At 39.2% G+C, this 72,089-nt stretch overlaps 1 protein-coding gene and 1 pseudogene across 2 annotated transcripts; one reads left to right on the plus strand and one right to left on the minus strand.

The window, feature by feature from the left end:
- Positions 1-46,412: 46,412 nt before the first annotated feature.
- Positions 46,413-49,753, plus strand: LOC145052487 (serine protease SPPA, chloroplastic-like). Of its 2 annotated transcripts, none has more exons than XM_079000315.1 (13): positions 46,413-46,593; positions 46,730-46,899; positions 47,025-47,208; positions 47,304-47,441; positions 47,559-47,729; positions 47,811-47,982; positions 48,052-48,218; positions 48,298-48,367; positions 48,468-48,622; positions 48,706-48,808; positions 48,910-48,997; positions 49,099-49,242; positions 49,385-49,527. In XM_079000315.1, exons 1-13 carry the CDS (start codon positions 46,551-46,553, stop codon positions 49,391-49,393), a joined length of 1,614 nt encoding a protein of 537 aa, XP_078856441.1. In that variant the 5' UTR covers positions 46,413-46,550; the 3' UTR covers positions 49,394-49,527. The 2 variants fall into 2 exon arrangements, with proteins under 2 accessions (XP_078856441.1, XP_078856440.1); XM_079000314.1 differs by having other exon boundaries at positions 46,415-46,593; positions 49,380-49,753.
- A 1,173-nt stretch (positions 49,754-50,926) lies between these two features.
- LOC145052488 (flavonol 3-O-glucosyltransferase UGT89B1 pseudogene) lies at positions 50,927-53,178 on the minus strand (annotated as a pseudogene).
- Between the last annotated feature and the right edge of the window lie 18,911 nt (positions 53,179-72,089).

Below are 72,089 nucleotides of genomic sequence, written 5' to 3' on the forward strand. Positions count from 1 at the left end.
GGGGTGGATTATGTACAGACTCCCTGTGAGTGTGTGCATGTGCGTTTAAAACATCGACGGGTACCTCGGATGAGTCGGTAGGAGGGGTTTTCAGACGGTCAGAGTCAGCCGGAATGTCATGAGCTCTTTCCTATCGAGAGGAAGAGCTGACTTTGGATATCTTTTTTTACTTTGACTTGGTGGGATAAGTCTTCCTTTTTGCAGACTTTTTAATTTTTCCTCCGGACATAGAAGGATTGGCCTCTTCTGGAGTGGGCTCAACAAAGACTGGGGCAAGTTGTGTTAGGTCGAACACAACCGAAGTCTCAAGATGGTGTTTCAAGTGAATGGATCTGAAAGGAATTAAGGCCAATATATGGTCCGAAAGTCGTCTAAAGGGACCGAATGAAGATTGGATCGGTATACAATAATGTTTGACAGTTTAAAAGGAAACGTATACTCTTTCGGAATTGTGCGGACAGTAATCGGTTCATATCTCTCTTTTTAAAACTCTTGTAGTGTCAGCGCCCAAAACCTAGGGCTTGAAATTTCATTGTTTTTCCTTTTGATTGCAAACTTGCAGAAATCCTGCCACAATACTTCAGGAACGTCAACTGCATTGTTGCGTCCAGAATAAATGTTGTAGACCAAGTTCAACCAGTCTTTGCTGAGAGTGTCGCTTCCAGATAACCCTCAAATAATAAAATGCATTAGCACAGTCCAGAGGCCTGAAACAGCATACTTCTTAAAATGCCTTGTAATCTTCAGAGTAACCGATGTGATTGAGGAACTGTTGGAATTCTTTGTTGATGGTTCTTGTACTTTAAATCCTTTTAGATTTTCTTTGACACCGATGGCCCTAAGAAAGGTGGATTTATGGATGGGCACAATTTTATCGCCTGTGATATTTGTTTCAAGAATTCCATTATAAATTTTGATTCTTGTGAAGGCAGTGTGTAGAAGAGAGAGACAGAGAGAGAGAGAGAGAGAGAGGTAGAGGAGGCTTGGGACTTTCGTGAGTGGAATGGATATGGGATGATGAGCAATGAACTCAATCATCACTCTCATAGGTTCATCAAAATCCATGGATTTATCAAGAAAATTTGGGTTGTATCTCTTAGGAAGGGCTTAGAAGAATGTGATGATGAGGATTCCTTTGAAGATTTCTTCTTAGAGACAGTTTTCTTAGGAGTTGGAGCAGTTTCAGCGGGAGGTTAAGAAGAAGATTGTGATGTCATTGATGAAGGATTATGGTGGCTTGAAGAATACATTGAACACAGTGAATTTGAGTGTTTTTGATTGTGTGGGGGCGTAAAGATAAAGAAGGGATTTTTAGTGGTTTTATAGGTGAGGGAAATGGATCGGGTCAAAAAAAAGTAATAATGATGATCCGGATATGGAAACGGGTTGCATTTAATGTTTTACCCTTTATGGTATGAATTGACCATTAATGATGAAGGGTGAGTATGGAATGAAGTGGGGGATAGAAACCGTCAAATGGCGATGGGATGTTTGCTTTATGAAACATGCAAACGTGCTGAGGATTTCTAGGGTGACAAGATAAGCATCTTTGAAAAGTAACCGTTTGAAAAACAATTTCACCCTAAAATCCTTTGGATTTCCAGAGCATTTCGGAATAAAATCAATTTGAATTTCAGAAGCAAAATTTATTTTGAAAACATCCGGAGCAAATTTTTAAAATCAATCGGGAGCAAAATCCGAAAAACAATCCGGAGTGAATTTTAAAAAACAATACAGAACAAAGAGAGTAGCTACTACCGATCCGGATTTGAATTCTGGGATGATCTTATGAATTGGATTCCGAGATAAGATTATGATCAAAGCGACTACATTGGTCCTTGGACTTCAGAAAGTTCAGAAACTGTACAACTTAACACTAAGGTAGAAGGTTAGATAAAAAGATCATGATTGTTCCGAGAGGAATTGATTCCGAAGAGTAAAAGGATTTTGTTCAGGAATCAACTGATACTTTTGATGTTTCCATTAAAGAGTACATTCCTCTTGAAAGAATTGAGGATCGGATGGAACAAAAATAAGTTCAATATTGTCGTTTAAAACATGATCTTTTATGAAATGGTGTTGTATATCGATGTGCTTCGTTATGGAGTGCTGAATTGGATTGTGCGAAATGGAAATTACACTTTGAGAATCACAATAGATTGGAACCCATTGAAAGCGGTAACCATAATCCAGAAGTTGAGACTTCATCCATAGAACTTGAGAAGTATAACTTGCAACAACAATATATTCAGCTTCGGCTTTAGAGAGTGCAATGTAGTTCTGTTTCTTGGATGACCAACTAGCCAATCAACCACCTAAAAATTGACAATCTCCTAATGTACTTTTCATGTCAAGTTGCAGACCATCATAGTTTGAATCTAAATATGCTTGAAGTAGGAAGCTCTTATTTGTTGGGTACCAGATTCTAAGGCTCTTGGTACCTTTAAGGTATCTGAAAATTTGCTTAACCGCCAAGAGATGAGACAATTTTGGATTGACTTGAAATCTGGCACGAAGTCATGTTGCAAACATGATGTCCGGAAGACTTGCAGTGAGATAGAGCAGGGATCCAATCATTCCTCTGTACTTATTTTCATCAACTGCTACACCTGAAGGGTCAGCAAAAGTCTTGTGACCAAAGCTCATAGGTACCTTGGCAAAGGAATAGGTGTCCATTGAGTATTTTTTGAGGAGTTCCGAAATGTACTTCTCTTGATGAATAAAAATTTCTCTGTTAGTCTGTTTGAATTGAAGACCAAGAAGAAAGCTTAAGTCCCGATTCATGCTCATTTGCAATCGATTGATCATTAATTTAGCAAAGTCAGCAACCATTGATGAATCCGTATATCCAAAAATGATGTCGTCCACATAAATTTGAAATAGCATGAGGTACTTTCCATTCGACATTCGGAACAGGGTAGGATCCAGAATACCTCTTTGGAAACTGGAGTGCTTGAGGAAGTCGATGAGAGTTTCGTACCATGCACGAGGAGCTTGCTTTAGGCCATAGACTGCCTTCCGGAGTTTGTAGCAGTATTTTGGAAATGAGAGATTAATGAATACGGGAGGCTATTTAAGGTATACATCAGTGTCATGTTCACCATTTAGAAAAGCACTTTTGACGTCCATTTGGTAAACTTTGAAGCCTTTGTGTGCAACATAAGCAAGAAAGATTCTGATGGCTTTAATACGTGCAACGGGAGCAAAAGTCTCATCGTAGTCAAGGCCTTCGATCTGTGTGAATCCTTTGGCAACCAATATTGCTTTGTTTCGAATGATAAATCCAACTTCGTGAAGCTTGTTGCGAAATACCCATCTTGTACCAACAATATGATGATCCGGAGGAGGAGGCATAAGAGCCTATACTTCATTTCTATCAAATTCTACTAATTCTTCTTGCATGGCTGTAATCCAATCACCATGCTCTAATTCTTCCTTGATGGATTTGGGTTCAACCATGGAGATAAATGCCGAAAAATGACATTCATTTTGAACACTTGTGGCAGAGCAAGTTTGTATACCAGCGTTTGGGTTTCCGATTACTTGGTTCGGAGGATGATGCTTGGTCCAAGCGTGTAACCTTAGAAGTTATTGTGTAGCAGATGATCCAATGTCAAAACTAGGATTGAGTTGCTCCCCCTGAATGGTTTGAATTTGAGGGAGATGCTCCCCCTAAACTTCTGAACCGGAGAGGTTGATATCATCACCAGAAGGGAACTCAAAGAAATTTTCATTATCATCAACGTTGATAGGATTGGAGTCATCGAAATCCGCATCTGCATCTAGGAATCCATCCACATTTGATTCAAGGGAAGGTTGATCATTCTCCCCCTCAACCTGAGAAGGTTGGAACGGCTCGGAATCAAATGGAAGAAGACTTGGGATTGGACCGGAGACATTTTGAGAAACAGGAGCATCCGGAGTTGAGATTTACCTTGTTCGAGATTCCGAATCAAGGGCTGTTTCGGAAGGTCCAAAAAGAGTTTCAAAATCAACTTCATGAATTATCTGAATATTCGGACATTCTGGAGGTGGAGCATCGGACTCCATAATGTGAGTTGTAACATGCGTGGGTGCAGAATTCCGAATGAAATTCTCATCAAGGGTGACATCAAAACTTTCTTCAATAACTCGAGTTCGATGGTTGAGAACTCGATACGCCTTTGATTTTGAAGAGTACCCAAGAAAGATTGCTTCATCAGCTTTAGGTTGGAACTTTGTAAGTTGATCACAATTATTTTTTATGGAACATCGACATCCGAAAAAAATGGAGAAACAAGATGTTTGGCGTCCAACCATTCATGGCTTCATACGGTGTCATGTTGAGGCATCGATTGTTGATACTCCTATTTTGAGTGAAGCACGCAGTTGAAACGGCTTCAACCCAAAGATAGAGTAGTAGATTTGTGAAGTTAGGCATGGATCAAGCAGCTTCAACAAGAGTTCTATTGTGTCTTTCAACTACACCATTCTGTTGTAGAGTGTAAGGAGTTCAGAAGTCGTGGTCAATTCCTTTCTAACTAGAGGAATTTCTCAATGGTTCCATTGGTGAATTCCGAACCATTATCACTTCGGATACGCCTAACTTGAAGTTTGATGAGGACTTCAATTCCTTTAATGAAGTTGATGAGTTCTGAGGCTATGTCAGACTTCAGTCTGAGGAAGAAAACCCAAGCGAACCTTGTAAAGTCGTCAACAATCACAAGAATGTATTTCTTATGATGAAGACTCTCTATAGTGGATGGTCCACAAAGATCAATGTGTAGAAGATCTAATGGTTCCGATATTGATTTTTTGATGATAACAGGATGACCCTTCTTCGATTGCTTTCCACACTCACATGCAGCACATAAATGATCATTTTCAAATTTTAGAATAGGTAAACCTTTCACCATTTCACTGGATACGAGATCATTCATGTACCGAAATTTCAGAAGAGCAAGCCTTAAGTGCCATAACCAACTGACGTCAGGAATAGCTTTGGAGAGAAGGTAGAGTTGTGGTTTGTCAATAATCATGTTGATGTCGAGTGGGTACATGTTCTTGTTGCGATTTGACTTGATTAAACATTGTTTTTGGTCTTCAGTCATTACATAGCTATGCTTCTTGAAAAATGCAACACGTCGATTCGATTCAGTTAGTTGAGCTACACTTATCTAGGTACGTTTCAATTCAGCTACGTAAGCCACATTTGAGATAAAGAAATTTCCATTAGTGATAATTCCGTAACCACGAATTTGAGAATTGGAATTATTGCCATATGTCACATAACCAGTGTTTGGAGAAAGCTTGAGATCTCACAGAAAATCTTTCTACCCCGTCATGTGCATGGAGCAAGCACTATTAATATACCATATTGTTTCTTTGCTCCGAAGCACAAAGTGCCTGCAAAATTAGTGAGTGGTGGAGCTTTTAGGCTCCGAGTTAGGTTTAGGGGCATGGGTGCGGGCTTTAGATTTTGACTGTGACTTCGGAACAACTTTGTGGTTCTTGGGAATGTTTTTTGAGTTCTTAGGAAACAAGCAGAATGTTAATGTCTTCTCATCTATCTAATAGTCATATTCAATGACTTGAGGGTTCAGAATGGCTTTCTTCGGACATGATGTTTCCGGAGCAGAGGAAGCCACTGTCTCTTCTGGAGTCAAGGATTTTTCACTTTCCAAACAAGCTTTTGTTTTGAAGATTTTTGTGAACTTTGTTTTTTTGAAAAATTTGCTTTGGTTGATGATACATTTTATTTGGAAAATGATTGTGGTTTAAAGATTGAACCATCTGTTGTTGAAAAAAACTAAGGAAATGGTCTGAGGAGTGTCATTTTGGATAGATTGAGCACTGGGTACAGGAGTACATTTGATGACTTTCTTGGGATCTAACTAACTAAGGGGATTTGACTTTTGGTAGAGAATGTTAACAGAAGCAGATATGTTCTAATTTTGTAAAGAGGATTTGTTACTACCCCTAGGAGTGTCTCTTTTGGAATTATCAAGAAATCTAGACTTCGTCTACTCTTAACTTCCTTCTTAAGGGAATTTTTGGCTTCTTGTTTAGGACTAACAACATCCTTGCAATTCAGTGAGGGTTTCTTTTTCAGATCGGATGTTGATTTAGATGTTTGACCATGTGAAGGATTGTCAAACTTAGGTTGAATGGGCACCAAGGTGGTTTTGGAGGTGATCACTGAATTCGATTCAATTGAATCAGATGAGACATTAATTGATGTTTCAACATTTTTTCTAAGGATGCCCATGCAAACTCAAAAGCAACAGGTTCGGTTGTCACAGGAATGATTTCCTCAACAATACAATTGTTAGGAGGATTGTGTTTCAGAACATGATCTATGCGGTTGGAAACACTATAATGAAATTCAGTGGTCCGATTCGGGTCCAATTTTATCAGAGGCGGAAGAGGCGTGGAATCGGGACATTTGACAACAATGGGTTGAAACTCAAGAATCAGAGATGCGAACTTGTCATTAGTCTCTAGAAGGGGTGACATAGGAGATATAGGTGCATCTGAATGTTGATGGTTCGGAACATCTCCCATAAAGGTCAGATTTTGCAACTCCTTCAAGGGACTAGCTATTGGTTTCGGAAACTCGCTTGCAAGACCAGGAGCTTTAGACCAAGGATGACGAAAGTTATGAGTCATTCATTGATTCGCTTCAACTATGTCAATGGAATTATGCAAAGCATCTATTTTTGAATTGAGACGTTTGTTATCAGAAATTAAAATATTTCTTTTAGAATAAGTGATTTCACATTTGTCTTTTAGAACGATACATTCATCTTTTGACATTACAAGCTCATGCTCTAAAGACTCAATTTTCAACTTTCTAACCTCAAAAAGTAACCTAAGACGATTTAGTTCACAATCCTTCTTCTCACTGGCTTCTATGGCAGACTCATAGGCTTTATAGATAGTGCTCATATCTATTTGGATCTGGGTTAGATAAGGTTCACAAAGAGACAAATCAAAATTATTATCAGTAATCTTAGATTTTACCTATTGAACGATGCTTCGAACAGGCGGATCATTGGTGGCCATGTAGTAGTAGTGTGGTTCAGCAACATCATCTTCATCTCCTGACCCAGAGGACCAATAGCCTTCATCACATTCAACAGTTTGTCTTGCCATCAAGCACATGTTTCTTCCAGTCACCATGTCATCATCATCTCCGTATGATCAATATCCTTCGACATCTCTTGATATAGTTGTTACGAATGCTTTTTCACTTTCTGCCATCTCTTGAGCTCTTCGGGCGTAGTATGCAGAGTCCTTGATCTTTGGTTTTTGCGGAGCTTCATCCAAGAAATCTTTTGCAAAGTGGCTTGCATGTTCACACTTGTGACACACTATTTTGGGATTATCAGATTTTGGATTCTGCTGTGGTTCCGGAATAGAGTTTGGCTTTGAGATGTTTGGTTTGTATGCTGGAGGATTTTCTGGAGTTGGTTGTGGTTCCGGTGTTGAATATGGTTGAGGATTGTTTTGGTGAGGAGCATGGAATCGATTTTGGTATGTTTGTAAGAGGGATTGAAAGGACGTTTGTATTTCATGGAGATTAGAGCAAACTCCTGTTGGAAACGGAGTTCAAAATCTATGGCTTCAGAATCATCGACGGGATTGTTTTGTGTGGGTAAGACAGGTAAGGAGGACAGAACAGATGGAATAATGGGTTTGAATAGGTCTGATTTGGATGTGTTCGGAATGGTGGGTTCAAAAGAACTGACAAGAGCAAGAGGACTTCCGGAGAGTTCCCTTAGGGTCTAAGCAACATTAGATTCATGTCCTTGAAGTTCATCAAAAAGTTGATAAAGCTTTAACTTTTTCAAGGAGCCATTACTTTGGAGACAAGATTTTACATTTCCCCATCCTTTACCGAGGCTATTAATGAACTTAATATTATACTCCAAGGGAGTTCGGACAACCCCATGAGTAGTCATGTTGTTGACTACAACTCGGTACCGATTAGAAGTTGAGGCCACTGATTCACCAAAAGTGGTAGTGAAGGTGTCAAAATCACTGACAACCGAGGTGACACGCTTGTCTTTCATATTTTCCGAACCTTCGATCAGGTCTTGGAGAGTATCCCAAATCTCCTTTGCTGGTTTACACAACTTAATGTGTTCAAAGAGTGAGGGAGGAACACCAAACACCATTTCTGAGAAAGCAACTTGATCAACATGTAGCTTCTCAATATCATCAGTAGTTAGAGGAGCTAGACGAGTCTCATCTTGACCCATAAGCTGAGCAGCAACATCCCTTACAACTGTTCTTATAGGAACATGAGAACCTTCTTTGACGGATCTCCAAATAGCTTCAACTTTCTCTTTAGCAAGTAAAAATCATTCCAGTTATCATATTCTTCCACAACTAGCAGTGGGGCACGTGTAGGGCCACCCACGCTATTTGCAATTTGCATTGAAATCATTTGTTGAGGATTAGAAGCAGCCATTGAAGCTAAGATATCTTGAGCAAAAGTGGTATATAGAAGAACTTCTATCCTGAACACAGAAATGATTGAAATACCAAGGTAGTTTCAAATCAATTATAATATGATCTTATGGATTCACAGGACCACCACTCAAGCGCTGAAACCAATTGAGAAAGCAAATAGATCTGATGCGTAGGGACAAGGTTTGAAAACTCAAACCTTGAGTTAATGCTTAAGATCAATGTCTGCTTACTAATAAATATTCCAATTAAGTCTGGATAGACCAGTCAAGTCTGAGTTAATGCATTCAACAAATATTCAAGCCATAAATGAAGAATGAGAATCAAGATCAAAGTAAAGTTAATAAATGTAGAATAAGAAGAATGTTGTAAAGAACGAAAAGGTGAAGTAAATGAGATATTTCTTAAAAAGTTTGAACAATCTGACATTTGATTTAACATTGAAATCTCCTATAAATAGGAGAGTGAGAAACATAGTACTAATTGATTACAAACATAGCACTAGATAAAAGACTTACATCTGACACTCTGAATATCCATGTTTGACAAATAAAACGAAGTCCTATGACTGATTAAATCAAATAGAAGACAGATACATTTAATACATAAATACAAAATATTGATTATGGAACATCAAGAATTTCGGACACAAGGTCCATTCCGGAATGTCTTCACTCCCATTATTAATATCACCAACTTAACATTAGATCCGGACACAAACAGATTCCGAAGCAGACTTCACTTCGGAACTACAGCTGACTTCAGAATTGGCGAAAGGATTTAGGATTGCTAGAGGTTCACTTTTAGGTTCCAACAATCTCCCCCTAAGTGAACTTAGAAATCAAGTCAGCTTAGATAGCTTCTTCCTTGATGAACGTGTAGGCTCAGGACAACCATTCTCAGACTTCAATGTACCAGGTCAGCTGACTTACAAACTTTGCATTCACTTGTTCTGGAACTTCAGCGTTGGACGTACGGCTATTGAACTACCGAAGAGATTTGGTAGGAACCAGTTGTTTGTTAAGGACTCTGAAAAAGTCTTTCTTATTTGTCTTCTTTGTTGTGTAGACATACCCTAGAAACAGTTCATCAATTGGTCCATTAGAAAGCAATTAAACTTCTGGAAGAACATAATCAATCTTTGTAACAAAGTCTTCAGTTCCAAACGAATGAGATAGGTCATAGTCGCATCGACAAACTACTCAGTTAGCTGAATCCCTTGTCTAACAGCTCTTGTATCTGTGTAGACAACTCCTGCATCTCTGTTGGATCTAACTGATATGGTGCTTTAGCTATCGAAACCGCACCAGGAACCAAATCAATCCGAAACTCCACCTGCCTCTCTGGAGGAACCCCGGTCAAATCCTCGAGAAACACATATGGGTATTCCCGTACAACCGGCACATCATAAACTGATGCCTGACCCTGATCCTGTGTATCTATAACATAGGCGTCACAGCCAGAACATCCCTTATGGAGATAGCATCTGTCCCTAGGGGCTGAGCATAGGACCGGCCCGCATTGAGCGCTCTCTCCATGGACCACCAACTCTCCCTTACTTGGGGTCCGAACACATACTAGCTGGCGCTCATAATCAATCATCGCCCCTTGGGGCTCAACCAGTCAATCCCCATAATAACCTTGTTCCCGCGCAAAGGAAAGGGAACCAATTCAATCGGACACCACTCGCTAAACATCCCCAGAACACAATCCTGATTAACCCTCGATGCCCGGATGGATTGATCTTCCGCCATCTCAACCTCTAATGGATGATCCAGGTCACTTGTAGATCCAGTAAGCCTCTTGGAGAGCACAAGAGACACGAAAGATAGGATAGCCCCCGAATCAAATAATACCAAAGCAGGGATACCGTTCACAAGGAACGATCCAAAAATAAAACACATAAAATATAAGCAACAGAATCTACATAAATAAAGATTTAAGGAGAAGATACATACCCGTCACCACATCTGGTGCAACACACGCCTCCTCGACGGTCAACTGAAAGTTCCGACTCCTCACCATAGGAGCATCCGCCTTGCCATGGTGACATTCGTGATCCATAAGGTCCCAGGATCCGGTACTACCACTGTTCCTCCTGATGCTAGACTCGGGCAATTTGCCTTTTTTGGTCGCTCTAACTGCAATGAAAGCAAACCAGGTCTAATGTATGTGAAGTGGTGATAGAAGTAGTACAATCCTTGCTAAAGTGCCCACACTTGCCACACTTGTAGCAGCCTGAACGAACCGCTCTACAAACCCCGTCATGCGACCTGCCACATTTGCCACAACGGCTCCGGCTCTGCTAGCCCTTCGACCTAGAGTCAAAACCCTTGGTTTTCTTTGTTGAAACCTTGACTGTCTATCGAGGCTCCTCTTTCCTCTTCCCGATGTGCTCTAGATCAATCTATCGCTCCTGCACCGTAGCTATCATATTATCCAGTGTCGGGCAGGCAGAAAAAGTAATGAACTCCCTGATGTCAGATCTCGACATATCATGGTATTGGGTGTTCCCCATCTCCTCATCAGCTGCATACCGGGGTACCAAGAATTCCCTCTCTCTGAACTTGGTGGTGATCTCCGCCACTGTCTCAGTCATCTGCCTCATATCAAGAAACACCTTGGCTAGCTGATGCACCTCAACAGCCAGTGCAAACTCTACTTGTAACTTGGTTACAAAATCTGGCCAGGTCTTGTCCTGAATGGCCGGGTCCCCCAAGGCATAGCTGACCTCCTCCAACCAATCTCGGGCTCGCTCCCTCAAACATCCTGCAGCGAACCTGAACTTCGACCCCTCGAGGCAGAAACTTGTTATCTGAGCACACTCAACGTCAGCTATCCAACGCCTAGCTACGATGGGGTCCTCCACCCCAAAGAAATCTGGTGCCCCATGTCCCATGAAATCCTTGAAGGAGAGTATGTGGGCCCCCGACTGGCTAGCGGCCAGATCGACTCTGAAGATCCGAAGATGATCATCCATCAACTCCATGATACCTTCCTTGATCGACCCGAACATCATAGGGTCGCATCAAGGATACCTCTCGTAATATTAGATGCAATGAACTCTTGCAAACCCTCATCAATTAGTTCAGAGCCCGTGCCTGAAACAGACCCAGATCTTGAACCTCCCACTCCATGTCATGTCATCACCATACTGAAACATAACCACATAAACAATTAGCATACACACGAGAAGGTTCACACTCTCGAGTTCCCTAGATTTATCATGGTCTTCCTAGCATCGGGTATCAATCATGTGCTTTCAATAGCACGGGCCCAATACTACCTTCCACACATATTTATACCCTCCCTAAGCACTACCCTAACTCCTCCAAGTCACTCTTCCCAACTAATATGTTCTCAAACTATAAGGCATCCTACGCACCACACATCTCATTGACACTACCTAAGACTCTTTTCCTCACCCCTCTCTACTATCAGTTGCATAAGGAACTTCTAAAAGTATCACCTAATTACTGCATTAACACCGTTACATATTACCGGTACCAGAAAATTCTTCAAATGACAGGTCCCACCCTACAACGGTTGACTCAAACAAGAGTTGTGCAATAGAGTTAAACATTTCCTTCTAAATTTATCCAATCGTAGTAATCTGTAACCCAATGCATTCATCCACTAGTTAGTTAGTACCAACAGAATTTCCTAAAGCACAAAGCATGCATTATTCGAGCACCAGGTAATTCAACTCAAAACATACCCTATACAGGCCATCCTAACTAGTAACTGATCTGATACTAGCATGAAATTCCAAAAGCTCATACAGATAGGCACAAAAAGGCATCCATCCGAGCATTCTTTCATGCAATCTTGTGCAGATCCTTAGCCCCTAATCTAGCATGTAATTCTCATATCATAACATAAAACAAATAACTTGTATGGGTATTTTGGGAAGACTTACTTGAGCTCGACCAATTTCATACATCACACCCCTTGTATTCTATTTAAGTACTTAGATTTAAATGTTTCTTTTTGTAAAAAAAAACCTACCAAACCCTCAATTTGAATCTAGGAACACCCGAGAGTATGCTCAAATCCCTCAAACCAAGAATCTGATACCAACTTGTAACATCCCCAAAAATATAGATAAAATTTTGTTTTTAAATTCATTTAACTCATAAACCGATATCAAAATATTCAAAAGAGTCATATTGTAACATGTAATAAGAGTACAAATCTCAAAATCACTAAGTGCGGAAAAACATAGAGTAATGTTGTGCGATCAAGTCGGGCCCTTCTCATTTGAACTGGAAGTACCTGAAACAGAAACTGAAAACTATAAGCACAAAGCTTCGTGAGTTCCCCCAAAATACTATATACTAAACAAACATACTACCAAGAATATATGAGTGTCAGCCTACCCCTTCCGTTTATTTCAACCGGATACTGCTAAGGATATCGGGGTCCTTGTCTACCCCTTCAATCTATCTCAACCGGATACTATCAAGCACATATGGGTGCTTGCAATCCCCTTCGGTCTATTTCAACCGGATACCGAGTCTATTTCACCCCTACCATTACCACATAATATCATAACATAAATCACAGAGTCATCAAGCAAATACAGGCATAACTGGAAATTATCACAAAGACAATCATCACACTATAACATAAACTAGTGGGCCAGCCTTGGTGCACTCATCCCACGGCTACTACGAAGGAAGACTCACCTTAGACTGTGGATATCAAATCGCACTCAGCGGATGACTCGCAAACTCCTCTCCCTATTGTAAAAGCATAAAACCCTAATTAGAAATTAGGCGATATCTTAACCTAAAGGTCCAAAATCCTAATTTTTGACTAAAGGAAAAAGGGCTCCTTTACCTTCGCCTCATTGGGCCTCCTTTCCTCCAAGGCCCAAATTCTCAAAAAATCCAAAAAGGCATCCAAGCCCACTATAGGGCCTCTAAGGCCCAATATGGCACAAGAACCCCAAAAATGGCCTTAGGCCCAAAAATGACTTGCTACAATCAGGTGGGCCTGAGGCCTAACTTACTCAAGTCCAAAGCCCAAAATCCAAAACAGCCCAAAAACCTTCTAGGCCCACTAACTGCATACGTGGACGTACTTGGCGTGTACACCCAATGTATGCTGGTGTTAACTAGGGTCAAAGCGTTGACCCAGTACGCGCAATGTACATGGGAGTATGCATGGCGTACTGGTCTGTGACATCTCCAAAATCATGGCCAGAAAAGACAGGTTTAATTTATGCTTTTAAAATGATTTCAAAGTAATCCTTTGATTAAAAGAGTTGCAGAATTTGTTCCCAAAACGAAATATGATAAAAATAAGATTTACCAAAGCATTTCTTAAAGAAATGTATTTTTCATTATATTACAATACTTGGGATGTCATGTTCCGATAAACAGACCAAAAGCATAAACATTTCAATACAGACCTTACAACAGTTATTTACAACAACAGGTCTATAATCCAAAATATCCTGACAAATCATCCAACTTATGCTCTGGCGCCACTACCTGTAATACAAAGAAACTGAGTAGGTCACGCTTGGGAGCCTGGTGAGCATATAGGGTTTCCAACCCACAATAAATATTTATATTTAATTCCACCAACCAACAATAACCCAATTACCCATTGCCGTTATTCTCACTTTATGTCCTAAAACAACTAACACAACGGACCTAGTCTTAGAATATTTCATTAGGGCGACAACACATGTATTCGGGGGTTTCCCGGAAATATATGTCAAATAAGGCAACCATGAGGGGGTTGGAGTACATCGAATGAACACCCAAGTTCATTAACACCTACAGGTGGCGAATCTGCTAGCGTTCCACAGGACTATCTAGAAAACTCAGTGGTCGTCATCTAAACCCCGCTAGATGACTGAATCAAAAACAACATCAAGGCCTCTCATCTGTTTATCACACATCAACTATCTACCCATGTTCTACCCAACATATTAGTAGATAAAAATATATATTTTTATACATAGTTGAAAACCTGTATAGCATTCTCATTCAATACATATTCCAAATAACAGATGAGACACATACATATAACATGTATTTCATAGAGAATAAATCATATCTATGAGATAGAAGAAAGTGAATATACATTCACACATAAAACAACAAAATATACACATAACACGTATTTCGTATAAAATACTTCATAATTATGTGTTAGAAGAAAGTGACTACACACTCACTTGATCAGAAGATGATCGGACAGCACTACGGCTTGTAGAAGTAGTATTCTTCGGTAGATCTGGAAGATCTTCACAAAAACCAGACTCCTCGCGGGTAGAGCTTCAGCTTGGTAATCTTACTTCTCGGGATCTTCGGGGCTTCGGGACTTGCTTCGGGTCTCGGGAATGATACTGGGACTTCGGGATAATTCATGCATGAAAAACGAGGTAAAACGGGAGAGAGAAGAGGAATTGAGCAAAGAAACTCGAAAGCCTCGACTCCCTTTTATAGGGTCTGGATCCTCGATTTACGCTGGGCGTAACCTGGATAAGGTCGTTGACTCCCATCCCCCCCCCCCTTCTTTGGATAATATCGTATATTTTTAATTTAAATTAAATACATAAATTATTAAATAAACTTCAAAAATTCATATCTTCCTCATACGAGCTCCGTTTTAGACGTTCTTTATTTCCCCGCATAGGTGAGACTAGGCTCTACAACTTTCGTTTATATTCCGTCGGCTAATTTTGAATTTATTTATATTATTTATTTTTAGTAGATCGGGACAGGAAAACTCCGTTATAATTTCATAACTTCTTCATCCGACGTCCATTTTTGCCTATCTTTTTATCGTATCACTACTATTAACGAGATCTTCGATTCTCGTTTAGATTGTTTCGGCTAAAAACTGCTCGATCTCAAATTGAGTATTCGGGCTCCACACTACTAAGTCAAAACTTCGAAAAATCATAACTTCCTCATACGAAGTTAGATTTGGGCGTTCTTTTATGCACGCTCTCGGTTTAACGAACTCAACGACTTTCGTTTAGATTACTAAGGCTAAATATCGCTCTAACGTAAATTTCACTTTTTACGTCATTCAGCGTTGTCGGTTCTGTCGCGAAACTTCGACAGGTCATAACTTCTTCATTATAACTCGGATTTCGGCATTCTTTATATCTTCGGAATCCTTGTTTCGACCACTACATCTTTATGCAAAGATATCGAGCTTATCTCACACTTTAAATTTGACGCTTATTTTATTCTTAATTCATTAAATTATAATAATTAAGAAAATAAACACATAATTCACATAATACTAAAATATTTCATCATTAATACTTCAAAAAGAGTTACAAGGGTTAACCTAGACTATTACATCAATGATAATGCCTAGCCTGGAAATGCAGGTGTTACAATTCTCTCCCCCTTAGGATGATTTCGTCCTCGGAATCACACATCAACAAACAAATGCGGATAGCGACTCAACATGTCACTCTCCCTTTCCCAAGTGAGATTTGGCCCATTAGAATGTTTCCTATTGACAAGAACTAATTCGACCATCTTGCGTCGAGGCTTCTTAGTCTTTCGGTCAACAATTGCCTCTGGTTCTTCAATTAACCTCTTGTTTTCATCAATTCTCAATTCATAAATTGGAATTATATCAGGAACTTCTCGCGTGAACTTCCTCAAATAACACACATGGAAAGTGTTATAAATTCCATTCAGTTCTTCTGGTATTTTTAGCTTGTAAGCTTGGTTCCCAATCCTCTGAAGAACTTTAAACGGTCCAATAAACCTTGGACTCAACTTTCCCCTTTTACCAAATATTATAAGTCCCTTCTACGGAGAGACTTTAAGCAAAACAGAATCTCCAACTTCAAAAGTCATCGGCCTTCGCTTCTTGTCAGCATAGCTCTTTTGACGATCCTGAGCTGCTAACATTCTTTCTCTAATTATTTTCAACTTTTCAGTGGTTTGATGGACCATCTCGGGCCCCATAAACTGCTTTTCCCCAGCCTCAAGCCAACAAGACGTCGTACGGCACTTCTGTCCGTACAAAGCTTGATAAGGTGTCATCTTAATGCTCGAGTGGAAACTATTACTGTAGGAAAATTCTACCAAAGGTAAATGTTCATCCCAATTACCATGGAATTCCAGGGTACATGCTCTCAGCATATCTTCAAGTGTTTGAATCGTCCGTTCGCTCTGACCATCAGTCTGTGGAAGGTAAGTTGTACTCAAACACAACTTGGTACCCAATTCCTCTTGTAGACTTTTCCAAAATTGTTAGGTGAAACGGCTATCACGATCTGACACAATCGTTAATGGAACACCGTGAAGCCTCACAATTTCCTTCACATAAGAATTCGCGAGCTTATCCATAGACCATTTCTCATTGGCTGCTATGAAATGCACACTCTTAGTGAAGCGATCAACAACCACCCAAATCATGTCGTGACCGTTCTTTGTTCTGGGCAGTTTAGTGACTAAATCCATGGCAATGTCTTCCCATTTACCCATAGGTACAGGTAAAGGTTCTAAACTCCCATATGGTTTCTGATGTTGTGTCTTGACTCTTGCACAAGTCACACACTCGGCCACATACTTTGCAACATCAAGCTTCATCGTTGGCCACCAGTAGTAGGGTTCCAGGTCCCTATACATTTTATTACTACTAGGATGAATTGAGTACATGGTTTTGTGAGCTTCTTCCATCAAAAGATCTCTAATTCCTCTGGACTTAGGTACCCAAATCCGATCTTGGAACACCTTCAGTCTGTGACTGTTTATACCGAACACTAACGTTTTACCCAAACGTTCCTCCTTTCGGTCATTCTTCTCTAAAGCTTCTTCTTGAGCTTTCTTTATACTCTCCATAATTGTCGAGACAACTTCTATTCTCAACGCTCTTGGCCTTTTTCTCTCAACATTGACTTTCCGACTCAGAGCATCAGCAACAACGTTAGCTTTACCGGGGCGGTAAAGTATCTCACAGTCGTAGTCCTTGAGTAACTCTAGCCAGCGTCGTTGCCTCATATTTAACTCTTTTTGATTAAAGAGATATTGGAAACTCTTATGATCAGTGAAAAGTTTGCACTTCGTGCCATAGAGGTAATGCCTCCATATTTTCAGAGCGAAAACTACCACTCCCAACTCCAAATCATGAGTCGGCTAATTCTTTTCATGCTCCTTCAGCTGTCGGGACGCATATGCTATCACCTTTTCTCTTTGGGTAAAAAAACAACCCAATCCAACCCCAAATGCATTTCTATAGACAACGAAGTCCTCAACTCCATTGGGTAGAGAAAGTATCGGTGCCTCGCATAGCTTCTTCTTTAGCTTCTCGAATGCCTCTTTATGCTTATGACTCCAAGCATAAGTAGCTCTTTTGTGGGTCAATGCTGTTAATGGAGTAGCGATCGAAGAAAAGCCTTGGATAAACCTTCGATAATATCCGGCTAATCCTAAAAAGCTTCGGATCTCCGTGGGACTTTTCGGTTGTTCCCACTTCATTACAACTTCGATTTTTGTTGGATCAACCATTATCCCTTCTTGGTTGACCACGTGACCCAAGAATTGGACTTCTCGAATCCAAAAATCAAATTTAGAGAACTTCGCATACAACTTCTCCTTCTTCAAGACATCTAACACTTCTCGCAAGTGTCTGCCATGCTCCTCTTGGCTTTTTGAGTAAATCAGAATGTCATCTATAAACATAATCACAGATTTATCAAGGAATGGATTACAAACCCGATTCATTAAATCCATGAACGCTGCCGGTGCATTGGTTAGTCCAAACGACATAACCAAGAACTCATAGTGTCCATATCGTGTTCTGAATGCAGTCTTCTCGATATCCTGCTCTCTTACTTTCAGCTGATGATATCCTGCTGTTGGGATTAAAACCCTAATTGAGATTTGATGAACAAGATGCGGAAAATAAGAACAAACACAAATATGAAGATTATGTCGAATGATCACTCGATTATTCAAATATGAGGAATAAATTACACTTTCAGCATAGACTAAAGAATCTAACACTACATAAGAAACCTCACAACGTGGCGGCTACATTTTGCCTCACTCTTAACCCTAATTATGAATAATACATGACTATTTATAGGGAAAAGACAAGTCTTGTGCTTTCAACCTAGAATTCATCAAAGAGGCCCATTGCCATCATCCATGGAGTTCTTTGAAACCCTACACTGACCTTAGGTCGGTCTCTGAAAAATAACTTGAGCCTTGCAGCCGATCGAACAGGTCATCAATCCTCGGCAATGGATATCTATTCTTTATTGTTGCCTTGTTCGGCTCTCTGTAATCAATGCACATTCTCATACTTCCATCTTTCTTCTTCACGAATAACACCAGAGCTCCCTAGGGTGACAAACAAGGTCTAATGAAACCTTTGTCCAATAACTCCTAAAGTTGCATCATCAGCTCCTTCATCTCCGTCGGTGCTAATCGGTACGGTGCTTTTGCTATTGGTATGGTTCCTGGTAACAAGTCTATTCTGAACTCCACTTGTCTATCAGGTGGTAATCCAGGAAGATCTTTGGGAAATACTTCCGGATAATCACACACCACTGGAATATTCTGCATCAACTTCTTTTCCTTCTTAGCATCGATCACGAATGCTAAATATGATGTACATCCCTTGGTCAGACACTTTCTGGCTTTCATTAGAGAAATGATTCCAGAATTTACTCTGCGTTTGTCCCCATGCACCATAAATGACTCTTTCCCTGGCGAGTTTACTTTTACTATCTTCTTTTTGCACAATATCTCGACGTCATTGGCGCTAAGCCAATCCATTCCCAGAACGATGTCGAAACCATTTAGTTCGATAGGCAATAACTCCTCGTGAAACTTATTCCCATTAAGGTCGATTAAGATGTTTTTCACATGATGGTTAACAGGTACAAACTTGCCACTAGCAACTTCGACTAATAAAGCATTATCTAGTCTATCAACAGGCAAAGCCAGTTTCCTAGCAAACTCATGTGAAATAAAGGAGTAGTTGGCTCCAGAATCAAACAAAATTTGAGTAGGTAATTCATTTACGAGAAAGGTACCTGAAGCGACATTAGCTTCATCCTTCGCAGCCTCAAGTGTCATCTGGAAGGCTCTTGCTTTCGGCTTTGGGGGAATGTTGGGTTTTGCTGCCTCTTTCTTTTTCGGACAATCTTTCAAAATGTGCACCTCTTCATTACAGCCAAAACAGATCCTTTTGTTGGACGGACACTCATTGGCAAAATGCCCAATTTTTCCACACTTATAGCAAGTTACATCCTCACTACATTTCACAATGTGCTTTTTCTTACACTTATCACACCATTTCGCTTCGCCTCCTTTCCCTCCAAACTTCTTTCAAGTAGACTTTGAAAATTTACTTTTCTTATTGGAACTTGAAGTTCCATCAAACTTTCTCTTTTCACCAACTTCAACCTCGTCGGCGGTCCTCCCCTTGATCATATTCTCAACAGACTTGGCAGCCCAAATAGCTGCCTCTAGAGTAGGTGCCTGACGAACTGGCACTGCGTACTCCCATGAGAGTCCTTTTGCGTACCGGTCAACCTTTGTCAGCTCATCTGGAATGATGTGCAAGGCAAACTCCATTTTTTCGGTGAAAGCATTTGTGTATTCATCAACTGACATGCTTCCCTTTGTCAATGTCAGAAACTTGTTCTCCAACTCCAACTGATTTTGGGGCGAGCAGAACTTGCGCTTGAATTGCACCAAGAATTCTGCCCATGTCAATTGCATTGGTTCATTTGGGCGTAGGGTCTTCCCTAGAGTGTTCCACCAACGAACAGCTCCACCCCTGAATTGACGCACGACAAACGTGGTCTGCAACTTGCCTCTGCATCCACAAGTCATAAAGGCCAATTACATCTCCGATATCCAATCCATGACTCCGATCGGATCCTCCTTTACAATGAAGGTCGATGGTTTGCAAGTCAGAAAATCCTTGTACTTGCATCCCATTCCATCATTCCTTCTATCCTGGTTGTTTTGCCTAACTATCGGTGGGTTGGCTTGACCAACGGTTCCACTGAAGTTCTCTCCTTCAGACTGTCCTCCGTTAACTTCGGGCTCTTCCACATGAATTGATAGTTCTTCACGATTCTGTTGAAGCAACTGCCTAGTCTCCTCCATCTAACGATCCAACATTGTTTGAATCATCATTTGTACACCAGCCATTGTTATTGGCTCAGGTGTTGCAGCTACAACAAGTATTTGTTCAATCACAGGTGGATGATTCCTATTTTCATCAGCATTTCCAACTCCACTTCTTGTTCTCACCATTTTTGATCTACACACCAAATAAGGTGAAATTAGATCCTCATTCACGATAGATATTCAAATCATCCTTATCACTCCGAAATGTTTACATGCTAGTTCTAATATCGTAGACGTACGCTTAGAATCCTACACACATAAGGTTTCCAGATCCGATCGGCAACAGACCATAGATCCGAACAAATAATATCATATATGGCAAACATATAACATTTAGCACATAAAAGCATTTTAGGCAATTTTCCTAAAATAAACTAGTGCTCGTGTCTAAAATATAGCAGACACACATCTCACAATTTCACTTAGCATTCTAAGTTTAAGTCTAGAAATCCTACAAATTCCTAGTTCACTAAAACTAATGCTCTGATACCAACTGTGACATCCCCAAAATCACGGCCAGAAAAGACCGGTTTAATTTATGCTTATAAAATGATTTCAGAGTAATCCTTTGATTAAAAGAGTTACGAAATTTGTTCCCAAAACGAAATATGATAAAAATAAGATTTAGCAAAGCATTTCTTAAAGAAATGTATTTTTCATTATATTACAATACATGGGATGTCATGTTCCGATAAATAGACCAAAAGCATAAACATTTCAATACAGACCTTACAACAGTTATTTACAACAACAGGTCTATAATCCAAAATATCCTGACAAATCATCCAACTTATGCTCTAGCGCCACTACCTGTAATACATAGAAACTGAGTGGGTTAGGCTTGGGAGCCTGGTGAGAATATAGGGTTTTCAACCCACAATAAATATTTATATTTAATTCCACCAACAACAATAACCCAATTACCCATTCCCGCTATTCTCACTTTACGTCCCTAAAACAACTAACACAAGGGACCTAGTTTTAAAATATTTCATCGGGGCGACAACACATGCATTCGGGGGTTTCCCAGCAATATATGTCAAATAAGGCAACCATGAGGGAGATGGAGTACAGCGAAGGAACACCCAAGTTCATTAACACCTACAGGTGGCAAACCTGCTAGCGTTCCATAGGACTGTCTAGAAAACTCTGTGGTCATCATCTAAACTCTGGTAGATGACTGAATCAAAAACAACATCGAGGCCTCTCATATGTTTATCACACATCAACTATCTACCCATGTTCTACCCAACATATTAGTAGATAAAAATATATATTTTTATACATAGTTTAAAACTTGTATAGCATTCTCATTCAATACATATTCCAAACAACAGATGAGACACATACATATAACACGTATTTCATAGAGAATAAATCATATCTATGAGATAGAAGAAATTGAATATACATTCACACATATAACAACAAAATATACACATAACACGTATTTCATATAAAATACTTCATAATTATGCGTTAAAAGAAAGTGACTACACACTCACTTGATCAGAAGATGATCGGACAGCACTACGGCTTGTAGAAGTAGTATTCTTCGGTAGATCTAGAAGATCTTCACAAAAACCGGACTCCTCGCGGGCAGAGCTTCGGCTCGGGAATCTTACTTCTCGGGATCTTCGGGGCTTCGGGACTTGCTTCGGGTCTCGGGAATGATACCGGGGCTTCGGGATAATTCTTGCACGAAAAACGAGGTAACACGGGAGAGAGAGAAGAGGAATTGAGCAAAGAAACTTGGAAGCCTCGACTCCCGTTTATAGGGTATGGATCCTCGATTTATGCTAGGCGTAAATCTAGGTACGTTGGGCGTAACCTGGATAAGGTCGCTGAATCCCCCCCCCCCCCATTTGGATAATATCGGATATTTTTAATTTAAATTAAATATAGAAATTATTAAATAAACTTCAAAAATTCATATCTTCCTCATACGAGCTCCGTTTTCTACGTTCTTTATATCCCCGCATAGGTGAGACTACGCTCTACAACTTTCGTTTAGACTCTGTCGGTTAATTTTGAATTTATTTTTATTATTTATTTTTAGTAGGTCGGGACAAGAAAACTCCGTTATAATTTCATAACTTCATCATCCGACGTCCATTTTCGCCTATCTTTTTATCGTTTCACTACTATTAACGAGATCTTCGATTCTCATTTAGATTGTTTCGGCTAAAAACCGCTCGATCTCAAATCGAGTATTCAGGCTGCATACTGCTAAGTCGAAACTTCGAAAAATCATAACTTCCTCATACGAAGTCAGATTTGGGCATTCTTTTTATGCATGCTCTCGGTTTAACAAAATCAATGACTTTCGTTTAGATCACTAAGGCTAAATATCTCTCTAACGTAAATTTCACTTTTTACGTCATTCAGTGTTGCCAGTTCTGTCGCGAAACTTCGACAGGTCATAACTTCTTCGTTATAACTCGGATTTCGGCATTCTTTATATCTTCGGAATCCTTGTTTTGACCACTACATCTTTATGCAAAGATATTGGGCTTATCTCACACTTTAAATTTGACGCTTATTTTATTCTTAATTCATTAAATTATAATAATTAAGAAAATAAACGCATAACTCACATAATACTAAAATATTTTATCATTAATACTTCAAAAAGAGTTACAAGGGTTAACCTAGACTATTACATCAATGATAATGCCAAGCCTGGAAACGCGGACGTTACATGGTCTACCAATCCATACTCACTTCCATGCCTTAATCCTTTAATACCGGACATTCAAAACTTAGATCCAGACCCCTAAAAATGTCCTAATCCATAAAGTTGAAAACCTTATGCTTTTGCATGCAAGGATGGGGCTCAAAACATGAATCAAGTCCATAAGCACACTTGGATGGTTCCTAACTCTTGCATGGTTGAGGCTTAACCATCAAGATCCGACTTTTGTGACTCAAAACACCTCCAAGAGCTCAAAAGGACGGTTCGTATGGTCTGAAGTTGCTCAACTCCAAGAATCCAAGGTATTCATCCTAACTAGGAAAATAACATTGATTCATATGAATATATCAAGTTAGAATTACATACCTCTTTGATGTAGAATGTCTTCATGAAGCTTGAGTGCCTAGTGCCCCAAGTGTGACACCTCAAATGGTTCACACAACACCAAATGCACATAGAATGACTTGAGAGAAATGGAACACTTCATAAAATCGGTTAGCCCTTATTTCTCACACATAGTCGTCGATTTTCTCCAATAATAAGATCATTATATAGTTAGGGTTACACCATGTAAACCCTAATTGTCATGGCCTTTCATTTCCATGATCCATGGGTACAAATACACCATGGAGCATCTTATGGGTTTTAGCCCAACTTGACAATCCATGGAGCATTAGCCCGCTATATAAGTATGGATGATTTACACAATCAACCCATATATTTATTAGTCTTCTTTTGATCACTTAATTAATTCTAGATTAATTCTTGATCAATACTAGTTAAATAATCTTATTAATATATTAGAACTTATAATATATTAACAAACCTTAAGTGTTATTTCTCTCATTTTAGTCTATCCAAATGCATGATGTCATGCAACCCAAATGGACCATGTCGGGTCGGGTCAAGTCTTACCAATTACAATTATGGACTTAGACATTAATCCAACAGTTTTGCGTTCCACCAAACTTTCACAATTGGAATGTGAATTTGCTTAGTACGCTTCACTTCCCTGTTCATGATTTCAACTGGTTCCTCGATAAACAGGAGATTCTCATTGATTTCGATTTCTTCTAATGGAATGACAAGAGTTTCGTCGGATAAGCACTTCTTCAAATTGGAAACATGGAACACGGGGTATACACTGCTGAGCTTAACAGACAGTTGCAGCCTATAGGCCAGTAGACCGATTCGGGCAAGAATCTTGAATGGTCCAATGTATCATGGGTTAAGTTTTCCCCGTTTCCCGAAATGAATCACCCCTTTCCAGGGAGAGACTTTTAACAACACCTGATCCCCGACTTGAAATTCTAAGGGCTTTCGCTGTTTATCGGCGTAGCTCTTCTATCGGTAAGTCGAGCTCTGATTTGAACTATCTTCTCTGTCATTTCACATATGATTTTTGGCCCTGTTAATGCATCGTTTGATGTCTGTCCTCTTGCTAGCTGAGTGTCACATACTTCGGCCCAACACAACGGTGATCTACAATTACACCCATATAATGCTTCAAAAGGAGTAACTTTGATGCTTGTGTGATAACTGTTGATGTACGAAAACTCAATTAAAGGAAAATGGATATCCCACGACCTTCCAAAGTCTATCGCACATGCCCGAAGCATATCTTCAAGCGTTTAATTGGTTCGCTCACATTGACCATCCGTTTTTGGGTGGTAAGTGTTGGATTAGGTGTCTAAGCCCATAACTATTATTGGTATGTATTCGACCCGAGAGTAGCATGGTCCATTTGGGTTGCATATCATCAGGACAATTTATTAGGATGGATTTTTGAGAGAAGGTTATTTATGGTTTATTAATATATTATAAGTAATAATATATTAATATGAAATCATATGTTTTAATTAGTATTGATCAAGAGTTAATTTGCAATTAATTTAGTGGTTGAAAGAGACTAATTAAATCTATGGGGACTAATTATGATAATTAGTTATATATATATATATATATATATGTGTGTGTGTGTGTGTGTGTGTGTGTTGGGCTTATGATCCATGTTGGACCAAGTTTATGTATGGATACATAAAGAGTTAGGCCACATGAACCATGGATCATAAAACCCATGGGTATGGATTTGGGTTATATCCATGTAACGCCTGTGTTTCCGGGCTTGCCATTTTTAGCAATGTAATGGTCTAGGTTAACCTTTGTAACCCGTTTGGAAATAATAAGATTGTATTATTTGAGTATTATGTGTTTTGTGCTTAATTGCTTAATTATGTGGTTTGATTAATTAAGAATAAAAATAAGCGTCAAAATTTAAGTGTAAAATAAACTTGATATCTTTGAATAATGTTGTAGTAGTTGAAACGAGGTTTCCGAATATATATAGAACGCCCAAATCTGACTTCGTATGAGGAAGTTATGATTTATCGAAGTTTCGGTTTAGCGGTATGTAGCCTGTTATACTCGATCTGAGATCGAGGGGTTTTTAGCCGAAGCAACCTAAACGAGGATCGAAGGTCTCGTTGTTGGTATCGAAGCGATAAAAAGTTAGGCGAGAACGGACGTCAAACGAAGAAGTTATGAATTTATAACGAAGTTTTTCTGTCCCGGCCTATTAAAAATAAATAATAAAAATAAAGTTAAAATTAGCCGACGGAGTCTAAACGAAAGTTGTAGAGCATAGTCTCACCTTCGCGTGGATATAAAGAACGTCAAAAACGGAGTTCGTATGAATAAGATATGAGTTTCCGAAGTTTATTAAATAATTTGTATTTAAATTTAATCTTTAATTCGGATGATTATCCGAAGGAGTCACCGATCTGATCCGAAGTACGCCCCGCGTACACCGAGGATGTCGACACTCGCACTTGAGGACTTCGGATGACGAACGCAGTGACGATTTCGGAGCAGTACACCCCGCGTACTCCGAGGCTCCAGCCTCCTATAAATAGGATGCGAGGGCAGCCAACTCCTTTGCTATTTTTCTCTCTTCTCTCTCCCGTTTTGCATCGATTTGCATGCCAGAAATACCCCAAAGCCCCGATATTACTCTCGAGCCCCGAAGCAAGTCCCGAGATCCCGAAGATCCCGAGAAGTGCGGTTCCCGAGCCGAAGCTCTGCCCGCGAGAAGTTCGATTTTTGTAGAGATCTTCTAGATTTGCTGAGGATTACTACTTCTGCAAGTCGTAGTGATGTTCGATCATCTTCTGATCAAGTGAGTGTATACTACCTTTCATAAACACGATAATAATACAAGTATGGTTCGAGTGTATTAAGTATGTTGTTGTTTATAGGTGTGAGTGTGTGGTTGCTTTCTTCTAACGCTTAATCTCATAGATCTGATTTGTTTTCTATGAAATACGTGTTATGTGTGTGTGCCTCATCTGTTATGTGGAATATGTATTGATTCAAAGCATGCTATACTGGTTTTTATCTATGTATAAAAATGTATATTTTTATCTACTAATATGTTGGGTAGAACATGGGTAGACAGTTGGTGTGTAATAAACAGATGAGAGGCCTCGTTGTTGTTTTGATTCAGTCATCTAGCGGAGTTTAGATGATGACCACGGACTTTTCTAGACAGTCTTGTGGAACATTAGCAGGTTCGCCACCTGTAGGTGTTAATGAACTCGGGTGTTCATTCGCTATACTCCATCCCCCTCATGGTTGCCTTATTTGACTTATATTGCTGAGGAACCCTCGAAGCATGTGTTGTCGCCCCGATGAATATTCTTAGACTAGGTCCCTTATGTTAGTTCTCTTAGGGACATAAAGTGAGAATAACGGGAATGGGTAATTGGGTTATTGTTGGTTGGTGAAACTTAAATATGATTATTTATTGTGGGTTGAAAACCCTATATGCTCACCAGGCTCCCAAGCCTGACCCACTCAGTTTTATTTGTATTACAGGAAGTGGCGCGAGGGCATAAGATGGATAAACCATCAAGTTGTTTTGTTTACAAGTTTGTATATGTATATATTTGTTGAATGACTTGTAATGTTATCGTTTATGCTTATTGGTCTGTATCGGAACATGACACCCCGAGTTTTGATTATATAATGAAAATACATTTCTTTTATGAAATGCTTTGGTAAACAATGTTTTATCATGTTTTGTTTTTGGGAACAAATTCCGCAACTCTTTCAAATCAAAAGGATTTACTCTGAAATTATTTTAAAAGCATAAATGAAAATCGGTCTTTTCTGGCCGAGATTTTGGGGATGTCACAATCCATGACCCTACAAATCCCACATATAAATAGATACTTCATTGCCCAAAATCGCCACTTGTATCTTTTTAGAGTTCATGGTGTCTTTTGTGTGCATGGAATTCTCTCTCAAGTTCATCCTTTGTCCATGGTGTGTTGTGATTCCATTTCAGGCTTCCACACTATTAGCGCTAAGCTCTTTAAGGCCAAATACACCAAGAATTCAAGCTCCATCAAAAGGTATGTCATGCTAACTACTATACTATATTTTTATGTTAAATGCATGCTAGTTGTAAGATTAATACCTTGGAAACCATTTGCATGTATAATTAGTGAAAAAATAGATCCAAAGTATTTAGGGTTGTATGTGCACCATAGGATGTTGTAGTATACCAAAACCCAACAGTAAGCAATGCTCATGTCGAGTTATGTTCCCATAGCTTTCTGAAGCGTCTGCCAGAAGCGTGAAGTGAATCTACTATCTTGGTCTAAGATGATAGATATTGGTACTCCATGGAGTTTCACAATCTCTTTGATGTAGATTCTCATCAGACATTCCATCTTGTATGTCTCCTTTATTGGCAGGAAATGGGCGGATTTTGTCAACATGTCGACTATTACCCATATGGCATCCAATCCATCGTTTGTCTTGGGAAATTTGGTCACAAAGTCCATGGTAATCCTTTCCCATTTCCACTCGGGTATTACTGGTTGTTGTAATATTCTTGAGGGCTTTTTATATTCTACTTTCACTTTAGCGCAAGTGAGGAACTTGCTAACATAAGTGGCAATTTATGTCTTCATGTTAGGCCACCAATAATGCTGCTTGATATCCAGGTACATTTTATCTGAACTCGGATGGATGCAGTATCTTGTCTTATGGGCTGCATTCATAACTACCTCTCTGAATCCCCCAAGTTTAGGGACCCATATTCGGTTCATGAAATAATATGCTCCGTCCTTCGTGACTTTGAAGTTCTTTTCCATTCCACGTAATGCTTCGCTTGTTCTGTTTTCTGTCTTCATGGCATCCAACTAGGCTTCTTTGATTTGCGAGGACAGATGGGATTGAATAGTTATTGAAAGAGTTTTCACACGACGATTTGAGTATTCTTTCCGACTTAAGGCGTCAGCTACTGTTGGAATAGTGTCTAAGGCTGCAACTATATTAGGCAAGTATTTGACCCGATTGTGCATGGTCCTTTTGGGTTGCCTTCACCATAGCAATTTGACAGGATGATTTATTATGAGAGAGTAAATATTATTAATATATTATGAGAATAATATAAGGAATAATAATATTGTTATTTGATTAATATAAGTCATAAAATTAATTAGAATTAATTTGGTGACTTAAAGAGATTAAGTACATAAGAGGGTATAAATTGTTAATTGTTTGATAGTTACACTTTGGGCTGTAAACCCTTCTTGGATAGGGTTGGACGATTTCAAGGGCTTGGGATAAGCCATAAATCGTCCAAGGGCTTATCTTGGGAAAGGATTTGGATTGCTTTGAGTAAAAGTTATCCAATTAGGGTTTAATGGTGAAACCCTAGGAGCCTTACAAGTATAAATAGACCCTTAGGACAAGGGAAATCGGCATCTCTGCTAAAGCAAAGAAACCCTGGCCGATTTCCTCCCTCTCCTCTCTCTCAAATCATCCTCTTGCTAGTTGGTGTTTGTAAGCCATTAGAGGAGTGACATTTGCGACTCTAAATCTCCAAGAACAAGAAGACCAAACAAGTGTTTCAAGCTAAGCTTCTAACTCTGATTTTGTATTGTTCTTATATTCTATTAGTCATTAGAAGTATTGGATTCAATGCATGTTTAATTAGAGAAACCTAGATCCAAGCATTAGGGTTTGCATGTGCACATAGGAATGTTCATATGGCCAAAACCCATCAGTGGTATCAGAGCCTAGATTGGTTTCTATTAAATTGATGCTTGATGGTTTGTTTCTTGCTTGCAACATTCGAATTTTGTGATTCTGAGTCATGGACTCGGCGAGTCCCATGGTGGACTCGGCGAGTTGACCTGACTCGGCGAGTCCCATGGTGCACTCGACGAGTCCGAGCGTCTGGAAGAGCTAAAATCGGGATTTTTTGATATTTATCTTATGGAAACTTGTCTTTATCATATTAGATCAACCCTAATCCAATTTTTTGATATATAGGACTATAATCTTGATCTAACTAAAGATATTTATCAATTAATAAAATATTTAATTTCCTTATGTGATAATTAATTAATTATTTTAATTAAATTGGTAATTACCTTGCAAGAAATCATTAAATAAATCAAATATGGATAATTATGGAATTAATTGTTAATTAAGATTATTTGTTATTTGATCCTCTATGTTTTAAATGTTTAAAACTTGCCCTCAAGTTTTGAAATTTATGTTTTGTGATTAAAAGTTTAATTTAGACAATTTAAATTTCAAACCCTAGAATTTTACAAGTTTAAAATCCAACCCTATACTAATATAATATTACAAGATTAATATATATATATATATATATATATATATATATAACTAAAATGCTAGTCTTACCGTTAGTAGGCCTCATTCACGAAGTCGGTCTATAAGGTGGGTATAAGGTTGCTGCCTATAAAATAGCGCTTAATGGGTGTACACTCACACCTACCGCTTGCTTGATCGGTGGAGGGTCGTTAGCCGAACGGGTAGGATAGGGCAACCTCATCCTCTCGTTAAAAGTATAATATGAAATACAAAGTAACTACACTTTTTTAAAAATTTCCCAATCTTAGTTACTTTAGGAAAAGTGAATTGATGCAATCCCATGAAATTACACTTTGCACCCTTGCTAAGAAGTTAGTGGAGCGTGTGTGGTTTACCGGCACACTAATTGTTTCTAAGTAAAGGTGGCAAAGGGTGATTCATTGATTATCATAGTTCGATGGAGCGTGTGTGGTTTACCGGCACATCGAATAGGTGATCGTTACAATGAAGGCACCATGTGAATTTGCATGGTAATTCAAACCCGCTTTGTGATCCTCGATATCCCAGTCACAAACAAGAGGGGCATATCGATATTTAAACATGCCATTGAAGAGTTTCAATGAATCTCATCCAAACCTAGGAATTCTCAATACATTTAGGACTTAAAGTTATGTTTTATGGTGGAGAATTAGTGCATCGTCATTCACTTACCTTCATATTATTTGCATGTTAGATTACGGCATCCCTTTTCTAATATGTAAATATTGTTGTTGGATCCTAGCCCTAATTTTTCTTATTGGGTGATAATTAGGGATTCATTTTCTAATCTATCTTTGTCCTTTCTATTTGTAGATGTCGAACGCAAGCAACGCTGCTCCTAGTTCTTTCACATTGATGAGCCTTTATCAAAAGGTCACTTTCGATGGGACGAACTTTAGCGAATGGATAAGATACATTCGCACTATTGCTCGCTATGAGGACAAGGAGTATGTCCTCGATGAGAAGCTCCAGAAAATCAACCCTGAAATCGCTACTCCGGCTGAAATGACCGCTTTTGAAACTCACGAGCGTGATGCAACGAAGGTACATTGCATCATGATAGCCACTATGAACTCCGAATTCCAAAAGTCCTATGAGGACATGTACCCGTACGAGATGCACCAAGACTTGTTGGAGAGATACCACCAAAACGAGAGACAAGAGCGTTATGAGATTTTCACTAACATGATTTCTGCTAAGATGGGTCATGGAGAGTCTCTTACCGTGCACCTGCAAAAGATGCAAAGGTATGTCGACCGTCTTCGCAAGTTGAATGTTGACTTTGGGGAAGACTTGGCGATCGACATGGTGCTTCACTCTTTGCCTCCAATTTACAATCAATTTAGGATGACCTACCACATGAACAAAGAAGAGGTCACCCTAAGCAAGCTCCAAGGTCTCTTGAGGGTCGCTGAAAGCAACTTCAAGGACAAGTCTGTTGCACCAACTCCCAATCCACCCACTGCTCCTGTCTTGGCTATTGGACAAGGAAAGGGAAAGAAGAGGAGGGATTCATCTAAGAACCATCGCAAGGTTAAGCCCCGAGATGGTGCCTCTTCTAGTGGGACCAAAGTTGATCCTGCTAAACCCTTCCCTAATCAAAGAAGGCAGAGTGTCACCACTGCCACAAGATAGGACATTGGAAGAGAAGTTGCCCAGAGTACCTGCAAGCCATCAAGGAAGGAAAGATCAAGCCGTCTTTCACAGGTATTTATACAATTAAATCTAATGATTCACCTCATGCTATTTATTGGGTTCTTGATACCGGTTGCGGTTACCACATTTGTTCTAATGTGTAGGGACTAAGAAGAAATAAAGACGTAGAGCATGGAAGAATAAATCTAATCATGGGGAATAGAAGATCGTCGCCTGTGACCAAGATTGGAGTGTATTCTTTAGTGCTTAGGAATGGTTTATCTTTAGATTTGAACAATTGTTGTTATTCGCCAGAAATGGCTAGAAACATCATTTCATTTCATGGTTTGTTTAGACAAGGTTTTAGATTTTCTTTTAATAATGAGAATGGTTCTATTTTGGCTTATCTAAATGGTGTATTTTATTTTGAAGCTATACCATGTAATGGAATTTATGAAACCGTTATGATTGTAGATAAATTAGGAAATGATGTTTTATGCATGGATTCTTCCAATAGTATGGATAGATCATCCTTGTGGCATTGTCGTCTTGGACATGTCAACAAGAGACGCATAGCCCAACTCCAAAAGGATGGAGTGTTGAAGTCATTCTACCTTAGGGAAGATGACACATGCGAATCTTGTTTACTTGGAAAGATTACTAAGTCACCCTTCACAAGTACGTGTGAAAGGGGTGAGGGTCTATTGGACCTAATACATACCGATGTATGTGGACCGTTTAGATCAACCACGAAGGATGGGAACCGCTTCTATGTGACTTTTACCGATGACTATAGTAGATATGGATATATCTACTTAATCAAGCAAAATTCAGAAACTTTTGAAAAGTTCAAAGAGTTCAAGAATGAAGTGGGGAATCAATTGGGCAGGAAAATCAAGATGCTTCGATCCGATCGAGGAGGAGAGTACCTAAGTCTTGAATTCCACGACTATCTCAAGGAGTGTGGAATAGTTTCACAATTGACGCCACCTAGGACACCGCAGTTGAATGGTGTGGCAGAAAGGCGTAATCGAACCCTGTTGGACATGGTTCGCTCTATGATGAGTCGTGCTTCACTACCTATCTCTTTTTGGGAGTATGCCTTAGAGACTACCGCCCATATCCTTAACCGAGTCCCTACTAAGAAGGTTGTCAAAACACCTCACGAGATGTGGACAGGGAAAGCTCCCTCGTTGGCACATATCAAGGTTTGGGGTTGCGAGGCTTTCGTAAGACGAGATACTCGTGACAAGCTCGAACCTCGTAGTGAGCGATGTATTTTCATCGGCTACCCGCATAAATCCTTTGGATATCTCTTCTATAGACTGAAGGACAATGTTGTCTTCGTTGCGAGGAGAGGAGTTTTCTGAGAGCGAGAACTCATAAGCCAAGGAGACAGTGGGAGGCAAATCGAGCTTGAAGAGATTCAAGAGTCGATAGATGAAGGAACCTCTACCGCTGACACTCAACCCGAGGAGGAAACTCCGGTTGAACCGATTGACGAGTCCTTACCTCTTAGACGTTCCGAAAGAGTTAGAGTTCAACCCCAGTTTTATGGTTTTCATATTACTACCGAAGGGGACACGTATATTAGTGATGGTACACTAATAAACCTTGATGAACCTAATAACTATAAGGAAGCCATGGCAGGCCCGGAGTCTGCGAAATGGAAAGAGGCAATGGATAGCGAGATCCAATCCATGTATGACAACCAAGTTTGGAATTTGGTTGATAATGTACCCGGACGTAAGACCGTTGGGTGCAAATGGATCTTCAAGAAGAAGACCGACGTGGATGGAAACGTACACACATATAAGGCACGATTGGTTGCGAAGGGCTTTACTCAAACTCCCGGAATTGACTATGATGAGACCTTCTCACCAGTTGCGAAGATAAAATCTATTAGAGTGATGCTAGCGATTGCCGCATTTCATGATTATGAGATTTGGCAAATGGATGTCAAGACTGCTTTCCTTAATGGGAAGTTGGCTGAGGATGTTTACATGGCTCAGCCAGATGGGTTTGTGGATCTGAAGCATCCGAATAGAGTGTGTAAGCTTGAGAAGTCCATTTATGGACTTAAGCAAGCATCTCGCAGATGGAATCTTTGCTTCGATGAGAAAGTCAAAGAGTTTGGATTTGTACAAAGAGAAGATGAATCGTGTGTATATGTCAAAGCCAGTGGGAGCATAGTTAGCTTTCTCGTTTTGTATGTCGATGACATACTACTCATAGGAAACGACGTCCCGACTCTGCAGAGGTTAAGTCCTGGCTCGGGAAGTGCTTCGCTATGAAGGACCTCGGAGAGGCTTCCTATATTTTTGGAATAAGGATAGTAAGAGAGAGAAGTAAGAGACTAATAGGACTTAGTCAGAACACTTACTTAGATAAGGTACTAAAACGTTTTAGTATGGAAAACTCGAAGAAGGGAGAATTACCGATACAAAGTAATGCGAAGTTGAGTAAGACTCAAAGTCCGAGTACCGAAGCTGGAATAGCATAAATGAACCGAGTACCATACGCTTCCGTAGTTGGCTCAATCATGTATGCTATGACTTGTACTCGCCCTGATGTAGCCTTTGCTTTGAGCATGGTAAGCAGATATCAAGGGAATCCTAGCAGAGCCCATTGGATTGCGGTGAAGAATATCCTTAAGTACCTTCGGAGGATGAAGGAATGGTTTTTAGTCCTCGGAGGAAGTGATGACTTGAAGGTGCGAGGGTATAGTGACGCCAGTTTTCAGACCGACAGGGACAACTACCGTTCGCAGTTGGGCTGGGTCTTTACCCTGAATGGAGGAGCAGTGACTTGGAAAAGTTCCAAGCAGGAAACCGTAGCTGATTCAACGTGTGAATTAGAGTACATTGCAGCGAGCAAAGCGTTGAAGGAGGCAATATGGTTGAAGAACTTCATTGGTGATCTTGGAGCTGTACCCGCCATAAAGGAGCCCATGGAGATTTTCTGTGATAATGAAGGAGCGGTTGCCTTGACCAAGGAACCGAGAGATCATGGTAGATCACGACATATCGACAGAAAATATCACTTTATTAGACATCGTGTAGAAGAAGGACAACTCGTATTGAAGAGGATATCATCGGAGGATAACCCAGCAGATCCGCTTACGAAGGGACTGAGTAGGGTTAAGCACTTGCAGCATGCTAGGAGTATTGGGCTGAAGGATGATATTAGCATAGATTAGATAGTAGTAGAAACGTGTAATAGATAAATGTAATTAACATTTGATGAATAAATAAAAGAGTATTATTTATAAGTAATGTTACTGTCTTATGTTAATTGTTTAACTATTGTTTCATTTTGCATGTTTTGACTTCCAGAATAATTGAGTTTATTAAGAATAATCGAATTATTCAAATTGTCCATAATCATTCATATGTGGGAAGTAGATATGAATGAAGATTGTCATGAATCGGTGTGTAGATTTTCTAAATGGTATTAGACATAGCAAAGGGTTGCTGCAACGTTCATGAGTGCTTATGAACTAGTTTTGAGCATTGGAACAAACCCGCGCTTGCTGGAATCACCTTATGGAATATGATATAAAAGGGTGATCGCAAGACGATAATATCATATAGTCTTAAAACCTAGATATATGGTTTGTTATTTGTTAATTGGTTGTACATTGATAATGCGAAAACGCATCAGTAACTCGGTGTTATAAAACACATTGTTGTGTATAGTTGATTAATGAATAAGTAAATGCATATAAGTCGAAGTTTATCTGTTACTTTTATCCCAAGAGGGTAAAAGCGATATCTCGGCCGCTCGATGATTTGATTTGACTTATGTCCCGGGCCCGGTCAGAACTGAATTGATGTGTTCGATTAATTTCTATGTCAAATGAATCGGAGATCGACAAACCAATTGCTAGACAAATTATTCCATAGAATTGTCAGCATGATATCTAACAGAGGACTGTACGATCCCTTATCTAAAGGACAAGATTGATTAGATCAGAGTTTGACAACGTCTTTGAGAGCTACGATTGCAAATCGAACTGTACTTGTGCATATAGTTACTAGACTTATCCAAGTGGGAGACTGTTGGAATAGTGTCTAAGGCTGCAACTATATTAGGCAAGTATTTGACCCGATTGTGCATGGTCCTTTTGGGTTGCCTTCACCATAGCAACTTGACAGGATGATTTATTATGAGAGAGTAAATATTATTAATATATTATGAGAATAATATAAGGAATAATAATATTGTTATTTGATTAATATAAGTCATAAAATTAATTAGAATTAATTTGGTGACTTAAAGAGATTAATTAAATAAAAGGGTATAAATTGTCAATTGTTTGATAGTTACACTTTGGGCTGTAAACCCTTCTTGGATAGGGTTGGACGATTTCAAGGGCTTGGGATAAGCCACAAATCGTCCAAGGGCTTATCTTGGGAAAGGATTTGGATTGCTTTGAGTAAAAGTTATCCAATTAGGGTTTAAGGGTGAAACCCTAGGAGCCTTACAAGTATAAATAGACCCTTAGGGCAAGGAAAATCGGCACATCTGCTAAAGCAAAGAAACCCTGGCCAATTTCCTCCCTCTCCTCTCTCTCAAATCATCCTCTTGCTAGTTGGTGTTTGTAAGCCATTAAAGGAGTGACATTTGTGACTCTAAAGCTCCAAGAACAAGAAGATCAAACAAGTGTTTCAAGGTAAGCTTCTAACTCTGATTTTGTATTGTTCTTATACTCTATTAGTCATTAGAAGTCTTGGATTCAATGCATGTTTAATTATAGAAACCTAGATCCAAGCATTAGGGTTTGCATGTGCACATAGGAATGTTCATATGGCCAAAACCCATCAGCTACCACGTTAGCCTTGCCTGGGTGGTACTTGATTTCGCACTCATAATCGTTTAGCAGCTCAACCTATCTTCGCTGCCTCATGTTTAACTCCTTTTGATTTAAAATGTGTTAGAGGCTCTTGTGGTCGGTGAAAATGGTGCACTTCGTACTATAAAGGTAGTGCCTCCAAATCTTCAAGGCAAAAACCACAGTTCCCAATTCGAGATCATGGGTGGTATAATTCACCTCATGTGTCTTTAGTTGTCGGGATGCATATGATATCACCTTCCCACGCTGCATAAGTACACATCCTAAACCCTGATTCGAAGCATCGCAGTAAACTACGAAGTCCTCAATTCCTTCTGGTAATGATAGTACTGGCGCACTACAGAGAGCGCGTTTCAGAGTTCGGAAGGCAACCTCCTGCTTTTCGGTCCATTCAAATTGTACGACCCTCTGTGTAAGAATGGTAAGTGGCTTGGCCGTTCTGGAGAAGTTCTAAATGGATCTTCTGTAATAGCCTGCGAGACCCAGAAATTGACGAATTTCAGTGGGTGTCGTTGGGGCTGCCCATCCTTCAATGGCTTTGATCTTAGAAGGGTCCACATGTATCCCTTCTTAGATGACAACATGACCCAAGAAGTTTACGCTACAAATCCAGAACTCACACTTAGAGAGTTTTGCGTATAACCTTTCGACTTGCAAGGTTTCCAAGATTTGTCGGAGATGTCGACCATGCTCCTCTTCGATTCGAGAATAGACCAGAGTATCGTCGATGAAAACGATGACAAAGTTGTCAAGGAATGGTCGGAAGACTCGATTCATCAGGTCCATGAATTCGGTAGGGGCATTCGTTAGACTGAAGGGCATTAAAACAAACTCATAATGTCCATAACGAGTTCGGAAAGTGGTTTTGGGGATATCCTCTTCCCGGACCTTGAGTTGGTGGTAGCCGGATCACAGATCTATCTTAGAGAAGTAATTTGCTCCTTGAAGTCGGTCGAATAGATCGTCGATTCGTGGAAGTGGGTAGCGATTCTTAATAGTGAGCTTATTTAGCTCTCTATAATCGATGCACATTCTAAAGGATCCGTCCTTCTTTTTAACAAAAAGGACCGGAGCTCCCCAAGGTAAGAAGCTAGGTCGGATGAATCCTTTGTTCAAGAGTTCACTGAGTTGGCTTGACAGTTCTTTCATCTCTACAGGAGCCAACCTATAGGGCGATTTGGCGATGGGTGTAGCTCCTGGCACAAGGTCAATTTGAAACTCGACTTGTCTTTTAGGGGGTATCCCCGGAAGGTCTTCAGGAAAGATGTTAGGGAAATCGCAAGCCAGTGGGATGTCTCGAATACTAACCTCTTCCTTGGATTTATCCACGATGTGAGCTAGAAATGCCAAGTCCTTCTTTTGTAGACACTTATACGCCTTAATACACGAGATAAGACGAAGGTTCGTATTGGGTTTGTCTCCGTATATGATTAGGGTTTCATGGTTAAGGAGATGAAGTCGAACGGCCTTCTCGTCACACATAATTTCGGCATGATGGGGGCTCAACCTATCCATGCCGATAATCACATCAAAACTCCTAATAGTTACAGGCATCAAATTTATTTGAAACACGTGGTGATTTAAGGTCAGGGTACATCCTACGTAGATTTCCTCAATTGATTCTGTTTTCCCATTAGCCATTTCCACCGTAAAGGTTTCATTAAACTTCTTGGGTTGTTGTTTTAGCAAATATTTGAATTTATTTCTCACAAAACTCCGCTCCACCCCGGTATCAAACAAGATGCATGCATATGTGTTGTTAAGGAGAAACGTACCAGTGACAACAGCGGGATCCTGAACCGCTTCTCCTTGACCCATGGTCAGCACTCTCCCTACTCCTCTATTCCCTGGATTGTTGACATTGGGGCAGTTTCGACGGAAATTCCCAGTCCTTCCACATCCATAACAGGTGTGGCTAGCCCCAGTGTTGTTGTCGTTGTTGTTGTTGGTGTTGTTGTTGTTGTTGTTATTGCGGTTGTTGTTGTTGTTGTTTCCCGGTTGCTGGTTCTGAGGAGGATAGGTTCTACAGTATTTTTCCGTGTGACCCTTTCGGTTGCAACTGGTACAATGCATCTCCCTGCATTCACCATTGTGATGAAAATTGCACTTGTCGCACTTTGGGAGATTTCCGGAATACTGCTTAGGGGCACTTGGGGTAGATAAGGTTGGAACATGTGGTGTGGAGGGAACTTGGGTGGTTGCAGCATGAACTGTCACTGTTTGTTGTTTCTTTGATGACTCTGAGCCTTTTCGTCCCTTCCGCTTGTTATTCTTTCCCTTCTTGTTATCACTCTCCCTCTTGCTTTCAGTTTTCCCTACTTTTCCCCCTTTTTGTTGTTGTGTTCATACAACTTCTTGGCCAACCTATTGGCGCTGTCAAAGGTTTCAAGATTTGCGGCTATCACGTTTCCTTGAATTGGGGGAGTTAATCCCCAGATGAATCGTTCTATTTTCTTTCCTTCCGAGGTAATCATGTCAGGGCACAACAGAGACAATTTGCTAAACCTTGATTTGTAAGCATCGATGTCGGAGTTTCGGACTGTGAGGTTCCATAACTCTTGTTCCATTTTTTGAATTTTGCCACGCGGGCAGTACTCAGCCATCAGCATTTCTTTCAATTCCGCCCACGGCATGGTATTGGCTACGGGAAGAGTCATGGCCTCCATATGTCTATTCCACCAGGTGAGAGCTTGATCAACAAATGTACATGCTGCAAACTTCACCTTGACCTCTTCGGGGCATTCACATATCTCGAACATCGATTCCACCTTTTCAATCCATCTCTTCAGGGTTATCATTCCCCCTGTGCCATTAAATGTTTGTGGCTTGGCGTTAGTAAAATCTTTGTAGGAGCATGTCTTGGTAGGCCCCTGGTTCATTCTGTTGTTTGAGCTTCTGGTCCCTTGCCCGTTGACTCCACCATTGTTCCCATTGTAGATCTGTGCCAGTGCTGCTAATGACTGCAGCAGATACAGCTGCTTGAAATTCAAATGAGTTGATTTCTGGTGGCGTCGGCTCGGGGTTTCCACGGGTGGGTCGTTGAGGAATCCTTCTGTCATGGAACGGAAAGATGTTGAGTACCTATGGCTTTTGCGAGTTGTGATCCTATAGTCTAGGGGTATGGCATGTACTTAAGTAATTTAGCACTTTGACATAAAACAAGGAAGTAAAAGACATAGTAGATAACAATATCATGATAAAACATAAAGCATTTTCATTAATACTAATAGTTTTGATACTTGAAAATTTGCCAGACGGCATAAAGTACATGGAAATATAAAATCCGGCAGCAGGACGACCCTATGAGTAGTGTAATCACTTAAACATAGAGTCAATGGTACCTAGCATAGATCATATAAGAGAGACCTAATATCAATACACATACTACTGATCCTGATCCTGCTGTAATTTTCCTAATGGTGACAACGATATCATATCCCAAAATGTTGTGCCAGCATTTGAGCCATCTCGGTCATCTTTCCGATGACTTCATCCCGTTCTTGCTCACCTTGCATGGCTCGTGCTTCCATAGCAAACAACTGTCGTCGAAGTGTGGCAACCTCTTCTTCCAGCGAACGATCCTCTCCCATGGGGTTTCCTGGTGGGGCAGGATGGTCCCGGTCCGTTTCTTCGGTAGGTGATTCGACGGGGACTTCGTCTGTGTCCCCTTCCCCCTCCGTGTCGTCATCGGTCCCCTCAAACTCGTAATCCGTATCGATGTACCCGTCGGGTCCAACATCATGAGCTGCTCCTTGTCCTTCCTCGGGGTCGTCTTCAATCATTCCATGGGCCACCAAGGCCTGGTGAAACTGAATGCCTTGATGCTCCTCTTCCATGGTGACTGTGATGAGCAACACGCAAGGAGGGTATATAAATAAACTACTATTACTCCTAAGATGTTTTAGTTGTTATCTAAATTGAGTTGATGTTCTCTTCTTGGTTAAAAAAAAAGGGTATGTTTTAGGTTTACCGACCATCGCGATCGCCCCAGGACATGTGAAAGTTATATTCTGGAGGAAATGTGTTTGATCAGGCTACATTCGCCCCTTAATACAACTATGAACAGTCCTGGCTTAACCGAGATGTCGGGATCCTCCAATCATCTTATTTGAATTGTTAATATGTTTATTTTCCTAAGTCGCACAAGTAAGAGTGTTTATTATTATACTTTATTTGTTTTGTTCAGAGTTATTTAGTCCCTCTTTGGGTTTATAGTTGTATATCAATGTGTGGTTAGATATGCCAGTTCAATATAACCAGAGCTCTGATACCAACCTGTCACACCCCCGAACCAGACGGCGGAAACGTTCGAGGGCTCGCGTGACTTAAATTGAAATATCATCACAATGAATATACATGAACAAACACATACATCACCAACATTACATAGTACAACTGTCATTGTTCACATCAAGTACATTGTTTAAATATTACATATCCATAGCATAAATTGTTTGAGAGTCACAAAACATAACATCCTAACACACTTGGTAACTTTCTTCAGCTTATTTGTTACCTGAGAGTACAATTTGTTTTGAAAACGTCAACATATATAATGTTGGTGAGTTCATAAGCATGTTTAATATAAAATTAGTTTGTATTATTTGTAAAACCCAGAAAATCTGATATTTTCTGTACAAAAGTTGTTTGCGAAAAAGATGCGATAATCCCATAAGTGCATGTGTATGTGATTTCAAAACAAGTAAAAGTGATTGTTGTTCAAAAGTGATTATTGTATTATAGTTGTTGAGTGTAGGAGTGAATAATATTGTTCCCCCGGAAAACCCGATGTTTTCCGATATAAATAGTATGATAGTTTTGTATATTGTATCATCACAACGAATGAATATGATTTCCCATGATTACTTAGATGGTATTGGATCTCTATGTGAGTCGTTATAACCATGCATAATAATGACTAATTCGCCTGTCTTGGCATTTTTCCAAACGCCGGTTTTGATCAAGATTTTCTCACCCTAGACTAGCCGAGTCTAACTATAGCGAACAGCTCAGGTGTGGGGGAGTCACCCCCGTATAGATCTATACACAAACTCTCGCTCTTCCTCCAGGAGACTCTGGTTATAACTACAGACTACGACGGACACTTATTGGTGTCACCCGTTATTTCCCACTAAATCCAACTGAAATTGAATAACCTTGTTTAACGACCTGATTTATGTTTACTTGAATAAAAGGTAAGCCAAACAGACGAAGAGAAGAGGGCAGCAGAGGCCCACTAGTCATGTATGTTATTATAGGTTGTCGAGTATACGACGGACATGTTAGCCCATCAGGCATATGATTGATTTGGACCATACTAGCAATGCAAATAGGCCACTAAGGCCCAATAACATGTAAAAGTCATTGAGGGTCCATTAGGCATGTAATTGGGCCACCGGAGGTCCAATAAACATGTGTGATTATATTGGGCCCAAATAGTCATGATATTGGGTCATGAAGGCCAATTAGCACGAATAGAAAATATTTGAGCTCAACCATTAAATCATTTATAATTCATTGATCTTAAGTTCGGAATGAAGCTATTTGTTGTAAACGAAATGTTTATTCAAAGTATTAAACCGCTTTGACGTTTGATTTATAACGAAGCTTTATATATATATATATATATATATATATATATATATATATATATATATATATATATATATATATATATATATATATATATATATATATATATATATATATATATATATATATATATATATATATATAAAGCTTTGCGTTATAAGCTTGATAAATTTAACCCAAAAATTTTTAATTGTCGATTTGGTCCAATTACATTTAGTTTGACCATTTCAGCCCCTTTATCTATAAAAATGGCACTTTTTGTCCCTTTTTATGAAAATTGACATCTTTGGTCCTTAAACCATTTTTCTCGACATTTTTAACCCAAACTTTATTTGAATAGTAATTTCAGTCCAAAACTATTGTATTTGTCATTTCCAACCTTTATTTGTAAAAAGTTTATATTTTTGGCTCAATTTCCGTAAGTTTTACAGTTTTGACCCCAAAATCAAGAACTTTGCATTTTCAGTCCAAGTTGGTAATAAAATCATTTTCCACCCCTGAAACTTATTTGTTTATGTTTTAGACTCATACTTATATGAATTTATAAATTCAGTCCCTAAAACTTCTCCATTTTCGCAAGTTTGGGCCCAAAAATCTGTGCGGCCCAAATTTAAAGCCCATTAGCTAAAATTTATGTTTTGGCCCTTTGAAAAGTTATTTTTTCATAAAAATCATCTTTTATATAAATAATTACCTTATAACCCTCATAAAACCGAAAATTATCAATTTTCAACCCAATCTTTGTTATTTTTGCAAAATGACACTTGTAAAGATCTTTGGCTTTGTTTTTCACTTATTAAACTTAAGGACTCTTAGATCTATGATGTATGTTGTTTATTATGTTTTTGTTTATGATTCTTTCACACTTTTGCTATAGATCTCGCAATCTCTCAAGTATTAACACATTATCACAACCAAAAACCAAAGGAATCACATATAACATGCAAACACACATAGATCAACACATAACACTTGTATTCTCCCCCCCCCCCCCCCCAAAAAAAAAAAACAAGTAAAAACCAAAAACAAGGGGGTATGAACTCACCTTTGCTTGTTGCTCGTGATTTTGAAGAAGAAATGGAAGAATGTGAGGTAGTTCTCGGCCTTAATGAGCTCCTTGAGAAATCTTTGGGCTTAGATGGGTTCTAAGAAGCTTGATCATGAATTTGAATGAATTAAGAGAAGATTTTTGATCAGATATAGAAGTTAATCCATGGATCTAAGTAAAAACTTACCAAGGATGTGTGATATGAGTGAAGAACCTTCTTGGAATGCTTGCCAATCTCGAAATTTTGATGGAAGAATGAAGGTGTTCTTGAGAGGATTTGGAAGTATTTGGAAGTGAATTAAGTGTGTGTGTGTGTGTATGTGTGTTGATGCTCTCGGCCGAGAGTAGAAGAAGAAGAAGAAGAGGGAAGAGAGAAGTCTTGCATGGAAATCCAAAATGTAAAAATGATGTGTCTTGCCCTCATAATTCTACATTCCCCCCCCCCCCCCTTTTTCATTTGGGCCGAAAATGAGCTAAAGAGAGGGGGAAGGAAAATCACTTTGGCCCATTCTTGGCTTTGCTCGAAAACACAAGGTCCAATAAGAGGTTTTCGGCCCATTGGGCCCTTAGGGTGGTTTACGGTCCAATTTGCATAAAAGAATAAGTTTTATGGCCCATTAGGGCTTATTGGAGTAGTTTATTCCATTTTAGGCCCAATATGGCCCAAAATGTTAAATCTCATGAAGGTGGGTTAAATTAGAGCCCATTTAAGGGTCCTAAGCCCAAAATAGTCAAATTGGAGGCTTATTGGTCCACTAGGTCCAATAAGAAAATCCTAGTCAATAATGAACTTAAACCGAGATTTTTAGGGTTTCCAATCTTTTGTTGACTATTTGCATACGGTGTTTGATGGAACTTTGGTGTTATTGAATAAACATCATGCATACTTTCAAGTTTTTTTCACAAATGTTATGATTGTTAATGTTTACAAAAGCACTAGAATTCCTAGTTGTGACATTTTCCAACATGTAATTTAGTGTTTATACTTTGTACATCATTTTAGAATGTACAAAGTCATATTTTTGTTAAATATTAGATCATATACATGCCTCATAAGACAACATATCAACCAGTTATAGTTTGAAAAATAACTAAAAAATCGGGACCAGAACCGGAATCGGCGTGACACTGACAGTCCGGTTCCCGATTCCTATAATATAGCAAATCTGGTTCCTGTTCTAGACTAGTTCGGTTCTAAAGCTCATCCCTAGATTTAACGTAGACATGTTTGTGTATCACAACAATGCCACTAAAAGGAAAAATATAGGAAATTAATTACCGTTCGGAAACTATTCGTATAATGAAACTAATTCACTATCAGCCGCATTGCATTAGCTACTTTCATTCTTAGCAAATATACATGTTTTAATAGAATCTATTTTGCCAATTTGATCAATGTTATTTGGACCGATATTTGAGAATGTGTATGTTCTAATATAATATATTTTTCCGATTATACAAACATGGGGAAATAGTTTAATACTCAACTTAGTTGTGTCCTCTCAAGTATAGCTGATACACAGTTATGAATATAAGGTTTTTTTTAATAGAAATCTACATACTGATGTCAAAAAATATAATTGTGATGAGATCTACACATCAATAATGATGACACACTGAAAGTATATATCGATAAATGAATGTGTCATCTCATTAGCAACCTACCAACTTAATTGTGTTCCCCAACAAAATTCAGACAAAATTCAGAGTTTTTAACCAAAATAAGTTGGTTGGAAAAATAATTTATCAATTTAGTATAAATTTCAAAAATATTTATCAAACCAGTGGTTTTCTTATTTTTCTTGTATTTTTCAGTTTTTTTACCTTTTTATTTGATTTTAAATATCAGTATTTTTCTCCAACTTTTTATTTTTTTTCTTTTATTTTTCTTAAATATCAGTTTTTTATTTTTTTTATTTCAGTTTTTTTTCTTTTTGTAATATATGTTTAAAATAGTATAAAAACAAAAATTGTATATAGTAACACGCCTTATCGTCAATTAAAAATAAATTGTTTTAATGAATTGCTCTATTATAATTGATTATTGCCACCTATCTCAAAAATAAACACCATAAAAAGTAAAGTTTTCTAGTTCCGCTAAAAATATTTTCTAATAATTATGTAATATTTCATTTTTAATTGATGTCAAAACATCTGTGTTCAACGTATATTAAAAATGTTAAGATAACATTTTAATAAAATATATTAGTGACTGCAATTACTCATGTTATAAACTATTATAAAATGGCTTATTAAAAAATAATGTAATATTGTACACTATGAGCAGTGGTAAATATCATTGCAATTGCTCATTCATTTTTTGTGGTATTATAAGAAAATTTGCCCATAAAGTTATCCATATTTCTATCAACTATCAAATAATTGAAAATTATAAAATAATGTAACAACACATTAACACTTAATATATATATATATATATATATATATATATATATATATATATATATATATTCAAATTAGAAAAACTGAAACTAAAATAATGCATTAATAAATTTATTCAAATAAAATATTGTGGATCTTTAATTTGCACATAAAATTTTATTTAGAAGACGTACATTGGCATATATTTTTAATATGTAAAAGTTTAACGGAGGAGGTAATGGCCTCTATATAAATTTATTCATAAAATGTATTACCGTTAATAAGATGTTCAGTGGAACCGAAAAACTCTATTTTTCATGGTATTTCTTTTGTGACGGGTGACAATAATCAATTATAATAGTGTTATTCATTAAATCATCTTATTTTTAATTGACGAAAGAACATGAAATTATGTATTTTGTATACTATGTTAAACATATATTTAAAAAAGGAAAAAAATTGAAATAAAGAATAAAAATCTGATATTTAAAAAATAAAAAAAAAAAACAGTAAAAACTTAAATAAAGAAAAAAACTGATATTTAAAATAAATAAAAACAACAAGTAAATTTGAAAAATACAAGAGAAAATGAAACACTATTAGTTTGGTAAATATTTTTTAAAGTATACTAGATTGGTAAATATTTTTTCCTATATCTCTATTTTGGTAAAAACTTACAAAATTCAATGGTTGTTTTTTTCATTTAAAAAAATTGATGTCATTCGTTCGTGTATACAAATCCAACAAAGGCAAAATTGACAAATAAAATTTATTACACAAGAAGACTTGTCTTTTTATATTTATCTTTTTCTCAAATTTGAATAATGGAAGCATAATAAATTATCATTTTAGACAATCCATAATAAAACAGTAGGACAATAACCACCCACCGGTCTTTTTATACTCCTTGATTCCATATTATTCTATGTTCTTATTTATATTTATATTACGGATTAAAACAAGAATCAAGTCAAAAGTCTTTTTTTTAAATTAGTAAAAGACTTCACTTCACCAGTTCACCTAGTCACACGCATTTAACAGAAGGAATTTGATTATCGATTACAACAAAAGATGGCTTCATCAAGTGAAATACTGGAACTAAATCTCACAACAAGTAAGCATTCATCATTCTGTTTAAAATCATCATGGTTGATTAACCGATCCTGTTCTTAATTTTATTATGTTCATGCAATCAACATTATATATATTAGAATTGTTCATCTGATCACCAAATGATGACGTTTTGTCAGAGAATCAGGAAGAGAAAGGCGATTTGGATGATCATTATCCTAGTGGAGAATCTGAGTATAAAAAACTAGGTCCACAGAAGAACTTCATGGTGAAGTTACGCCTGCTAATTGCTTATCCATGGGAACGTGTGCGCAAGGGTAGTATTTTGAATATCAAATTGCGCGGCAAGGTTTGGTTGTTTTCACCCCTTTCGATTATATCAACTATTGTTCTTGAATCGAAATTACACAATAATGTTTATCGAAGTGAACATATTGGATGACGAAATTGACTTTTTACTGTTGCCAATTTCAGATAACTGATCAAGTGAAGAGTCGTTTCTCTTCAGGATTATCCCTACCTCAAATCTGTGAAAACCTAATTAAGGCAGCATATGATCCTCGTATATCTGGTGTTTATCTCCACATTGAAACCCTGAAATGTGGATGGGCGAAAATTGAAGAAATTAGAAGGCACATACTGGATTTTAGAAAGTCAGGTAGATTTATAATAATTCTTATGAAATTACATGTATAAGAGTTTTCAATTACCACAATTCTGATACTTGTATTAAACTGTGATAATTCAATTTAGGAAAATTCATTGTTGGTTATGCACCTGTATGGCATGAAAAGGAGTATTACATTGCCTGTGCTTGTGAAGAGCTTTATGCCCCTCCAAGTGCCTACTTTTCCTTGTATGGTTTGACTGCTCAAGCATCATTTATTGGAGGTAAATCCACATATCACATTTCACTTCCAGCTTTAAATTTAAAATTGTCCCCATTATTGGCTATCAAATCTTGTTATCAACTTCTGAGCCTAACTAACCAAAGTGGTGTGCATAAAGGTGTACTTGAGAAAGTAGGCATTGAACCACAAGTAGAGAGGATTGGTAAATATAAGAGTTTTGGTGATCGAATAACTCGTAAGAATATATCTGAAGAAAATCGTGAGGTGCTTACAACAATGCTTGATAATATCTACACGAATTGGGTCGATACAGTTTCTCAATCCAGAGGTGAAGTTAGTTTGTGGTTTCTCTTTTCTATAGTACTATTGACATATCAAAGAAATGAATTTGGATTTGTTTCTTTTACAGGAAAGAAAAAGGAAGATATTGAAAGTTTTATCAATGAAGGAGTTTACCAAGTAGAAAAGTTGAAAGAAGATGGATGGATAACAGATATAAAATACGAAGATGAGGTTACATCTATGCTGAAAAAGAAACTGGGCATTGTGGAGAAGAAAAAACTTCCACTTGTTGCTTACAAGTAATGATCTCTTATTTAAATTAGTTTTTTCATCTTATAATCTTAAAAGCACTTGTCAATTTGCTACAGGAAATACTCAAGAGTTAGAAAATGGAGCTTGGGATTGACAGGTGGCAAAGATCAAATTGCAGTAATCAGAGCTTCAGGTAGCATTAGTCGTGTAGGAGGGTCATTTTTTGAACCTAATTCAGGCATCATTGCTGAGAAATTCATTGAGAAGATTCGCAAAGTAAGAGGTATGTATGTATATATACACTTCATTTTATGTCATTTTAGATTCATGTGTATGAACTTGTCTTGTTTTTTTTTTTTCAGAGTCAAAAAGGTATAAGGCAGTTATTATCCGAATTGATAGTCCTGGTGGTGGGGCTGTTGCTTCTGACTTGTAAGTGCTTCTCTAATTTGACTTGAAAAATATAAGTGTTTTAATTAACCTTTATATATATAAGCACTCATTTAAATTTTTTTATTTTTATTTTATTCAGGATGTGGAGGGAAATCAGATTATTGGCTGAATCTAAGCCTGTAGTTGCATCAATGGTTGATATTGCAGCTAGTGGAGGATACTATATGGCAATGGCTGCACAAACTATAGTCTCAGAGAATCTTACTTTGACCGGGTCAATTGGTGTTGTCAAACGTAGATTACACTATCCTACAATATTTTGCTTACATTATTATAAGTTGTATGTTTAATCATGCACTTTATTTATTTATTTTTAGTTAAACTTAATTTTGGGAAACTACATGAACGGATTGGTTTCAACACTGAAATCATATCAAAGGGACGATTTGCTGAGTTGTATGTTGCTGACAGGCCTTTCAGGTAAGAGGATCCATGTTCTTATTGTTGGTTTCATTTTCATATAATCATCTTAATTATTAATTATATCTTATGATTCTAACCTCTCACAATCATGTGTGTAGACCTGATGAAGAGAAACTTTTTTCTGAATCTGCCCAAAATACTTATAAACGGTTTCGTGACAAGGCAGCAGCTTCAAGATCCATGAGTGTATGGAATGGATATATTTAAGAACTAATTTTTAAGGAACTCATTCATTGGTTACATAATTTAACAAGTAATTGATGAATATATAAATATGCTGTTTACAGGTGGAAAAGATGGAGGAGATTGCTCAAGGGAGATTATGGACCGGTGATGATGCTGCTTCAAAGGGTTTAGTTGATGCAATTGGAGGCTTCTCACGTGCTGTGGCTATAGCCAAACACAAGGCCAAAATACCTCAACACAAAAAGGTTGCTTCCTTTTTGCTCTCTGTTTCCTTTGAGTGGCTGATAAAAGAAACTAAACTATTTTGTATTTTGTATTTTTTTTTTTTTTTTTTTGTGATAATATTGTAGTAAATGTAATGCATATTGGTGACTGTGTCCAGGTTAGATTGGTTGAGGTGTCGAAACAATCACTTTCTTTACCACAAATCCTATTTCGCATGATGACATCAGCAATGGGATTAAATCATCTGAAGGATGGATTGATATCAAGTGATGAGGTGCAAGCGCGTATGGATGATGGGATCATGTTTCAGGGATCAGAAGGATCTTCGCTTGCAGTTGCAGACCCTATTTTCAATTTGCTGAAAGACTACCTGAATTTTGTTTGATCTCGGGAGCTTATGTACATTTATTTATGAAGCAAATTTCATTTGGTTTGGTTTTGTTTTGTTTGTTGTTTGTTGAAGGGTGTTTCATACATTTATCTATCTGTGTAAAAGGTAAAATATTTGATTAAATATACATAGTTGAATAATTGTTTTGATAACGATACATATATCTAAACGTTTTTCAAAGAGAAAAACGCGACTATCGCAGCAATCATTTCTTGAGATCATTCATTTTGGAGGAAAAGTTTCCTATAATGGTGACAACGGAAAATCTATTACTCGATTATTAGAAGTTCACAACAAAAATAATGGTTTTGTTGGCTGTATATTGTATCGAAATGACTTTATAAAATGTAACATAAATTTTTCTGTCTGTAAAAATGAAATATATCACAATACGACTTCTATAAAAATCAAAATACGAACAAAAATAATGTTAATATAAGGATTTTCTACCTCATTCAACTATTTTCCTTAAATGCTTTGATATAAGATTATCTTAAGGACAAATGACATGTAAATAATTTTAATATTTAAAAGTCTATATCATGAATTTTGTAGTAAAAAAAAAAACAAAAACCCAATTATTAACGATAATTCTAAATATGAGTGTTAAATTTGAAATTATGTGAAGGGATGAAGATATAATTTATTTATTTATGTAAAATTATTTAACCCTCCTCGCTTTCAAACGCTTTCAAAAAACCCTGTTTTCCATAGTGAAAAATCATCATCAAAAGCTCGATTTCTCTGATACATTCTTAACATTGAAGATTGGAACTCCCAGTTGTGATTATCGATTGGTCTAGATCTCTTACGTCATATCATTCTCCATTTGGTATAGAAATCGCAAGAGGTAAAACCCTAATCCTACGAAGCTATGCACACAGTTACACATATAGCTGCTCTTATTAGATCCCAAGAAGCTTGGTGAACATACCCAAATCCCTCATGGATGTTCCTTCTTTCGCTGCCTTGATAGCTGCTTGGCTTAACTCCTTAATTTTAACTCGTTCCAGCGTTTAGATTGTCCACATTTATGAAAGAGGTATTAATTAGTATGATTATTATGGAGGAAAAAAGAATATGCGTGGAAGCCAATTTATATTATTTAACATGAACTGACTTCATTGATTACGTTGTTTTGGTTAAAGGTTATGGTTTAGGATAAAATGGATTGATATTCCAACTCGTTGGAGCTCAAATGGTTCACATGTATCCACCGTAAATGCAGAAGAGGGTGGTTGTTGCTACGCTTATTAATGTTGTTTTTTCATCGTTTTCTTTTTTGCCTATCCTAAAGATCATCGGAAAATATATTTAGATCTCGGATTACCTTTTATCATTTGTAAGTATTGATTCACTAAACATATTATATTTTTACATGGATTTCAATGAGGATGAGGAAATAAGAATAAGCAAAGGCAATGGCTCCAGATGCTTGAAGGCTTTGCCACATTATACGAGTGAGACTTCCTTTGACTTTGCCATTTTTCTGTTGACCGAAAGAGAATAAACTATATGTTAATTTCAAGGCCAAGACCAATGGTGGAATAAATGAACAACATGACGACAACCACCACTGAAAGCCATGAAACAAAATAGTAATTTAAGAAAACCCAAAAGGTAGTTATCTATTTTAATCTTCAAAAACTGAAACAAAATAGTTTTTAGAGGTCATCAAATCATGATAATGGAGGCTGCTGTAATGTGTTTGGAGCAGTGCCAAATCAGCTTCCCTTACACATCATCCTGCCACGTAGGCTAGCTAACGGCAAAATTGTTAAAAGTACTAACTGAACAAAAAAATTGTTCAACGACCAAATCTAGCCAAAGACGTAACTTTATTGTGCTAGTGACATTTTCCTTTCTATTAACTAAATAACAAGTTCACAAATATGTTGATATGTTTGATAGTATGTATGAACCGGTAGAATCCCTACATGTGGCGGTTCAACCTTAAACAACCTAACATATGATACAACTATTTCAGTTTTTAATACTTTATAAAAACTATCACGTGTAGAACTAATAATCTAAATTATACTATTATTAACTCTTTAATCTATAATAAAATTATGTGTATAAGGGGTGTGCAGCGCATATATAAAATTATGATTAATAATCATATATCTTTTTATTAAATTACTTCTCAGTCATGCTTGCCGCTTAAATTATGAGAATTTAGAGCTCACATATAAGCTTAACGAACATATCCAGATCCCTTATCGATGTTCCTCCTTTGACTGCTTTGCTAGCTGCTTGACTTAGCTCCTTCACTTTTACTCGCTCCAATATCTCCCCACTTAACGACTCATCCAACAACCGAGCCAACTCAACCGAGTCTGGCACATTATCAGGTCGACCCTCACAAGCTCGTTTCCCAACACCCAACTCGTCAACCAATAGCTTCTCATCTGCATATTGGTCAGCACCCATTGGCCACGTCAGCAGCATCACACCCGCTGAAACTCCTTCCAACGTGGAATTCCACCCACAATGAGTCACAAATGACGCTACAGCCCGATGTCCTAATATCGCCAACTGTGGGGCCCATCCTTCGACTATGAACCCTCGATCACCCACCCTTTGTTTAAACGCCGAATCACTTCCTTTTGCACACAAAATAAAATTAACATTGCTAAGCTCAAGTGCACCCGTTAATGCACTCATTTGCTTCTCGTTTAATGTGGTTCGGCTTCCGAAACATATATACACAACAGACTCATCTGTTTTGTTGTCTAACCACGTGAGTAGCTCATGAGGTGGCGCCGCACTTGGCCCACCACGAGCGGTACCATCTTTAGGAAGTAATGGGCCAACGGCCCAAACCCGATCATGACCCATTTGCTTTTTCATGTGGTCCATGTAGGTTTTTTCCAAGTCTTCAAATGTGTTGTACACAACCCCCCAACTAGTCATATTAGCCAACATTCCTTTTCTAAATGACTCGTAATCAGGATCTCCTTTTATAAAGTTACGTGAGACCGGTGGCAACTGCCACATTTGAAACTCCGGCGAGCTAGGGATTTCCGGGAAAGAAATCAAGGAGCTAGCATCTTTATCGACACCATTGTTGGCGTTATTCTTATTCTCACCCACATCACGCCACATCGATTGAATAATGGAAGAAGCAAAAGCACCTGAAGGGTTGAACACCACGCGCTGGATGCCAAGGTGGGAAGCGAGTTCATTAGTCCACCCGAGAAAGAAGTCAGAGATGATGGCCACCGGCGGCGAAGGGTGGGATCTGAACCAGTTAACGATGGGATCAAACTGTTTTTGAGTGGAAACTATTTTGCCGATAAGGGGGTGAGGAGATGATGGGTTGATTTCAGGATCAGGGGAGAGAAGCTTGTGGAGAGAAGAGGGGTGGGAGGAGAGGAGAGGGTCGAGTAGTGGGAGGTTGACGGGGGAGATGACGACGGTGATGGTTAGGCCACGGCGGAGGAGGATATCGGTGAGGTCGAGTAAGGGAATGATATGGCCGGAGCCAGTGAACGGGTAGACTAGTAAATGTTTTGTGTTGGTTGAGTGAGTCATGTTTAAAAGTATGATGATCTGTCAAAAGAATAGAGAGAGTTGGATATTTATAACTTAAAAAACGTAATGGAATTAATGCTTGAAACCGTGTGCTGTTTGCTCACCTTTTGGATAGATTGGTATTTGGTAGAACGTGGGATCTTGGTTAATTAAGATGTTTTGTCGTGGTTCGTTTGAATACTTAAAATTACTAAATATGCCCATTTGTTATTAATTATTTAGAAGCTAATTACATTGGTATGAACGATGAAGTGACGTAGTGCTCACGTTCGTTCTTTATAAAAGGTAAATTATACCTATTGTCTTTTGTGTAAATGTCAGAAAACGTGTTTAATTTATATTTTTAAAAATTAATTCCGACCTCTCTCGTTTGCATAAAACTTGCACTTTTCGTCTCTGATATACGTTTTTGTTGCACATCTAGTCCATGACAGATATAAAATAACCATAATATCTTTTGTCTTTCTTTTCCAATTAATTTAATGTTATTATTATTTATTTTTTAATAAAAAAAAATATGGTCACACCTTTTTAAAACTCTTAATTTAATCAATCTCTCTCTCTCTCTCTCTCTAGATACCATCACCGGGAATATTCACCACCACCAAAATCTCTATCTCTGGTGTGCCGCTATCATCTACCACTATCTCACATCTTTGTCTAAAACCCTAAAAAACCACCTGAATCTCTGTCTCCACCACCATCAAAAGCTTCATTGTTCACAAACGCCTCACCTTCTTTGGAAGTGTCACATTGTTGTGATTGCCACCTCGCCGGAGAACGTGACCTCTTCATTAAATCTACACCATTTCGTCTCTGTCGGCGTCGCCTTCATCTTTGTGATTGTTTTGTTTTCTTGAAACCCTTCTTTGTCTCATATCTACACCATCTCAAATCTGCACATTCATTGTCACTATCTGTTCGTCTGAAAACCTGTTCGTTGAAGCTTGCAGATCTTGAAGTGGTTGTTCGGTGGACTATAAGATCTGGAGACGAAGGTGGTAGTTCGTTAAAGATCACAGATCTGGAGGATGATGTGTACCATTTTTGCCTTAGAGGTGAGTTGCTTCGAACCTTTATCGTCTCAGGGTTGGAACATCACTGCCTTCACTGTATCTGGGTTCCGATCTGAGGTTTCATTAACACCATCGCCTAGGGTTTTAAATGCCACCTAGGGTTTCAAGTTTGGTTTGGTTTGGTTAAGTGGTAGTAGATGGTTGTTTCTAGTTGTAGTCGACTAGCGGTTGTTTATGAGGTGTTAGCGGTGATAGGTGGAGGCACCGTAGGTGGCTGGTGGCTAGAGGTGAATGGTGGTAGGAGGTGGGAGAGAAATAGGAGTGACATATGGTGGTTTCTGGTGGTGATGGGTGGTGGTTTCTGGTGGTGACAGGTGATGGTTTTTGGTGGTGATAAGTGGTGGTTGCCGTAGTTGAGAAAGAAGATAAGAGAGATAATAAGAGAGATAATAATTGTGGAAGTAGTGTTTATATTTAATTAAACAATTTTTTAATAGATTATTAATTAATAATTAGTAAACAAATCAAAAAATAAATAAACAAGGGCAAAATAGTCTTTTTATGTGCGGATGGACTAAACATCCAAAAAAAAAACAACCCGAATGACGGACGAATTAATTTTCAAAATTAGAAACTAAACATGCTTTCTCGCATGTTCACAAGAAATTGTTAGTGTAATTTACGTATCCGTAAATAATCGTTTGAATTGATAATAGAGGGAGGAAGCAAGTGGACGAGTTGACATTGAGTTTCTTTTGTGGGTCCATAAGTCCGATCGTTTTGACCTTATCGGTCTTTTGGAATTCGGATCATGTCAACTGTTGCCCAAAGCAACTTCAAACCTCGATATTTAGATTTTAGGGTCTAATCATTCCAATCCAACATTATTTCTATATTATTTTTACATTGACAAATAATTAAATATCAAATTTGGATATTTGATATTTTAATATTAATTTGTATCGTAATCTTCCAAACAATAAGGTCTTTTAATTTCTTGATAAGCCAATTCGTAAAACCCTAAGAGCCCATGACATGAGCAAGAAAACTTGTCCTTGGCAGATGGCAGGGTAGTATTTATTTTCATACCGGGACTTCATGTCATGGTGTTTAGTGTTAAACTTTCTTATTTCCAATTTATCTTTAAAGGTAAATATCATGTATAATTACTAACTTATTTGATTGTATAATAATATGTCAAATGTAATATTAGGTTATTTTTCAAATTGACATTATTTTTTTTTGGAAACCGCAATATTTTATTAAACACTCAACCTAAAAGCAAGAAGCTAAAGGAGAGGGACAAGAAATAACAATTTAACATGATTATTTTTCAAATTGACATTACTAAACGGCTGGAATGGTCCGTATGAAATGTCATTTTCTTTGGGTTTTTTGTTCCAAAAGATATGATTATTGATTTTTTTTTTTTTTTTTTGGTTTGATAACTTTTTAAAATAAATAACTAATTTGCCTTGTATATATTTTTATAACCGCTAAGGCGGTAACCACTACCAACCACTGTGATGGATGTTTATGACTCCCTTTTTCTTTCTTATCGCCTTTCAATGCTTTACACACAACCATGGCCCTACCCGTTCATCTTGTTCACGCTATTAGACAAAACCTCACGTCTTCTTTCTCTAACGACATATGCTATCAATTCATCACTTTTAGACATTATTGTTGGAAATACGAATGAAACTTATGTTTGGTTGGGTGGAATGGAATTGATAAGTAATGGAATTGACAAGGTAATGAAATGGTTCATTACCATTTCATTGACATGTTTGGTTATTTTGAGGGAATGGAACGAATCATTCATCCATGTTGTTTGGTATGTAAGAAGAATGGAACGAAAATAATTTACAATGACAAAATACCCTCCAACATAAAATTCATAGAATTCAATAAATTTTAAGATTATCTAGTCAAAAGTTATAACTTTTAGTGTAATAAAGAATGAACTTATTGTAGGGAAGTTTAGGGTTTGTGGTGGAGATCTGGATACCAACTTGGATCGTGATATCACTTTCCGAACTGATATTTCTACCATATGTCTGGGTTACAATAAATTCAGCCTAGGATAATCCAATTGGACACTTATGATTCTAGGCACAGAAATCGTAAGTTAATATGTTAGAGGATTATGTGAAAGTATGATGAAAAACGAGAGCTTAAGATCATCCCACTCTTTTGAAAAGAAGAGTCGCTTATATAATAAACAATATTAGGGTTTCATTAGGGTTGGGCCGCTATGGGTTCCTCTGGAAACAAGTCAAGGTAATCCGGATTTTAACGAGGATTCAGGGTTACCAAAACTAACGAGTTTCGTTAGTTTTATCATAATCACCCTCAAGAATCGGAATAACCCACTATGTACCCATATGTAAAATTCGGAGAGGTTTTGGGGCGCTGCCCCAAAACCCGGCCAGGGGCTCTGCCCCTTGGACCCCGCTAAGGGCGCTGCGCCCCGGACCCCCGACTAGTCGTCGAATCGGCTACTAATTTGATCTTATACATGCGTACACTCCGCACCAACCCATACATATATTAGAAAACAAATTAAGAAGCCCCTTAGTTCACATGCTAATTCCAGTTACATAAAATGACACAGTGACACTAAAATCACCAACACTTATAACAAAAAAAATCAAATAAACATAATGGTTTATTAATAAAAACTCTTATTTCATGAAAACATATCAAAGTCAACGTGATAACTCGAAATTTCTATCTTGTACAAACCATTCACTTCAATCAAAGTCAGACTTGTTTCTGCTAACTTTTAGCACTGTTTAGAGTCTGTTTGAGCATTCTGAGCTTAGTACACCAAATGAATGAGTGAAAGGAAGTGTCAATTGAGTTTTTAACCTAACAATCAAGCTTTAAACTTCATCATGTGGAGTTTATGACCACACCATGTGAGTTTACGGCCGTAAACACATAGTGGCCGTAAACTCATGCTATATACATGATTTTCCATCACTTCTTCCTCATTCTTCACCTTTCAAGCCTAGAAATCGGATTTCTCTACCAAGGATCATAAGACTTTTTCTTCCAATCTTCAAAAATGTAAGTAATCTTTCCATTTTCAACTTGATATCCTTCCATATCTAGTGAATATACATGATTTCATCCATGAAATCTCTTCTTTTGGATAGATCTTCAAGTGTTCTTCATTTTGCCAAGAACACCAAGAACACACTAGTGTTTTTGGACCCTAATCACCCTTACAAGCTTCTAATACGTATGTACACTACCCTTAGCTTGTTATATACTTGAATCATTTGTTAAACACCTTGAAAACATCAAGAAATCAAGAACATAAGGTGTTTACAACCAAGGCAATTTCCCTTGGCCGTAAACCCTAATTAGTGGTGCAATGTTGCCACAACTCCTTCCTAAGCCTTGGAACTAAGTCTAGAACACTTCCAAGAACACCATAGGACCTTAACACACAAAAGGGTACAAGATACCATGAGTTTACGGCCGTAAACTCATTAGGCCGTAAAACCATTGGGCCGTAAACTCAAGGGGGTATTACCATTGGGCCGTAAACTCCTAAGTGAGGCCCTACTCCCCTTAAATGCAACCCTTTGTACTTCTAGCACTTGAATCTAAGTGTTTTCCATGTCCTATGGTGTCTTTACTTGCTTAATTAGTTGTTTAAACACTAATTGTAAACATATATGTATCATTATATGATAAATAGGATCCGTGTGTGTGCTCAAGTCTTCACTTGACACTTAGCATCCTATACTGATCTTTCATTCGCATCACTCACTACAGGTGAGTTCATACCCCTTAATCAACCTTTTAAATGATTTTAAATGCTTTTATTGGGGGGAGGGGGAATACAAGTTGAAACATTATAGTTATTATATCAATCACATGTGATTAATAACTATCAAACAAATGAATTTACTATGCTTTTAACTGTTGTATCAAGCAAACTACTTCAAACTAGTTATCAAACTCTTTTACATGTTAAACTCTTTATCAAACTTGCTATTATATGCCAAACATTTTCTTTTAACTCTTTCAAACTTATATGTTGTCAAAACCTTGTCTAATGCATATATAGTTATATAAGTAAGGTTTGAAGGACTTAGGACTAATAACTCACTTTATTTCATGTTCCTTGTTTGGTTGTGGACTTAGAGTACCCTGTTGTTGGTCTGAGTATCATTTGATCCTTAGTTATATATTATGTATATATGTATAGACATAAAAGCTTTTATCTCAGTTCAATACACTCAGTTATACAAACAACTCTACTAGTAAACTATAATAGGTATAGTTTAGGAAGTCACTATTCACTATTTCCAGTACAATGAAACATACAAAGAGTCAGTTCATACATGAGTCAATACATACTATAACAAGAAACAATACTCTCTATAAAGAGAAACAGATATAGAATACTATAATGAGAAACAATACTCACTATAAAGAGAAATAGATAGAGAATACTATAACGAGAAACAATACTCACTATAAAGAGAAACAGATAGAGAATACTATAACGAGAAGCAATACTTACTATAAAGGGAAACAGATAGAGAGTACTATAACGAGAAACAGTACATACACTACACTATACAGGAGAACATACTACATACTAGACAGAGAGAACATACACTACACTAGTACATACAATACATATACAAGAATACTATAACATAAATGTGAGTCGCTACTTCGGGGCATGGCATCACTGCTATGGCTCATTTTATAACCAGAGTCTCCTGGAGGGAGAGCGTGAATTTGTGTATAGATCTATACGGGACTGACCGTCCTACACCTTGCTGCTAGCTACAGTGGGACCTGCAGATCTACGGGTGACGAATGTCATACCATTTCGACGTCTTCGAGCGTCGTGTTTTACTATGTCGATCAAGTATGGTTACAGTCATATCACATTATACCTTAATTAACAATTGGCTTAAGGTAGTTAGTACAATAGTAGTTACTATAATACAACATTACAGTACTTTATTATTTTCCCGTTGCATTCACATTGTGATCTTCTCACATAAACGGTAATGTAAAAACTATATTTTGTTAATGATAGTCACATTTGGGTGAATTACACACTTTTACAAGAAACAAACATACATAACATTTGATGCCTTGGTAGAAGGCTACTTTTAGTAGAAAATATAGGATTTTCTAGGAAATACAAACATTTACTACAAACTTATACAACAAACACTTACAAACATTTTCATACAAACAATGACACTAAAATGCTTATGAACTCACCAGCTTTAAAGCTGATAAACTCTTTCAAAATAACTTGTATTCTCAGGTCATCAGTAGACAGGTACCGATGCTAGCTTTTGAGAATATGGAGCACATTCAAGACTCATCTCTTATTTTGATTCATATTTTTGGTGTCTTATAAACTATACAGAACACACTTGTATTAAAATTATATTATTAATGCAATGGATGATGTTGTTGCTTGTTTACTATTATGCTTTGTTGTGATACTGTACATGACGTCCTCCGCCCCAGAACGTTTTCGCCGTTCCGGTTTTGGGGTGTGACAGTCAAACCAGTATTAACAAAAAAATTGATCATAACGTGCATAACTTAAAAAACCGCGATATCAAAAAAATCATGTAAAAAACGTCAAACATCATCATCAAACAAGTCATTTACCCATCCAAATTTGTCTTCATCCTCAATAGTAAAAAAGATTACCATTAACTCATCATTCTTTGAAAGCATATGAACAACCTTTTTCATTTCAGAATAAAGTTTTTTACATAGTTCTTCCCTATCTCTCTCGATTCCAAAACCTGCATTGAAGGTACTTGTTGCATTATCAATCTTTGAACCAATTATATCCGCAGAAATTTCCAAACTGTTCATCAAAGTATCCCAACTATTTCTTCTTTTTCTCTTTCATTGTGTACTTGAATCTTCTTTCGACAAAGCATATGTAGGACTATTCACTGCAACATCCACATCTATATCCTCTAACCAATTTCCATTTCCTTGCACGCAATTAGGGATTAGCTTTGGAACCGAACCAGAACCGGTATTGCAATATCATAAGAACCGGGAATCGGACCGTCGGTTTCGGTTCCGATCCCGATTTTTTGGTTATTTTTCAGACAAGAACCGATTATAAATAAGGTGAAAATAATGATGATGCAATTCATAATATATATACACGTACTTTAGTTGGCTTCCAAAAAATAAAAGGTAATTAAACTTTCATATTAAAAAAACAAAAAAAAAAAAAAAAAAAAAAAAAAAAAAAAAAAAACACGCTGCATTGATATGTTGTCTTTCCACACTTGTATCGGATTCAATATTTAACTAAACTATGACTTTTTACATGCTAGAATGAAATACAAATATTAAATTACATGTTGGAAAAAATGAAGTAATTCCGATTTCATATGAATGAGCTATAGTATTTTAAAAGCCAAGTAAAAAGAAACATGTAAATAAAATGCAGCATTGGTAAGTTGCCTTCTGGGGCTTGTATATGAGTCAATATTAAATATGTCTTTTTATAGTCCAAAATGAAGTACAAACACTAAGTTACATGCTGAAATAAAAATCAAGTAACTTTGACTTCATATGAATAAGTTGTTGTATTTTAAAAACGGGACAAAATAAAAAAAAAAACATGTTGAAATGGAAAAAAAAACGCAACATTGATACGCTGTCTTCCGGGGTTTGTATATGATTCAATATTTAACCAAAATATGATTTGTTAACGTCTAAAATGAAGTACAAACACTAAATTACATGTTGGAAAAAAATCAAGTAATTCCAACTTCATATTAGTGAGTTACGGTATTTTAAAAGTTGAGACAGAATAAAAAAAAACATGTTAAAGCATTAAAAAATATATATATAAAAAGCAGCATTGATATGTTGTTTTATGGGCTTGTATATGATTCAATATTTAACCGAAATATGTTTTTTATAGTGTAAACTGATGTAAAAACACTAAATTACATTATGGAAAACAATCAAGTAATTCCAACTTCATATGAGTGAGTTACGAGACCGCTTTGGCTATAATTAGAGATTCCGGTTTCGGTTCTAATGGTTCTAATGTTCATCCCTACATGCAATCATCAGGCTCCTATTGTTCGTTATTTATCTCAGATATAACATCCGTTGTTTTTTGAGTATCTCTTCCATTAGCACAATTTTTTCCAAATACAAGACATAGGTCCTAGTAATGAGGAATTTTTTTGCCCCTCTATTTTGTATTTTGTTGCGTTTTTATGTTCTTAGAAAAAAAAATCCAAAAATAAATAAACAATAAATTTTTCTAAAAAATACTTCAAAAATTAGATAAATTACATGAATGGTCCTTATGGTTTGGGATAGTATGCACGATCGGTCCCTATAAAGAAATTTTTACTAGGATTATCGCTGATGTTTGTATTTGTTTCGATTTTGGTCCCGTCAACACGAATGGTCCTTGAAGATTATTATTTTAATTATTTATTTATTAGTAACTTATTTATTAAATGATTTTTTTAAGACATGTGGGTCCCACTCATCCTAATATTTTGTCATCATCTCCTTTAAGAACTCCATCGCCCCCACCATCCTCTCCGATCACTTTTCATCCCCTTCTCTACAGATCTTATATCCTCGCTGCCCAATAGATTCAAACGCAACGACTATTTCCGACACCACTTCGACCCACCATTCTTTCCACTACCGTATTCCTCCCATCCCCAACTAGTTCTGTCGGAAACATATAAGTCAAACCTAGATACAAGCAACAAAAATCAGAGCATTCAATGGAAACCTGAAAACTCAAAATCAAAGGTAGAAGGAGAGGTGGTGATATCCTGCTTCAAACGACATCTGCAATCACCGATTACGTCATGATAATGGTACACATCACACCCAATTAGGTAGAGAGGTTTATTATTTATAGGAATACAATTTACACATTACAACCTCAAAGAATTAAAGATTATTCATAAATAAATATAGAAGTAGTTGTTAAGTGAGTCTAACATCCTCCCTCAAGCGGAAGGATGGCGGACCAATACACAACTTTTCTCGAAAGAACTCAAACTGATGATGTGGTAAACTCTTTGTAAAAATGTCGGCCACTTGAAGCTTGGTCGGAACGAACTTAGTGTGAAGTTTACCAGATGACACAAGTTCACGAATAAAGTGATAGTCAAGATCAATGTGCTTGGCACGTTTGTGAGAAACAGGATTTTGAGTGAGAAACAAGGCACTTTGATTATAGCATAGCAATGTCGGACGGTCCGGTGGTAGCGCATGAAGTTCTCGCAACAAATGAGTGAGCCAAATAATTTCCGCGGCAGTGTTGGCCATTGCTCGATATTCAGACTCACAACTGGAGCGAGAGACAGTAGGTTGTTTCTTGGCACTCCAGGATACAAGATTGCCCCCGAGGAATATCGAGTAACCATAAGTGGAACGACGGGTCTCGAGGCAGCGAGCCCAATCAGCATCAAAGTTACCTACAAGTGTGGTATATGACGGTTTAGAAAAGGAGAGTATGAAAGTAATCGTACCCTTGACATATCGCAGATGTCGTTCAACTTCTTGATAATGCGGTATAGTAGGGGCTTGAAAGAATTGACTAACTTCATTGACCGCATACGAAATATCCGGACGAGTGATCGTCAAATACTGAAGAGCACCAACAAGGGATTGATAATGTGAAGGATCCAAGTAAGCATCAACACCGGTAACAAAAGTTGTGTTAGAGGCAAGAGGAGTTGAGACTAGTTTAGCATCAAGAAGACCTGCTCGTTCAAGAATGGCATGAGCGTATTTTGTTTGACTGAGAAATAGACCATGTGTGGTGTAAGTGGCTTTAATCCCAAGAAATAATTTAAATGACCGAGGTCTTTGATCGCGAATTCATGATGCAAGCGATTGATGATGGAGCGAATAACTGTGTCATCATTTCCGGTCAAAATTAAATCGTCGACGTAGACCAATAAGTACAACACACACGAGTCACGTTTGAACACAAACAGAGAAGGATTAGCCCAACTGCATACAAACCCAGTGCTAACCAAAAAGGTGTTTTGACGATGAAACCAAGCGTGTGAGGCCTATTTAATACCGTAAAGAGCTTTATGTAGACGACACACATTATAACATCCCAAAAATATAATCTAAAAATTTCTTTTGAAAAACATTACTAAAACCACGATTGTCAATCCATAACATAAATCATAACATAAAATCAGAGTGTTAATTCAAAACATATTCTTATTATCAGAGTAAAACATCCTAGGCTGACTAACTATGGTATGTGTCATGCGGTCATCCCGAGCTCCTCCCTCCGTTACCGGAAGTACCTGAAACCAAAACTGAAAACTGTAAGCATGAAGCTTAGTGAGCTCCCCCAAACTACCACATACCATACAATAACATATAAAGCAACTACTGGGCCTTGCCCACTGCATCAGACCGAAGTCCGGAAACTGCATCGGACCAGAGTCCGGAACTAACCAGGGCCTTGCCCTCTTGAAACAACCCAAAAATACGACCCAAAAATTTCATTTTTCAATATAACCAAAAACCATAATCTGAGTGTCATATCATAAGACCATACGTGATGTATCCCAAATATAATAAAAACACTGTGCAGAAAACTGTATCATATCTATGTCATATCAAAATCAAAAACTAAATCAACTCCCAGGATAAAAGCTGAAGCTGTGGTGTGTGCGATGCCATCATCCCGAGCTCTTCCCTCTGCTTGCAGAAGTACCTGAAACCAAAACTGAAACTGTAAGCACGAAGCTTAGTGAGCTCCCCCAAACTACCACATACCATACAATAACATATCAAGCACATACTGGGGCCTTGCCCCCTCCATCGAGCCGAAGTCCGAAGCTGACTGACTGGGACCTTGTCCCCTACATCGGACCGAAGTCCGAAGCTAACTGACTGGGGCCTTGCCCCCTCCATCGGACCGAAGTCCGAAGCTGACTGGGACCTTGTCCCCTACATCGAACCGAAGTCCGAAGCTGACATCGGACCGAAATCCGAAGCTGACTGGGACCTTGTCCCCTACATCGAACCGAAGTCCGAAGCTGACATCGGACCGAAGTCCGAAGCTGACTGAACATAGCATAAACATATCACTAGCATGAACACACATAAATCCTGTCTGAGCCACGAAGGCATCAAACATGCTAACTACTGCATCGGATCAAAATCCGGATACTACTACTAGCTAAACAGGTCGGCATTGTGGCCTTAGACCCGTTCCTACTGGAAGGAAACTCACCTCGTGAACTGGCTGCTGAGTGAATGGCTCTGAGGGCTAACTGCTGCTGCTCCGGTATCTCCCCGGCTACAAGTCCATAAACACACTCAATCAAATACTAAACACTGCACTGGGTAAAATGACTCTTTTACCCTTGGTCAAAGTCAACTCTCAGTCAAAGTCAACTCTCGGTCAAAGTCAACTCTCGGTCAAAGTCAACCCACAGTTGACCTGACTCGCCGAGTTGGGCCGCCAACTCGCCGAGTCCCTATTCTCACTCCTCGACCCTACTCGCTGCTACTCGTCGAGTATGGCATCGACTCGACGAGTACTCATTCGATCCAAGAACTCAGACAATCTTCATCCGACTCGCCGAGTCATATGAACAACTCGACGAGTTGTTCTTGAGCTTAAGAAGATTGCCTTGGACTCGCCGAGTTGTATGAACAACTCGCCGAGTCCCTCCATTACTGAGTCTACCCTCAAACTCGCTGAGTCCACTCCACTACTCACTGGTCCCACTCGACACCGCTCAAAAGGAAGAAATCGGGGACTCGTGACTCGACTCGCCGAGTCGTTCTTCCGACTCGCCGAGTCACCGCCATGCAACTATTCTACACTCGATTCTGCTCGAATCCAATACATACAAATGATAGATCTGAGTCCAATAAGCTGATTTACCACGTAAAGTTTCCAACTTTACGTGTACAAACACATGAACAAGGGAATAAAGGCTAAAAAGGCACTTAAAAGGGTAGATCTAGGGTTATGATGCAAGATAGCTCCATAAAGGCAATAGATCTGGGCTCTACAACTCCTAAATGAACAGATCTAAAGATATCTCGGCATAATAGGGCTTCCATATCAACATAAGGCTTGAGAAAAGCATCAACTAGATCTAGAAGGGGTTTTAAAGCATAAAAGGGAAGGAAATCTGAAGAATACCTCAAAGAGCTCTTGCTTTCCCTTGAATCTCTGCTCTACAATCCTTCTCCTTGCTCCTTTCTTCTTCTCCTTCTTTAAGCCTTCACAAATGCACACAAGATCACTAAGACACTCAAGATCGAATTAGGGTTTTCTCACAGCTTCTGAGGGTGAAGGAGGCGAGATTGGAGGCCATAAGGTGGCTTAAATAGTGGGCAACCCGGGGATTTAGGGTTTCTCCCAGACGGACAGACTCGCCGAGTCCAGAATATGGACTCGCCGAGTCGCCAGCTAACACGTGCTCGAAATCCCGTCCCTACTCGGCGAGTCAGGCTATGAACTCGCCGAGTCCCTCTTGCAAAACTTCAAAATAAATACCAAGGAATCATCATACCGGAGACGGGTCGTTACAATTCTCCCCCACTTATCTCAGACTTCGTCCTCGAAGTCTGCTACGGCTGAATCTGCAAATATCTCTGGGTAGTGCTCTCTCATCTCCTCCTCAACCTCCCACGTCCACTCAGACCCCTTCCGGTGCTGCCACTGCACCTTCACTAACTGAATTACGTTGTTCCTCAAGGTCTTGGTCTTCCGATCCAGAATCGCGACCGGCCTCTCAATATAATTCAGGCTGCTATCAACCTGAATATCCTCTAGGGGAACGACTGCCGACTCATCTACCAAACACTTCCTCAACTGAGACACATGGAAAGTGTTGTGGATCTGACTAAGCTCCTCAGGAAGATCTAACCGATAAGCAACCCGACCCACCCGGGCCAAAACCCTGAAAGGACCAATAAATCTGGGGCCCAACTTGCCCCTCTTCCGGAATCTGATGACACCCTTCCAAGGTGAGACCTTCAGAAGGACCATATCCACCACCTGGAACTCCAAGTCCGAACGCCTCCTGTCGGCGTAGCTCTTCTGCCGACTCTGCGCAGTCTGCAGTCTACTACGGACCTGCTGGATCAACTCGGTCGTCTTGAGCACCACCTCTGTGCTCCCGATGACCCGCTGACCGACCTCGCCCCAACAAATCGGGGTCCTACACTTCCTCCCATACAGCATCTCAAAGGGAGGTCGATCAATGCTCGCATGATAACTGTTGTTATACGAAAATTCTGCCAACGGAAGATACGTATCCCAACTGCCACCGAAATCTAGAACACATGCCCTAAGCATGTCCTCGAGAGTCTGAATCGTCCTCTCGCTCTGCCCGTCCGTCTGAGGGTCTCGAACGCTGCCTGCTGCTCAGGCCCCCAACGAAATACCACCGACTTCTTGGTCAGTCGGGTGAGCGACACTGCTATCTTGGAGAAGTCCTGAATAAATCTCCGATAATACCCTGCCAACCCTAGGAAGCTCCGAATCTCAGATGGAGACTTCGGGACCTCCCACTGCATCACGGCCTCTATCTTGGCCGGATCTACCAAAATACCCTTCTGGTTAACGAGGTGACCAAGGAACTGCACCTCGCGCAACCAGAACTCACATTTGGAGAACTTTGCGAAAAGTCTCTCCCTCCTCAAAGCCTCCAGCACCTCCCGCAGGTGCTCCTCGTGCTGCTCCTGCGTCTTGGAATATACCAAGATATCATCTATGAATACTATCACTGACCGATCCAGCATCGGCCTGCACACGCGGTTCATGAGATCCATGAACGCGACTGGAGCATTGGTGAGCCCAAATGGCATCACCACAAACTCATAATGACCATACCTGGTCCTGAAAGCAGTCTTCTGTACATCCTCATCTCTAACCCGCATCTGATGATAACCGGAGCGTAGATCGATCTTGGAGAACCAAGACGCTCCCTGAAGCTGATCAAACAAATCATCTATCCTCGGGAGTGGGTAACAGTTCTTCACCGTTACCTTATTCAACTCCCGATAATCTATACACATACGATGCGACCCATCCTTCTTCCTCACAAACAGGATCGGCGCTCCCCAAGGCGAACTGCTCGGCCGAATGAAACCCTTGTCTAACAGCTCCTGCAGCTGTGTAGACAAGTCCTGCATCTCAGGGGGAGCTAGTCGATACGGTGCTTTGGCTATCGGAGCCGCACCAGGAATTAGGTCGATCCTGAACTCAACCTGTCTCTCAGGAGGTATCCCCGGAAAATCCTCGGGAAACACATCCGGGTAGTCTCGTACAATAGGAACATCATCAACTGTCGTCTTGCCCTTCTCCCGGGCATCCAAGACGTAAGCTACAAAACCGGCGCAACCCTGCTGAACATAGCGCCTCGCCCTTCCGGCGGAACAAAAGGTCGGTCCACGTTGTGGCCTCTCGCCCTGAATCACTAACTCTCCCCCACTGGGAGTGCGAACCCTCACTAGCTGAAGCTCACAATCAATCACCGCCCCATTGGGGATTAGCCAATCCATGCCCACAATAACCTTATTCCCTCGCAGGGGAATAGGTACTAGGTCCACTGAAAACTGCTCATCAAACAACTGAAGAGAACACCCTCTATGCACTCTACCGACCCTCACGGTCCTATCATCTTCTATCTCAACCTCTAATGGACAATCCAGCTCCCCTGGAGCTCTACTAAATCTCTTGCTAAGCGCAAGCGATACGAATGATCGGGTAGCCCCCGAATCGAATAATACCAAAGCAGAAATGCCGTTCACAGAGAACGACCCTAAATAAAACATACAATTATAAGCAATATTCAAACGATAATAATAATAAAGAGATGAAGGGAAGATACATACCCGTCACCACATCAGGAGTCGCTCGCGCCTCCTCTGCTGTCATCTGAAACGCCCTGCTCTTCACCACTGGCGCATCAGCTCGGCCCTGTCGGCCATCTGTAATCCTCAAAGTAGCAGGGGCAGGTGCAGCCACCCTCCCTACTGCGGCTAAGCTCGGACACTGGGACTTTTTATGTCCCCTCTGATTGCACTGAAAGCAAATCAGATCTGATGCTGCAACGGCAGTAGCAGGAGCCGTACAATCCCTACACAAATGTCCAATCCGACCGCACTTGTAGCAGCCGGAACTCCCTGCCTTGCACGCTCCATCGTGCATCTTCCCACACCTACCACATCGACCGTGGCTCGGCTGTCCCCTGGACCTGTGATCTGAAACCCTGGGCTTTTTGCCCGAATCGCCTGAACCCGAAATCGCCTCCGGTTTTCTCTTCTTCTCCATCTCGAGATCAATCTCCCTCTCCCGAGCCCTAGCAATCATATCTTCCAGCGTTTTACAGCTGGACCGGCTCACAAACTGGCGGATATCGCTCCGCAACATCTCATGATAACGGGCCTTCTTCATTTCCTCATCAGCCACGTACTGAGGAACGAGAAGAGCCCTCTCCCTGAACTTGGCGGTGATCTCCGCCACTGTCTCTGTAGTCTGGGTGAGGTCCTGAAACTCCCTAGCTAACTGCTGCACCTCAATAACCGGTGCAAACTCCGCTCTGAACCTAGTAGAGAAATCAGCCCAGGTCATGGCGTCCAATGCTGCATCATCCCCAATGGCATGTCCGACCTCCTCCCACCAATCCCGTGCCCTGTCCTTCAGAAGACAGAACGCCAATCTGACCTTGTCCCCCTCGAGACACCTGCTAGTGCGGAAAGCGTTGGCCACATCTGCCAACCATCTGGTACTCGCTATGGGGTCCCGCGCCCCATGATAATCCGGAGCTCCACATGCCCTGAACTCCCTGAAAGTAAGGGTGCGCGACCCCATCATGGCCGCCACCTCGGCACGGAAGGTGCCCAATCTCTCATCCATCAGCTCTAGAATTCCCTCCTTGATCGAACCGAAGATCACAGGTGTCTGCTCTATAATGATGCGCGTAATCTCCGAAGAAAGAAACTCTCGGGTCTGCTCATCCATGCGCTCGTCCCCCGAGCCTGAACCTGATCCCTCCCCGACACCTCCACTGCCGGCTGCTGGTCTGGAACGCAAAACCACCATTCTGAAACACATCACAACTACATTAGAAAACTGAAATATCTCAAGGGATCATTGATACTACAACTAGCTCCCTGGTCTTGTCTCAGCCTTTCTTGATTCGAGTACGGATCCTCTGCTTTTAGTAGTACGGGCCCATACTACCTTCCACATCTATCCGTACTTTCTTCAAGAACTGCCTTGACTCCACCAAGTCACTTCTACTACTACCGATCTCTGCTACTCTCATCCTAGGCTTGCCCTAGGGAAACCTCAGACTCAACTCAACTAGTCCTCAGCTGCTGAAGGTCTCCTTATAATGCTAATTAGCCACCACCTGAACACCATCACATGTGACGAGGATCAGATAATCCTTCAAGTAAAAGACCCGTCCCTATAACGGTTGGACTCAAACAAGAGCTGCGCAATAGGGCCAGTTCCAGCACTCTGGGATTATTCAACCCTGATCACATGTGGTGTGACGTGTTCACCTAATGGCTAACTCCCATCACTCAAAACCCCACAAAGCACGAAGCAAGCAGCATTCGGATAAAGGAAACATACTCAGGAAAAACTATTCTCATAACGAGAAACTGTACTAGCATACAATGCTAAACTCATACTATCAGGCATAACCTAAACAGGCTATCCTACTGCTGTCTACTCAATACTAGCATGCAATACTCATAAAGCTGTAACACATAAAGCAGGCACATAAGGCATCCTCCTAGATCCTTAGTCCTATACTAGCATGTTGTTCTACTGAAACTGAAACTGAACAAATAACTTGTATGGGTAATTTGGGAGTACTTACTTGAGCTCGGCTGATCGCATGCACCACACCCTTATCTCGTTTTAAAAAAAATTTCTTTCTTTCTAAGTGCTTTCAAAATTCTTTATAAAACATTTTCCTTTTTTAAAAATCTTTTTATCTTCCCCTTAGTTTGAGTTCAGATACACCCGGAAGTGTATCCGAATCCCTCAAACCAAGGCTCTGATACCAACTTGAAACATCCCCCACTAGCACGTATCACAATATTGTCCGCTTTGGGCCACTCGGCACGAGGACTTCCCAGGGGGTCACCCATCCTGGTACTACTCCCGCCCGAGCACGCTTAACTGCAGAGTTCTTATGGGATCTGCTGCCCTCACGGCTTTAAAACGCGTTGTGATAGGGAAGGTATCCACCCCCTTATAAGGAATGCTTAGTTCTCCTTCCCAGCCGATGTGGGATCAGATCTAACCCACTTTCAATTGTAACGACCCGTCTCTGGTATGATGATTCCTTGGTATTTATTTTGAAGTTTTGCAAGAGGGACTCGGCGAGTTCATAGCCTGACTCGCCGAGTAGGGACGGGATTTCGAGCACGTGTTAGGTGGTGACTTGGCGAGTCCATATTCTGGACTCGGCGAGTTTGTCCGTCTGGGAGAAACCCTAAATCCCCGGGTTGCCCACTATTTAATCCACCTTATGGCCTCCAATCTCGCCTCCTTCACCCTCAGAAGCTGTGAGAAAACCCTAATTCGATCTTGAGTGTCTTAGTGATCTTGTGTGCATTTGTGAAGGCTTAAAGAAGGAGAAGAAGAAAGGAGCAAGGAAAAGGATTGTAGAGCAGAGATTCAAGGGAAAGCAAGAGCTCTTTGAGGTATTCTTCAGATTTCCTTCCCTTTTATGCTTTAAAACCCCTTCTAGATCTAGTTGATGCTTTTCTCAAGCCTTATGTTGATATGGAAGCCCTATTATGCCGAGATATCTTTAGATCTGTTCATTTAGGAGTTGTAGAGCCCAGATCTATTGCCTTTATGGAGCTATCTTGCATCATAACCCTAGATCTACCCTTTTAAGTGCCTTTTTAGCCTTTATTCCCTTGTTCATGTGTTTGTACACGTAAAGTTGGAAACTTTACGTGGTAAATCAGCTTATTGGACTCAGATCTATCATTTGTATGTATTGGATTCGAGCAGAATCGAGTGTAGAATAGTTGCATGGAGGTGACTCGGCGAGTCGGAAGAACGACTCGGCGAGTCGAGTCGCGAGTCCCCGATTTCTTCCTTTTGAGCGGTGTCGAGTGGGACCAGTGAGTAGTGGAGTGGACTCAGCGAGTTTGAGGGTAGACTCAGTAATGGAGGGACTCAGCGAGTTGTTCATACAACTCGGCGAGTCCAAGGCAATCTTCTTAAGCTCAAGAACAACTCGTCGAGTTGTTCATATGACTCGGCGAGTCGGATGAAGATTGTCTGAGTTCTTGGATCGAGAGGGTACTCGTCGAGTCGATGCCATACTCAACGAGTAGCAGCGAGTAGGGTCGAGGAGTGAGAATAGGGACTCGGCGAGTTGGCGGCCCAACTCGGCGAGTCAGGTCAACTGTGGGTTGACTTTGACCAAGAGTTGACTTTGACCAAGGGTAAAAGAGTCATTTTACCCAGTGCAGTGTTTAGTATTTGATTGAGTGTGTTTATGGACTTATAGCCGGGGAGATACCGGAGCAGCAGCAGTTAGCCCTCAGAGCCATTCACTCAGCAGCCAGTTCACGAGGTGAGTTTCCTTCCAGTAGGAACGGGTCTAAGGCCACAATGCCGACCCGTTTAGCTAGTAGTAGTATCCGGATTTTGATCCGATGCAGTAGTTAGCATGTTTGATGCCTTCGTGGCTCAGACAGGATTTATGTGTGTTCATGCTAGTGATATGTTTATGCTATGTTCAGTCAGCTTCGGACTTCGGTCCGATGTCAGCTTCGGACTTCGGTTCGATGTAGGGGACAAGGTCCCAGTCAGCTTCGGATTTCGGTCCGATGTCAGCTTCGGACTTCGGTTCGATGTAGGGGACAA

Source organism: Lactuca serriola, chromosome 5, assembly GCF_051521515.1.
Source record: "Lactuca serriola cultivar US96UC23 chromosome 5, Lser_US96UC23_V15, whole genome shotgun sequence".
NCBI lineage: Eukaryota > Viridiplantae > Streptophyta > Magnoliopsida > Asterales > Asteraceae > Lactuca > Lactuca serriola.

Excerpts from the sequence above, each read along its gene's own strand:
- LOC145052487 (XM_079000314.1), top strand. The coding sequence starts at position 46,551 with ATGGCTTCATCAAGTGAAATACTGGAACTAAATCTCACAACAA. Across the intron at positions 47,730-47,810 it reads TACAGTTTCTCAATCCAGAG|GAAAGAAAAAGGAAGATATT; the intron begins GTGAAGTTAGTT and ends TTTCTTTTACAG. Across the intron at positions 48,998-49,098 it reads CAGCTTCAAGATCCATGAGT|GTGGAAAAGATGGAGGAGAT; the intron begins GTATGGAATGGA and ends TGCTGTTTACAG.